A 72089-nucleotide genomic window follows, 5' to 3' on the forward strand; every position below is an offset into this window, starting at 1 on the left:
CTTACATGCTGATATATCTCCTGTTGCTTGTTTCCGCATCTAATGCAGGAGAGAGCGAGACAGAGGGACATTCGGGGTTTCGGGGGCGCCTGTAGCTCCTTGGCGTTGTACCAGGGTTTGCCGGAGAGGGTGAGGCAGTTGGTGGATATGGCAGGTTTTGGGGAGTTCATACAGACCCTGACTCGGGCCAGAAATGACCATGCGGTCTTGGTTGCACTCGCAGAGAGGTGGAGGGATACCACCAACACCTTCCACCTACTGCTCGGGGAGATGACAGTGACGCCTACTGACTTTGCGGCTATTACTGGTTTGAGGGTTGGAGGCGACCCCATCCCGTTTGACTCGGGCATTCAGGAGGACGAGGCGGCCCTGGAGTGGTTCCTGGGAGAGGTGCCCAAGGTTGAGGAGGGGATGGCGAGATATGGCCAGTTCACGAGATACCTTGCAAAGGAGGTGGCGACGGAGCAAGAGGCGGAGCAGATGGCCCGGGCGTACTTGCTGTATCTTTTTGGTGCTACCCTGTATCCGAACAGGCGTAGCAAGGTCCATCTATCGTACTTACCCGCACTGAGGGATCTGAGGACGGCCTCGCGCTTTGACTGGGGAGGAGCTGCGCTTGGCGCAGCTTATGGCTTCATGGGGGACTCATCAAGGACTGAGATGAGCACTGCTGGCTACTGGCGGATTTGGGAGGTATGATCACAATAGAGTAAAGTACATTTTCATTATATACTTATCTGTTTGAATACGTAAACTGCTCAAAAATATTCCTGCATCGTACTAATGATTTGAACTTTTGATAACTGTGCAGCTCTGGGCCTACGAGGTTTTGAACATGTGCCGCCCAGTGACGAAGAGCCTGGACTTGGGGATCCTCCCACGTGCTCATATACGGAGCAAGAAGAATATGGGAGAGAAAAGAGGGAGAGGTGACCTGAACGGTTTCAGGATATACTTAGACGAGCTCCGTCCCTCACAGGTATGACGTGACTTTATCAAATAGAAATATGCATCCCTTTTTATTGCTTTAATGCTGTCGCTGACCGACACTTGCGTTGCTTGCTTGTGCAGGTAGAGTGGGATCCTTGGAGAGTGGTAGAGCCAGAGCCCGAGTACTTGGCCAGGAGCAGGGCCGTGACGGCGAGCAGAGTGCTGATGGAGTCGGCTTTTGGTTGGCAGTGGTACTTGGGTGACCGAGTGACACGCCAATCACTTGGCCATGCAGGGTTCCAGGTGCCCGGACCGCTTCCACCACGGGCCTTACACACAGGGGAGTACACGTTGGCCGAACTAGAGGTCTTCACGCGGCCTGACACCGACTTGACACGCTATCTGCGTCCCGGCATGGGCTATGCAGTCTACCAGAGGGAGCATTTGGCGGGGCCATTGAGAGTACGAGAGTTCAGGGAGGTCCGGAGTCAGGCCCGCGGAGCTGCTGAGGAGAGGAGAGCCGTCACTGCGAGGCAGAGCAGTGGTGAGAGTCGCGCGAGGCGGGGTCCGAGTGGACCTGTGAGGGGTGGGCCACCAGAGTTGACATGGCATATAGCTGTGGTGGATTCTCAGGGTAATCCGGCCGAGCTACACTTAGTTCCTGCCAGAGTTGAGCCAGCGCCTGTCACCGTGCCGGTAAGACATTGTACCCTTCATTATTGTACTTCCATAAAGTCTTGAAATATTGCTCCATTACTTATGTTCAAGTTATCCTTGCAGGTGCCCAATGAGTGGGCGAACGAAGCCGTTCGGCGTATGCTCGCATTGGAGAACGTGATAAGGCGGGCGGCAAGTGGCCTGCCTTTGGACTTGCGCTACCCACCACCGGCAGCTCAGAGATCTCAGGTATATCCTTCAGAGAAATGATACATTCCTGCATTCGGTACTTGATATATGCATGCTTTGCTAGATACATAGTATACTTTAATTGCCGTCAACTTTGAAATTGATTGTACTTGCCTGCAAACATACAATACATAGAACATATACTAAATGTGCAAAATTTTACAATGCAGACTCAGGGACGGGCGGCTCCTAGGAGGAAGAGCGCGAGAGAGCCTCCACAGAAGAAGCTAGCAAGCAGAACTCCTGCTCCTCCACCTACTACTAGACCACAGACACGGGGCGTACAGCCACCCGCTGCGAGTGAGGAGGCGGCCCGAGAGGCCGTGGCGCGCGCAGAGGAGAGGTATCAACTGAAGATGCGCCAAAGGCCCTTGCAAGACGAGCCGGTCCGCAAGAAGCGGCTGATCCTGCCCGAGGATTCTGAGGAAGAAGAGGAAGAGGAGGGAGAAGAAGAAGAGGAGGACGAGGAGGCGCCTGACAGCAGTGGTTCAGACGACTCAGCCGATGATCCTGGTTTTAGACAGGATCCTAGAGAAAGAGACGACGACGATGACGATGACGGGGATGGTGACTGGTTCGGGGAGGACTGAGGGCTACTAAGAAGCCTCATTTCACTTTCCGCACTTTGCTTTTGCTTTCGGGCCTGCGTGCCCACGTAGATAGATGGAAGGCCGGAGCGCCTTAGTCGATACTTGATACTTGTTTTCAAGGCCTGTGTGCCCTTTTTGATTTGATGGGCGAGTGTGCCCGAGCTGACATGATGACTTTTGACCGGCCGAAGCGCCGCATGCACAGTAGTATTCCTCGTTTTGGCATGGATAGAATATGGAGTAGTTATAAAATTTGCATTTTCAGTTCATTTTACTCTTGCAATGAACCTAGAATAAATAAACGCTTGCCACAAATACCATGCTTGCATTGATAATGTACCGAGACTGTTCACGAGCGCACACATACGCACAAACATAATTGACTCGGTGGAAAAACAGAAATGTACCCCGGGATACGGTCAGGATACGAGGATACGAAATATTGGACATTCACAAGTCAAAACCAAAGAAATACCCCAACTTGGATAAAAGGGATGCTTCCGTGAGGTCATCTATACATAGAATGACCTAAGAGAATTGACAGATTCGAGGAAAACTTCCCGAAACGCAAAATTGCCCAAAAACCTCACAAAGGACACAAAAGGGACACGAATTGAAAAACATGACTCTATTATGTCCCGAACTGAAACCGACACCTCCGTACAGTCACACTAGGTCACTATGACCCGTACGGCCTGAGATAAAAGGACACGACCCTCGGGATCGAGTTTCGACCTCCCGAAATGCTCATTTGGCCTTGAAACGAGCCACCGAGGATTCAAAAACCTCGTTAAACGCGATATCTCAAATCCGATGCTTGGATATGGTTGCATATGCTCATAGTGACTTGCTGGATCCATAAAAGTTGCAAAAGTACCCTTGGAATAGGAAACGACCAAAATTGGACAGTAGCTGGTGCAATCTGTCAAAATGCAGGCTGAACCATCGCGCGAGGTAGTGAGTATGTCGCGCGATGGAGTGGATATTTCTCACTCGCGCGATGGAATGAGACCATCGCGCGATGGTTGGGCCGTGCCAGGCCACCTTATTTTGATCATCTCAGATTTTTGGACGTCCAAGCCTCGTCATCAACCTTTAACTGCTTAGAGTACTTCAGAGGGAGGGGGGGGGGGGGGGGCAGTGCAGAGATGCCCTCATTTTGGAGAAGAAAACGCCACATGGCATGGATGTTTGCACTGGAAAGGGACGACACTCTATGCATTCTGCCTATAAAGAGGCCAATATTCTACAAATGAAAGGCATTCCTCCCACAATTTGAAAGTCTCACGAGAAAGCAGAATGGCAAATAATCTTCCAGCCTTAATTAGCCCATGGCTCACGGCCTTTGTTGCTGGAGATTGGCTGTCATTCCGGTTTCACGGGCTGGCCGCATTCCGCTTTCTCCGCAATGTGAGGGTCCGTCCTGAGTTTCTGAGGGCAGCCCTACAATTCTGGGACCCAGAGGTTCACGTGTTCTAGTTTGGAGTTAATGAGCTGTGCCCGACCGTGGAAGAATTCCAAGCATACCTCCAAGGAGTCGCCTCGAGCGTGATTGTCGTGCCGCCTTATAGGAAAAGCATGCCAAAGCTCTTACAGTCAAGTCTTGGCATCACCCGGGGAGCGGCCGAAAGTTTGCTAACTGGAGGGCAAATCAACATCATGCGCCTAATGGAGTGGTACGGGCCAGAGGGGGACCTAGAGAATGTAGCCGTGTAGGCTCGGCGTCGATTCGCCCTGGCGATCGGCGTGCTAGCTGCTTATTTACTTGTATCTCCGAATGGACAAGTAAACCTCATGCTGGTGAGCGTCGCCGCTCAAATGGGTGCCCGAAGAAATGTGGTACCACTGGTTCTGGCAGAGACACTCATAGGTTTGGATTTGGTTTCTTCCGGCCAAGCAGACGTGTTCAGCGGTAGTCCACTACTACTGCAGGTTAGCTTAGTTCTCACTCAGCTCACCTTTTTTCGGCTTTCACACGTTCTGTTTTTACCTCATCTCTCAGCTAAGGCTATATCGAAGTTCCTTACTTGTCTTTTCTCTCAAGCTTTATGTAACTTCTCACTTGTTTTTCCACTCATGCAGCTCTGGCTATCTGACAAATTGGGATTGCTTACAGCACCAGAAGCAAACTGGCCTCATCTGCCCGGCCGAATGCACCAGCGGGGTATGATCTATCCGGAAATGTCTGTGAACCAATGGTGCGCATTTATGAGAAAAATGCTGCCGAACGAGATCACATGGCGGCATGAAGCCTTAAACATTCCAGACATGGCCCTGAGTTCTGCAGGATTCGAGAGAGTAGTGATAGCTGGGCTGACCGCTTTCACATTCTACATCCCTGGACGTATCCTTCGTCAGCTAGGCATGAGCCAAGGACTCCACCGAGCTGGGATTGAAGATTTCCAAGTCCCTGCTTTCACTGCCCAGAATCTGAGGGGGTATGAGCACGACTGGGGTCTGCGGCAACTCGAAGGAGCTGACCCAGACTTCAGTACGGAACTTATGCATCGATATCAAACATGGCTAAGAAGGGAAATCGCAAGCAGGCAAAACAACGACTGACTCCTGACGGACCTTGATGATCTAGAATAAACCGTGAGCCTGTTAAGGCCCCGAGCACTTTATTCTGTTTTTATGCTTTACTCTTTTTAAGACTGCTCAGCCTGTGTAATAGAAGTTATAATTTGAATAAAAATGAAAGTTCGACAGTTTTTCCCTTTTGATCCAAGTGTTGAACCGCCGTGTCACCCAAGTATCGAGTTAGCTCCTGGTAACGGGAAACCGTGGATCAAGTTGATGGATTGTGACCGAATCTCACAGAGAGATTGCCTACGTATCCCTTTTCAGGGAATCAGGTCAGCACGTAGTTCAGGCTTAGGTTCACTCGAGTATTTTTAGCTCTCCTTTTACGCTCTAAATTTTGCCTAGTGCTGCCACTTCGGGTTTTCAGCCTAGCGAGCTTTGATTGATGCCTATTTATTTTTGCCTAAACCGTCTTCTCAGGTTTTCGGTCTAGCAGGCTTGCTCTAATTTTTGCTTGGAACCGCCCACCCTTGTGGTTTTCGGCCCAACGAGCTTCTCTCAGGGATAGTATCGTTTGAGTTGATCCAGGTTAACCAGAGAGCTGAATTCGTTGCCGTCGAGATCAATGAGCTGAGCCGCTCCCCCAGAAAGGATGGTCTTGATGATGTAAGGTCCGGAACGTTTGGGTCGAAATTTGCCGCGGGGGTCAAAAACTGATGCCCGAATCTCTTTCGTGACCATGTCTCCTTCGACCAAGTCTCTGGACTTCACTTTTTTGTTGAACGCTCGGGCGATTCTCCGCTGATACCCCTGAACATGATACAGGGCCCGAAGCCTCCTTTCATCAAAAAGCATGAGTTCAACAGATCTCCCACTGAGCCATTCAGATTCTGAGAGTTCCGATTCCACCATGATCCTCAAAGACGGCACCTCAAGCTCTATAGGGAGAACTGCTTCCATCCCGTAGACCAAGGAATAGGGGGTTGCCCCCGTTGACGTTCGAATCGACGTTCGATAACCCCAAAGAGCTAAAGGCAGTTGCTCGTGCCAGTCCCTGGCGGACTCCGCAGACTTCTTGATGATTGTCTCGACATTTTTGTTGGCCGCTTCAACCGCACCATTTGTTTGGGGACGATAGACCGTTGAGTGATGGACTTGGATCTTGAATTCTTCGAAGAGCTCCAGGACCCTGCCTTTGAAATGACTCCCATTGTCTGATACGAACGCTTGCGGAACCCCATATCGGTAGATGATGTTTTTCCTAATGAAGTGAGCGACTTGAACTGCCGTTAGGGTTTTATAAGATTCGGCCTCCACCCATTTAGTAAAATAATCTATGGCCACGAGGATGAACCTATGTCCATTTGATGCGGATGGTCTGACCATGCCGATGACATCGATGCCCCATACAGAGAAAGGCCAAGGCGAAGCCATGCCAAATAGGTTAGAGGGCGGAACATGCATTAGGTTAGCATGAATTTGGCATTTGTGACATCGCCGCACATAATCCACGCACTGAGATTCCATAGTAGACCAGAAATAGCCTTGACGCAAGATTTTCTTGGCCAGCATGACGCCGCTCGTATTAGGGCCACAGACCCCCTCGTGGATTTCTTCCATGATTCTGACGGCCTTAGTCCCGTTGACACATAGCTTGTGCATCCCACAATGAGATCTCCTGTATAACTTTCCCCCACAAATGATGTACTGGGCAGCCATCCTCCGTAATGCAGTCTGATCCTTTTTGGAGGCCTCGGCCGGGTATGAACCACTCTCGACGAAGTTCCATATGTCATGGTACCAGGGTAGGCCATCATCAACATCATCGATGGCGTTGACGTATTGATAAGCGGGGCGGTCCCGCTGTTCGATTAAGACTGGGCGGAGTTTGACTCCCAAAGGTAATTCGACCATGGAAGCCAAAGTCGCGAGTGCATCGGCAAACCGGTTCTTCAAACGGGTGATGTGGGTGAAAGTCACTTTGTTAAAGCGAGGAATTAGCCCCTCCAAATCCTGATGATAAGGTTTCAACCCCTCTTCACGTACTTTCCAGTCCCCATTGGCCTGAGATACAACAAGATTGGAGTCTCCGATAACTTCGAGCCGCTCAACGCCGAGTGTGAGTGCAGCCTCCATACCCACGATACAAGCCTCATATTCAGCTTGGTTGTTTGTAATGTCGAAGTTGAGTTTGAATGCAAGCCGAATATGAGAACCATCGGGGGCGACTAGCAAAACCCCAATCCCAAATCCTTTCTGATTGGCCGCCCCATCGAAGTAAAGAGTCCAAACGTCTTCGACAACTATTAGCACTTCCTCATCTGGGAACACGAAATCTGCATCTTCCGGTCCATCCACAGGGTGATCAGCCAAAAACTCAGCAATGGCTCGCCCCTTTACCGACTTCCTCGTGACGTATTCGAGATCGAATTCTGCCAGAAGGAGCAACCAGCGTGCTAACTTACCAGTAAGAGCCGGTTTCTCAAACAGATACTTGAGTGGATCCATTCGAGAAATCAATTTCACTGGGTAAGCCAGCATGTAGTGTGTCAACTTCTTAGAGGCCCAAACCAAAGCCCAACACGTTTTTTCCAAGGCGGTGTAGCGCTCTTCAGACCCAACCATTTTCTTACTTAAGTAATAAACGGCCATCTCAACTCCCTGGTCACCCTCTTGAGCTAGCAAGCATCCCATGGATGTAGAACTCACGGATAGGTATAGAATCAAAGGCTTTTCGGGCACTGGTGGCATTAAGACAGGCGGGTTTTGCAGATAGCTCTGAATGGACATAAAGGCCGCCTGACATCTGTTCGACCATACGAACGGGGTGTCCTTCTTGAGTAGACGAAACATCGGCTCGCAAGTTAAGGTTAACTTGACGATGAATCTGCTGATGAACTGAATTTTCCCTAAAAAGCTTCGCACTCCCTTTTCAGTCTCTGGTGGCTTCATTTCAAGCACCGCTTTGATCTTGGACGGATCGACCTCAATCCCACGCGAAGTGATCATGAAACTGAGCATCTTACCTGCTGTGACCCCAAAGGTGCATTTCTGTGGATTGAGACGCATGAGAAACTTTCGGAGCCTCTCGAAAAACTTCCTCAGTACAGGAACATGCCCCTCCCGAGTTTTTGACTTAGCAATCATATCGTCTACGTAGACCTCAACCTCTTTGTGCATAATGTCGTGCAGAATGGTCGTAGCGGCTCTCTGGTAGGTAGGACCAGCATTTTTCAAACCAAACGGCATGACCAAGTAACAATAAGTCCCCCATTCAGTGATGAAAGTCGTCTTCTCACGGTCTTCTGGTGCCATAAGAATCTGGTTATATCCGGAGAAACCATCCATGAATGAAAGCAGGGCATGGCCCGCCGTATTGTCAACCAGTACATCGATATGTGGCAGGGGAAAATCGTCCTTGGGGCTTGCCTTGTTCAAATCCCTGAAGTCCACGCACACTCGAATTTGTCCATTCTTTTTAGGAACTGGAACAATGTTAGCAACCCATGCGGGGTATTGAGAAACCATAAGAAAACCGGCATCGATCTGTTTAGTGACCTCCTCTTTGATCCTCTGTACCCAATCCGGCCTCATTCGTCTCAACTTCTGTTTCACGGGTTTGGCATTTGGCAGTAAGGGGATTCGATGCTCCACTATTTCTGGGTCGATGCCGGGCATGTCTTGATGAGACCACGCGAAGATATCACTGAATTCTGAGAGTAGTTCTTTGAAATCACGATGTTCCTTTGAGGATAAAGTGGAGCCCACCTGAACCATTCGGGGATCATTCTCGTCTTTCAAGTTTATTAAGACTATTTCTTCTTTTAACGGCTGAGCATGCCTTTCATCTTCCCTCTCGATGAGGGCACGGATTTCCTTGGGAATGTCCCATCGAAATCTATCCCTTCATCGTCGGGGTCGACACAGTTTATATAAAGATCATTCAAGTAGTCAGAAGAGGATTCGTTCATTTCATAAGACCCTGCAGGGTCGCCAAGTACAAGGGAATCAAACTCAAAGTAAAAGCCATGACGTGGAGGGCCAAGAGGCACAAACTCCGACTCAGAGCTAGACTTAGACTCAAACGACTCAACAGACTCAGTGTCAGACTCTGATACATCATCAATGCAAGTAAGGCGTGGTTTGAAAATGCAATTTTTAAGGCTACCCTTTGCTTCTGTGATGAGGGAGAGGGGATCCTTGAGGTCGTCGGAACCGAGCATGAACACCTCAGCCTCTTCAGCTTCCTTGGCCAAACCCACCTGGGAGAACTCATAAAACAGCTGCTCCAAGCTCCCTTGATCAAAAGACACCAGCCAATCAGTCTTTAGCTTGGGCTGACTAAGCTTCCTTTTGAATTCCGCCCTTGCTGGTTCTTCATCACTGGAGGACCAAGTGTCATCAGCGAAAATCTCAAACCCAGGCAGCAACTCCCTAGTGACTGAATCGACAAAAGGCTCGGGTTGCCCGGTGTAGACATCATTCCCCACCTCGCACACAAAGTAACTGTCGGGCTCACCATAGAGAGATCGAGGTTTTCCCGTGCATTTCCTTCTTTTGGCATCCTTGGTAGAGGAGGTGTACCCCAAACCAAAGCGGCCCTCGCAGGAAGGAAAGGCAGGGAACTCTGGGATCCCTTGTTGGTGAATCCCAAGACCAAGACCAGGTAAATAGGACATCCTCCTCATGATGTCTAAGGCAACAGAGCTTATGATGAAGTCCCCATCCACGTTGATAGCCAAAACCGAACCAGAAGTGTCGAAAGAGAAACCCCCGAGATCAACGTCTTCCTCGCCGTGTGCAATCCCCAAAACAGGTGTGCCATCTTCCTTAAGCGGGCGAATGCCCGAGTCCCCGCAGATAGTCAAAGTACCGGTAGGGAGTCCCAACATAACTTTCTGATGAAGAGTAGACGGTACAGCCATGATGTCAGATCTGTGAAGCCACGGCCTTCCCAGCAGAAGATTAAAGGTGGCGGGGATGTCGACCACATGGAACTCAACATCCATCTCAAATCCCTCAGCGTCAAGTTTGAGCACGAGCGTGCCCTCAACCACGCGATGAGTGCTGTCGTATGCCTTAACAGCCAGATTGGAAGGTGCAAAGTCTTTCTTGGCCAGTCCCAAACGGTAAGCCACTCTCAACGGGCAAACATTGATTGCCGATCCGTTGTCGATCAGAACAGTGGGAATCCAGAGTCCTTTACACTTAACAGTGATGTGCAAGGGGCGATTGTGATCAACCCTTTCGATCGGTAGATCCTTGTCGGTGAAGACCACGGTGTGCCTAGAAGTAGGCGGGAGAATTATAGATATCATTGCTTCAGGTGTGACATCCGGTTGGATCTCAAGGCGAGAGAGAGTATGGCAGAACTTTTGACGATGCTCGCGGGAGGAACAGATTAGTCCCCAGAGTGATATAGCAGCAGGAATCCGCTCCAGCTGCCTCTGAATCATGTCCTCATTCGAGGAGCTAGGAGGTACCTCAAACAGTGCAGACCTTGAGAATGCAGAAGGTTCGTTCCTTTTGTTAGAAGAATTGGACGAGCTCCCAGCCTGAAGATTGGAAGGCTGAAAAATTCCTCCACTCCTCGTAACGTTGAGAACGTTCTCTAAAGAGGGTATCGCTTGAAGGTCTTGACGGTCATCCCAAAGATCAGCAGGGACTTCCCCCAATTTGCGTTTTCCTTTGTCAGATGGCGGTGGGGCTATAGGTGCTTCCATGCCTAGATCGAGGTCTTCAGCTAAATCGTTCCACAGCAGCGACTCCCAGAAATCTGGATCCTTAACAGCTACAGCCTCCCTAATGGGCTCCGTGTTAGCAATGAATGGGACGTCCCAGAGTCCCCCATCGGCAAGAAAGCGGTTGACAGTCCAAACCTCGGACCCAACTTGGATATTAACCACATCATCAACATCCCAGAGATCTGTTGGCGGAACAAGGTCCGTAACCATAATGCTGTGATCTTCCTCGGTCGGATAAGGTGGTGTGGGGCGCGAGAGTTCCTCGCTAATGATGTAAAATGTAGGATCGTACTCAGTGTTAGTTACAGAGTCAACCAGCCTGTCAAGAGTAGAAGGGAGAAAGCAATCCCCCAAGACGCGAGTTTCCTCCTGAACGAGACCCTCTTCTATGAATTGAATCTCATGATTGGGCAGAGCATATCCTTGAAGAGGATTGAGGTCAAACTCTAATGGAAACTGCCACGCGGGCTCGGGATCCCAATAGTACTCCTCCTCAGGCAGAACGGGTTCAGGCTGTTGAAAAAGCATGTTCAAAGAGAATCCATCCAAAGGGTCAAGCATGTCTGCCTCATAATTAGCCATCCAGGCGTCATACCAAGCATGGTTAAATGGGACATATTCGGGGTTCTGGGGGAAACCGTCTAACTCTAGCTCCGTCCATTCATTGATTATGGGGGCTGCATAATCATCATTATCGGCGATAGCCCATCCTACTGCTTGCATATCAACCTGCCGTTCCGGTAGAAAAGGGACAGCAGACCTAAAGCGGCTTATCAAATTCGGAGAGGAGTTTGGATCCGTCACATCAAAATACGGGCTGTCCAAGGAAGAAGCAGAGTTGAGCTGCACGGAGGGGATGGACCGGTGAAACAGGTCGCTGATGGAGGCATTGAACACAAACGTTCCATTCTGTAGGCGTGCGAGAGGCACATCGGGATTGGATGACTGTCCTTCTTCAAGATGGATGTAGAAAATCTCGGCTTCGGGCTGAGAAGGGATGGGCACGACCGGCCTGGGTTGGTTTGTTGAGGTTATATGGTCAGTGGGGTTGAATATAGTGGAGCTAGGGTTGATATAAGTGGAGCTGATGGATATTTGGTTGATGCGGGGAGCAGCATTGTGCTTTGGCAGGGAGTTGGAGAGGATGTTTGGTTTTTGGGTTGGTGGAGGTGGAGCGTGGAGAGTTCCTTCATCTATGAGATCCTGGATCGCATGTCGGAGACGAAAACAGGAGTCCGTAAGATGACCAGCCCCTTGGTGGTGAGCACAATAAAGGTTAGCTTTGAAGTTAGGTGAAGGGTTCTTAGGCAGAAGAGTTGGGTCAAGGGGTTTCAGATGCCCTGACTGGATTAACTTCTCCATAACGGAAGACAATGGAGCTTCAAACGCAGAGAAACTGCGGGGCTGAGTGCGGGGTCGGTTATTTTGAGGGGTTTGCACCTGGTTAATCTCGGCGACGCGATTGGCGGTATTGGAAGAGGAGGTGTTAGCGCCACTGGTTGCTGTGTTGGAAGATCCCCCACTGCCAAACAACGCATTGGTGTTCCCTGAGTAGACGCGAGGCTTTGGTTTCGAAGGGTTAGAGGGCTCCCCTCTCGACAGAATCCCACTTTGCAGCGCATCTTCGATGGCCATACCAGATTCGAAGAAAGTATCAAAGTTCGAGGAGGCTTGGACAAGAACCAAATGCCTAGCATAATCAGGCTGAAGATTGCGAGAGATGATTCGGAGCTGATCTCTCTCACTCGGGCGATCGGTCATCTGAGCAGCCTTCGTCCTCCATCTTTTGACAAAATCCGCAAAGGATTCTTTAGCTTCCATTTTCGTGGACTCAAGCTCTCAGGTTGTCATCTTGAGCTGGGAGTTGTAACTATACTGCGAAATAAACGCAGCACCGATGTCTTCCCACGTCCTCCTCTTAGCAATGTCAAGCGACAAAAACCAGTGAAAAGCGGGTCCTGAGAGAGTCTGAGGGAACAGCTGGGACATGGCCTCGGGTTCAACAGCCAAGAGTTTCATGGCGGCATGGTAGCCATAGAGATGAGTCTTCGGGTCACCACTCCCATCAAACTTGGCGAGGTCAGGCATCTTAAACTTGTCGGGGAGCTTAGCATTGGGATACAAGCAGAGGCGATCTAAATCAATTCCCCCAGCGCTGATCTTTTCAGACTTGGACACAGATTCCTCCAACTTGACGATCTTTGCCATGAGAGCAGTCATGTTAGGATCCAGAACGGGTCTTGCCACAGTGAGGTTCAGATTCGCAGCCTCCGGGTGAGCCTCTCTCGGGTTGGGCTGAATTATGATCCGCCCTACATGGTTAGGGTCTTCAACAAAGATTGGTTCCGCATGGTCGTCCTCATCGACCTCGCCTCCCACTTCTGCAGCTGGCGGAAGACGAGTGTTGATAAGGTCATTGAGCCTAGTGAGATTTGCATCAGTCTGAGCACCCCTTTGCTGCATGGTGGCGATGCTGTTCTGGATGTTCATGAGCATGGTTTCGAGACTCAGTGGTTGCGGATGATCTGCCATAATGGAGGTTCCGGATGAACTTGACGAGGACGGGGAGGTTGGCGATGCCGGAGACTCAATTTCCTGGTTGACTGACGGTGATCCTGATCGTAAAGCGGCCAAAAGGGAGCACAGAGAGTCTTCCGTTGTGACTGACTGAGCTTGCAACCTGACTAGCCTTTAAACGGAATTCTGATGCAGACGTTCCCAAGTGGGTTTGGCTTTCTGCCTCGATACTTTCCTTGGCGGCGCAATGGTTCAGAATTCTGCTTTGCTTTGCTGTAAGAAAAGGTTCGATAAGGGCCCTGCAGCAACCTTACTCTAAACAAAAGACTTTAAAGTGATAATGCAGCCATCGTCGTTAGTGTCGCCCTTAAACTCTAAGACTACAGACGAGTCTGTCTCATGATGTTCGGACGCCGCCAAAATCCTCGGATTTCTTTTCGAGAGTGTATCCTCGTTTGAATCGAATAATACTAAGAGATGTCGAAAATAGTCTAAGCCTTTGACTTTTCCGTTCTTGAAGTTTCAACTTTGAACTTGGAATAACTCGGGGTGGATGACGTGATACCTTAACCGGGGCGGCGTAGGCAACACAGTGCCATACCCTGAGCGGTGTACGTGCTGCGCACGATAACCAGGGTGGTGTGAGCATCATGGCATTCTCTTCGTCGTTCCTTGTTTTCTGTTTGAAACTTCAATTGGGATATAGACAAGGACTTAGAAAGTTTTGATTTCCCAAAGTCTCGTTGATCCTAGGACTTTTGAAAATCTAATAACACGCACCGCAAAGATGCATGACTCTTCATCGGACCTAGCAGCGTCCTAATAAACATAAGACAGACTCGAAAGAGAGACAACCTAGAAGCCGCCCTAAACATGCCCCTACGCAAAGCGGTATGTATGTACAGTGCATGCGATAGGGAAAGCAGTAACACGTAGACAGTATATGGGGGTTAGATGCAAGTAGATCTTACCCTACAGGTACCTGTCCTATTTTGGAGAGTTCTAGTGCTTTGTACATGCAAAAGGCTGGTTTTGGCTCGTAACGGGTTCTTCGGACTAAAGCCAAGATATACCTCCCGCTGCCCGCGTAATCGCTGAGCAACAGTCGAACGGTAGAATGACCTATCATCGTCGAAGGTTGTTGGTCATTCGGGGTCCCCGGGCTCTGGTAAACCGTGCCGGATTGCCAAAACGATCCAACGAGGCTTATCCCACATCGATGCAAATGAGAATGCTAAAGATTGATTTAATGAAATAGAATCGCAAATTCGCAAATGCCCTTTTTCAAATTCGGCTCACTTTATTTAGTCAATGCTTTAGAAGAAACTACACAAGAGAACAATCAGAAGAGTCCCAGATTGATTTGGCCGGACACGAGGTCCCGTTAAATCACCACTCCAACCTTCGGCAGCGCGAAGCTCACCGTTTTGACAAACTTTTGTGGGACTGTTCTCAAGTGTATTAAAATCTAAGCATAGACCAATATTGGTTCGATCCCCAACAGAGTCGCCACTGTGGGCATGCGTGCCCTTCGGAATTTCCGGATTCCAAAACGCAAGGGGCCCGGGTCGAGGGAGCGCGAGCGGGGAAGCAAGCGCTCGCAAAATACAGAGTCGCCACTCGGGTTTGAACGTCCGACACCCAATGAACCGTATTTCGAAGCACTTGCCGCGCTTTTTGATTTAAAAAAGTTTAAGGAACCAGTCCGTCATAACCATATCTGGGTTCGGGAGCCAGGTTACGAGAGGGGAAGGGTTTTATGGCACCCCTCTCGCCCAATCCGAAGATCGGTCTCTACTTAGGCATTTGCGAAAATGTTTGTTTGCGATTCTGTTTTGATTAATCAATTTTTAGCCAATTAGGGCGGGGGAATAGTTAATCGGGGATTAATACTGTAACATGTTTGCAGGATGTGATAAGATATGGCATGGATTAGTGAGATGACAAGTAATAAATGGAATGAAGTTCAAAACGTCGATCATACATCAAGGCAGCGCTGTGTATGATTTTGGCACGAACAAACAGCCAGCTTGCATGCGTGAGTTCATCTGCATGCAAGCAAACCGTCGCGCGACACAACCATATACTCGCGCGAGTATTGACGCTTCACCAATGGTTTGAATTTCACCCACTTCTGGGCTCTGGAAGGACCAGTGCTCACCCAGGTGCAAACCAAGCAGTTTATAAGTACTTGAAAGTAAACAATATTACAGCAAACAGATGGAAACATTATGAAAACACAACCCCTAAACAGTGGGGGTGTCTAAACAGAGGCCAAGGCCAAGCTACTCATGCAAGGGCAGTCCCTGGAAGACAGAGAACCATCGCGCGACAGAGTGATACAGGCGCGCGATTGTTCGGACTGGACTTTCAGGAATTGCTTTGCATGCTTAGCGCTCTGAGACATGTTCAGGAGCATTCCAAACCAATAGGTGTTATAAACTAAGCTAAACAATGATTTTCAACATGCAAAACAGCAAAGCAGTGAGCTAAAGCTCCTTAAAAGACTATGAACACAATAATAAACTTAAAGACCAGGGTCCCTTCCCCACGTGGTCCAATCTCACGCAGACAGAAGTGTCGCGCGAGTATATGGGACCATCGCGCGAGGGTGTCCCAGGTAACAGCTCTTGAAACCCTGCTAGCTTTAGGGCCAGAACTGGTATCGATTACCAGCCTTGACCCTGCCAACCCCCCTCAAGGGTTCGAACAGTGAGCAGAAAGATATTATACCTTTGCTTGAGAGTCTTGGAGATGGCTTGAATGATGAGATGGTGAGATTTAGAGGGTGATTATGTGGGAGTGAGTGGGGTGTGAGATGTTTGTGCTTGAGTTTGCCTTCTTCTTTCTTGGAGAGAAATTGGTAGCCCTTTGCAATGAAGCATGGGGGGGTATTTATAGAAAAAGGGGTTAGTTGGTGGCTAGCCAAGGCCTTGTAACCAGCCAACAAGGCTGGTTAGAATCACTTGGTGGAGAAGTGGGGTGGCAAAGGTGATGGGAGAATAGGGGGTGAGGTGGTGCAAGGGGAGCCTCCCGGAACGTTGTTCAGCCGACGAAAACGGGGTCACATAGGCCTGTAGCCCCCTGACCACCACGCAATCTGGGTGAAAATGACAGGTGTTGACCATCGCGCGACGAAGTGAGAGCATCGCGCGAGGGTCCAGCCAACCCCGCGAGGGTCAATGGTCAAAGCTTTGACTTTGACCACCACCTGGCAAATGGACCATCGCGCGAGGATCCCAGTGTGTCGCGCGACATTCAAACCCAAGGTCCAGGTTCTGATTCAAGGGTTTAAGGGCTAAGAATGGGTTCCTCACATGCCAAACTCAAGCCATTCCAAGTTCTCGAGACTATTTTCGACCTGATTCATCATCGGGGAATCAAGAAACCGAAGAACAAAGTAAAACGATCGGGAAGTTAGATCGGGGTGTCTACAAACATAAGAAAAAGATATGTAAATAGCACACAGTAACAAGCAAAGCTGTTTGAAAACAAATCCACTTTAAGCGCAAAGAACTTGATGATAACAATTTAGGGTGGAGCACGATTCAGAAAAGGAATTTTATTGCCGTGGATCCAAGTAGAGTTCTACTGTTGTTGACTGGACCTAAGTTCTACGTATTTTTCCATTTCACCAAAGCCTCACCGCCATTTTCTCCTGCTCCTCCTCACTACAGACTCCACTCTCCTACCAGGTAAAAAAGCCATAAACCCACTTCACAGAAAGTCAGAAAATTGATTTACTAGCCTTTATGTGAACAACTTGGGTGTATAAAGTGCTAAATTGCTACGGACAAACAAATACTTGCCATATTGTTGTGGGTGTGAGTTGCATTGCAACATTTGGGTAGTTTAGCCAGCAACATGAGAGAAATGAACCCTATGCAAGGGGTGAAAATAGGTAAACGACCACAAACCCACTTCAGAAAGTCACTAGATACACATACATTCATAATCTTGGGGTGCATAATGTGCATGATGAGGAGAGTTATGGTTCCGATTTCATGATAGGATTCATACTAGAAAAACAGCCCCAAACCCATTTAAGATAATTTCCTAAAATCTAGAGATGTGCTTATAAAGTGGTGTATGAAGTGCTAAACTTTTATGGGTTTGATATGTAGAATTTGCAGAGATTAAGCAGCAACGGAAGAGGGATGAACCCTATGTGGGTGTAAACCTAGGCACGGATGTGTCGAATTTCCTCTCTCCTACCGATTTGGTCGCTTTCTTACACCTGCAGAAGACCACCCATCTCACGTGTGGACTGGGGATTAATGCCCATGGATTTTCTTCCTTACTCCTCTCCATAAATGCTCGTAACCAGAATAGTAGAGAGTAGAGAATGCAAAGAAAGCACAGAGAGAGCCGAAGAGAGAGAGAGATACATACGGTGAACGGCTAGCGAGTCAGTGACGATTGTTGCCGATTTTTTACGGTGTCCGTCGAGCGGTCTTGGCTAGCACGAGGGTGGGTATCACAGAGAGGGAGGAGAGCAGAGCAGAGGAGAGAGGGAGAAGAAGCGCCGTTGGAATTAGATACACAAGCCCTAGCCCTATTGGGGAAAATAGTGTTTAAAGCGCCAGAGCCGAATCAAAAAAAAAAGAGAGAGCTAGAGCCAGTTCAGGTGGCTCTACTAATTTGAGTAGAGCTATTTCAAATGGCGTTTGTCCACGTCATACAGCTGCGTGGCACAGGAGTAATTCAATACCGCCAATCGGAATAGCGCTACTAAAGTAGCGCTTGTTGAAGTTGCTCTACCGAGCAGTTTTAAAAATAGTTTGAAAATGAGAGTATTCAGGCTAATAGTTCTAAAAAAAGGATTAGTTCGATAAAAATCTCCTCAACTTCCCCAATCCCATTAGTAAATGTAAACTGTAAAACTTTGGAGTCATATGTAACCAAATCCGTAGGTTCATGTTTAAAAATAGAATCGTAAAAGCATCCACAGTGGAATAATACAAAATGGATAATTAAAATTGTCACATCATCTTTTGATTATTCATTTAAAGGGTTGTTAAAAGCATCTGCAATATAATAATCAAGTGAATAATCAAAATTTGTCACATCAGCTTTTGATTATTCATTTAGAAGATTGTTAAAGTTAGCAATGTGAAGTCTCATATTGATACTTTTGATTATTTTAATACCCAAATTTGATTATTGGTTAAGGGGTTGCTAATTTTGATTATTACAATGTGAACACTTTTTTAAGCACGTATTACTAACTTTAGCAATTTTTTGATTTTGATTATTACATTGTGGATGCTCTAAGTTAGCAATGTAAAAGTCCATAATGGTACAATTAAAATTGAATAACCAAAACTTCCCACATCATATTTTCAACTTATAAAATCTAGAAATTGTGACATAGAAAACAATTTTTTTAAAATAGTTTTCAAACTAATAATAAAAACAGGTTATTAAAAAAGAGGAAATAATTTTTTGAAAACTTCGATTAAAAAAAAAAACTGTTTCTGAAAAAAAGTTTTTAAAAAAAAATAGTTTTTGAATTAAAAAAAAAGCTTTTTTTTCGAAAGAACAATTTTTGGGAAAAAAAGTTTTAATAAAAAAACTGTTTTTAAAAGTATTTTTCTTAAAAACATGATGAAAATGGAAGAGAGAGTTTTTGTATAATGATGGTGCACTTGATTGGGGAAATGTGAGGGAAAACTAAATTTGATTATTGGCAAAAGGTTGCTAATTTTGATTATCCAATGGCTAAAATTTGATTATTTTTTTTTTTTTGATCAACGTCAAGTAATATATTCATCACCCGAAGGGAAAAGATTTCATCACAATATACAGGAATAAACCAAAACTACAAAATCAAAGACACGAGTTATTGCTCGAAGCACACAGGCTACAGACTCAAGGACACTCTGCCGAAGCAAACCTACACTAAGTGCCGGTATGAGAATCCCGTCAATGACTCAATAGTAGAGGATCCAAAAGGATCCCCAACTCAAACCCGAGTTACGCGCAAGATGAAATCGACAACCAGCAGCAGAAACCCAAACTGGCCAGCTCTTAGAGAGGAAAAGGCACCAACGGAACGCCGGGGCTTGTTCGCAATCAGTCGCAAGGACGCCACTCCGAGGCAAACCTCCGCTATCACGACAGGTTTCAGCGCGTGGGAGGCACAATAGCCCACACAGCAGCGGCAGCCACAGGATCTACATCCAAGAACCAAACAAACAACCAACACCAGAAAAACTTATTTGCCCTCCACCTCAACCCACCGGATCTGGGGGAGACCCAGACCGGGACACAACCGGATCTAGGAGAAACCTAGATCGGAGCAAAACCAGATTGGAAAACCAGTCGGTAAAAGCAAACAGAAAACGGAAAGGAAAACCCCCACCTCAACCTCACAAGTTATTAAGCCAACTCCCACCGCCGGCCGAAGAAAACCCAGAACTAAGAGGACAAGGAGGCACCGAGCAAAGACCGATCAACCAACCAACGGTTGGTAACCCGTACCCGACAACCAAGCGCTTGCACCGCCAGCCGGAGCTTCAGACAATGAAACAGTGAGGGGACGGGAGGAGGAGAGGAAGAGGGGAAAGAACGGGGGGGGGGGGGTGGGTAGGCGCTGCCCCTCCCCCAGTCGAAACCTAGATCTGGATTTTTTTTTTTTGCTAATCTTAACAACCTTTTGATTTTGATTATACCAGTGTGAATGCTCTAAGAATCTCCAAAAATACCAATAAACTACAGTATCACCCAAATGGCTCATCTCATATTAAAAGGCAATATGATTTGATCCTAACAGAATATTAGATATTCGGTGCATCATGCTTTGACTTCTATCTTTTTGTATTTTCCTGTCATCTGAAGTTCTAAAGTACTTCGAATTTTTATTAAGTTTGCATTACAGATAATCATTTGAAATAAAATTCTAAGGATCGGAAATAAATAAACAGTTTGGCTTTTCATTATCTTATTATCTTGTAAGTTGATCTAAATTAATCATGAGCGAGCGGTCCTGGACTCTTTGTTCTTGAACAAACTACCATGAAATAAGATGATGAATACGTCCAAAAATTATTACGGTGTTCACTATCTTTTCTTGTGTGTTTATTTATAAAAAGGCATTGAGTTAAAGCAAATTAAAAAGATAGCTAGAGTTCAACGATTGTTCACCCCAGCATGGTCCTCCAAATGCTTAGCAATGCAAATATTGAAGTTTGAGATTTATTACGAAAATATGACCTAAAACGTTTACGAAAATGACCTAAAGTTTTAGTTTGATATTCATTTTTTTTAGAATTTCTTTTAGTTTTGTACTCCATCCGTCCCCTTTTTAAAGTCCAGTATTCCATTTTGGGTTGTCCCTTAATAAATGTCCATTTTGCAAAGTTAGTGGGTAAAAGTTGGTGTATTTTCCATTTTGTCCCTAAAAGTAGATTCCATTTTGAAAAATTAGTGAGTAAAAGTATGATGATGATATCTCCATAAAAGGTAAGTAGGAAAAATAGAGATAAAAGTTGATATGAAAGGTGTAATGATGATATTTTCTTAATAAGTTGGAGTTACAAAATGGGACATTTAAAAAGGGACGGAGGGAGTAATATTTATTTCTTCTTGACAAGAGAAATTTAAAACTTAAAAAAATTTATTATCGATAATTTTAAAAAAAATCACTAAGCAAAAAATAATTCAAAACCAGACAAATTTGTTGAATTATTTTTGTCACTTTTGAACCTTTTCCTATTTAGGTCCATAAATGTTTTTTTTTTTTTTTTACTTATCCTATTCTTCTAACTTATATGTAATTCTAAAATTTTTACACAAAATTGACAATAATTTCATGAAAAATATAAGAAAATATAAATAACTTATGTCAAACTCCCCTTGCTATAAATTTCTGCTAACACATGAAAAGATCATTTAGTAAAAGATTAAGTCCTGGATACTTCGTAGTAGCAACCATATCAAAATAAAATTACTCCATATACATACATACATATGTATATATACATACATATATATATATATATACACACACTACGACTCACAATTCATTGCGATAGGGTATAATATTTGTCTTGAGTAGGAAATAAACTGTGTTTACAAAATTAGAAATGAGATTTAGGATTAGTAGGTTTGCGCAAAGTAATATTATGTTTTGATCATCAATTACTGCGCGCCCCAAGGGCATGCTAACCAATAATATCGCATACAACACCACCAGTGGGATTTCTCAATAAGGGTACACGGTGTGATTTGTAAGAATAGAGAGGTGTGCAGTGTGATTTCATTAAAATTGAATTGATATTTGTGAAATTTGTCTTAATAGATCAAATCCTTCGCCTATGACTTGTGACTCGCAAACAAGATATATATATATATATATATATATATATATATATATTTTTTTTTTTTTTTTATGAAATTTGATATTCACACCATTTTTTTTTGTTATCTATATTCTCTTTTTTGTTTTTTATTAAAAAAATACATACACCTTTAATACTAAAAAATAAAAAGAAAGTGTAGATAACAAAAAAGGGAGTGTGAATATCAATTTCTTTTTTATTTTAATTTTGATTTTTTATTGATTAAACCGTAAAAACTATAACACAAGTACTGAAAGAAATTGTGGTCATCTACGTACATGGTAAAGGCTGGATTCCAAAAAAAAAAAGTACTCCAAAATAATAACAAAACTACAATATTGTAAAGGCAGCAAAAATTTCTTTCTATATCTATTTCAGATACATTTCATACTTTCCAAGTGTTTACTGCAGTACTCTTAATAGTCTTGTTTGGATTCAATGATTTGTGATACGTACGTATCTTACAATTTGATTCATCTTACTTTAAAATTGGTATGTATCTTTGAATGTTTATTATGTTTGAATAAATTGTACAATTCGTATATTATTCGATACGTATCTTAATTACGATTCAATATCTCTAGTGTTATGTAGAACCAATTTCAAACTCTAAGCATAACATATACCATGAGTAAAGATCCTTGCATATATCCATGATATCTATGATGTGATGGTTGATACTGTACCTTTTAAGATAGGTTACATAGTTCAAGACATAAATTTTATAATTGGTCTTGTTATTGTCAGTCTATTGGTCTGACGATAAGCACACTAGAAAATAAGAAAAATACGTATTTCTGTGTACTTTTTATACCCTTTAATACACATTCACACACTCATTATTGTCAATCCATTAGGCTGATTTTAAAATTTTCCTTTTATAACACTTACATTCTTTCTAATATATAGGCATTGGCTTTAGCTTACTATAACGGTTCTTTTAACTTCCTATTCAATGGGAAAAAAAATCTTATGACACAATACGGATATAAATCCAATACACAAAACGCAAAGGATAAGACAACCCGGCATTTTACCAAGACTCGCAATAATGTTTGTCTTCGCCAGCCTGATAGCCAACAATTCTGGGTTTGTTCTCTTGAGGTTCTAAAATCTCTCTAATTCTTTCCATGCGTGATTTTTAATAAATTTATCTCCACTCGTTATTTTCATTTTTGTATTTCCAAAATCCCTACTCAACAACTTCAAAATCTATACCGAACAAACCCCCGTTTCTCTCAAACCACGTGATGACGGAAAATCACATCAATTGCATCCTTCTAATGTCCGTGTTACTACTCCAATTCTCACAGTCCGCCGCCTTACCTCCGCCACCGCCGCCGGAATACCAAATCCAACCAAAGCACAGATACATGCATCTTGAAACGATCCTCCTCCTCTGCACAATCGTCGTCATGGCCTCCGTCTTCGTCTACGTCATAAATTACTACTTCGTCGGCCCCCGCATGCCCAGAACCACCTCCGCCGGCGCCGTCGGATTACTCACCGGCGGCTCGCTCGACGCGGAAGTAATCAACTCGTTCCCTACTTTTGTCTACTCCGAGGTGAAGGCGCTCAAGATAGGCATGGGCGGGCTAGAATGCGCCGTGTGCTTGAACGAGTTCGAAGACGATGAGACCCTTCGTTTGCTACCGCACTGCAGCCACGCGTTCCACTCGGGTTGCATCGACAAGTGGCTTTCGTCACACGTGACGTGCCCGGTGTGCCGGGCCGACGTCACCGATCTGTTATACAGCATACGGAGTCCCACCAACTCGGGAGGGGTATCGTGCGACGAATCGGCGAGGGAAACGAGTCACGAATCGAGTAGCCCGTATTCGGATGCAGTTGCTGATGAGTTTATTATCATACCAATAGAAACTCCAATCACCAGATTCACCGCTAAGATGGGGACGTTCGACCAGATTGTATTGCCGAGTGGATCGGGGGGCGAGCCGGTGGCGGAACCGGGAGAAGAGTGGGACCGGTTCACACTGCGGTTGCCGGAGGAGGTTCAGAGCCGGTTGATGAGATCGAGGTTGAACCGGACGAGGAGTTGCGTGGGATTCGGGCGGGCGAGGAGTTTGAAGAAAGAGGATAGGAGTGGGAGCTTAGGAAACGGTCGGGTATATAAGAACTTCTTATATTCCGAACGGTCGGACCCGTCGGAGTCTACGAGGACAGCTGTCTCCGTCTCGAGCCGGTTCAGTTCTAATGTGAGTGATGGTGGAGGCAGAGGTGGTAGTGAAAGAGTCACTGTCGATATTAATTCCGATTAATCTCAATCGTTCATTGTCGAGATGAACTGCCGGATGACTCAACAGATAGCCCGAACAAGATCTCCCATTTGGTATCTGATATGTGGTACGTGTATTGGAGATTTACTTCAATAGTTGTTTTTATATAACAAGGTGTTTCCATTTTATTGTGATCAACTAACAAAAGACCAATTTCAAGTCGGGGTGAGGTTTTGACACATGTCCAAAATTAATCGCAACCCTTCGATGAAATTCTCTTTCTCATCACCCAGAGAAAATCTTTTCACCATCTCAACTTCGCCATCTCAACTTCTACGGACAAATTACTCACTTTAGTGGGTTTGAAGCACTATTTTCCCTAACAGATAAGAAATAAATGTTTGTGATCTGATAGCAATGTTTTTTTGATAGTAATGTGAGTTAAGGATGTCCTTATTAATTTATCTTTTGCTAGTAGTTATTGATGACTTAAATTAGAAGAGTGGCCGCCACTACTGCAAAGATATCCAAAGATAGATAATGATCATCACGGTTTTTTCAGCATGATCTTTCACTTGTAATCTCGGATCCAGAATTGTGGTCTATCGGAGATAATCAAAGTCTGCATTTTTTAACCATAAATTTGAAAAACTCCCACTAAAGTTGCATCAATTTGAGACTCCGCGTTGTTCGCAACCCAAGTGTGTCCGAAAGAAAATTTTTCGATCACTAATACTTTGGTGAGAACATTTGAGTATCATATAGTGAAGTACATTCTATCAATGCATTACTGACATATTACATGATACCGAAAATGTGTTACTCAAATCTGGTTGCTATATAGCATTGCTCTTATCCGATTGCTCCGTTCTTTCCCAAATTCAAGCCACACCTCACAACACTAAATTAGCAAAACGTTAGAAAATCTAATTTTTCTGCCCAGCAATCCAAAGACCTAAGCTAGACTAATGAAAGTTAATTCTTATGAATCTTCCATGAGGTGGATTAACAATTTTCAAGTAAAGGGATAATTTGTTTTTTTATCTAGACAAATTAGCTAGGAGGGTGGAATGAGAACAGATATTTTTAATCTATGGTTGCTAAACAAATGTACCATGAGAACTTGTTAGCGCACCCATATTCAAAAGTTAAAATTTTTCTCCTATAATGAAATAAATCAATATTTTTTTTTTGTTATTAATGAATCTTAGCGCTTCCTTAATATTTCTTTTTCGACGAACAAGAAATTGGACAAACAATAGTCCCTTTACGTTAGAAACAAATGTCTCATCAGTAACAGGGACCTCTTATTTGACTAGATGGCTATGACAGGAAAATCACTAGAAAAAATTTCTATAATGAATAATCTATCTATTTTAATTTAAAACTACTATATAAAGAGAGAACATTAATTTGGTGTCTCTCTATTTTGAAGTCCCGTCACAAAAATGATTTCCATTATTGTCCTTAAAGAAGAAAAAAAAACTTACAATTACCTTAAGTATAACACAAATTAACTGTTTAGGAGCAAATTGATAAAATTACTCACGAGTCACGATCAACGTACGTCCACTCTCCCATCCAACTCCCCAATCCCACGTGTCAATTTCAACATACTTACCGGCCTGCACATGTACACGTACGTGTCTGCGTGTACCTAAATTGCTAGTATAACATAAGGAGAGGGAAAAATATTGCAGCTTAATTATATTTTGGAACCCAAATAAATGAAGTGGTTCAATAACTATATCGATCTAGTTCAGTTCGTGTTTTATTATAATTAAAGCTATGAATCTGTATCTGGATTGGGAGTTGACCACTTTTCGATGCGCATAGTTGCTTTTTCAGCCTGCAACCAACCATTAAGATAAGAAAAGGCCAGGAATATTGAAAATTACTGTAATAATTAATTGCTACTGTATGTATGTTAGCGCAATGTAAAAAAAGGTTAAAACTTCTGTAAATGAAAATACCTCATTTTCCCAATTGCACCGCATAATAATGATGGCCAATATTACTGTTTGTATAGCCGTTCCACCGAAGATCATCCCTCCCCAAAGACCCTAATTTTGTCCAAAACCAATATAAAATGTCAACATGCTTTATTGTTTTCTTGTAAGTGCAAATGAAATGAAAACAACAAATATACACTACAAGAAAATATATATTTTGCTGACGAAAAATATGGTGATGAAATTTAATTTTTACTATAGGTGACGAAATAACCAGATTTTCATCACCGATAGCTACTATAGGTGACGAAAAACAAAAATTTTCATTACCAAAAGTGACTTTCGGCGACAACCTAGGCCGTCGCCAAAAGTCACTTTTTCGCCACTTATAACATGATTTTGTCATCCTATAGTAACTTTTGGTGACGGAATTTTTTTTTCCCGTCACCAAATATATTTTTTCTTGTAGTGATAATTTGTTTTTAGGAATGTTTCCTAAGACTGCCATACCACTTGTTTTAAATTCCATCCTAGCACCACAAACAAGTGCACAACATACGGAAATACGTACTCACAACATTTTTGTTTAAATTGTAACCAAACATGAACCATATTCAAGATTGTTTAGTGGTAGTTATGCTTATGATGGCTCATTCACTTCAACAAGTCGAGAACCACACCTCAACTCCCAAGTAACGTGAGTGTTTGTGCATTTGAGTGTGTATTTTTGGGTGTGGTTCTAGACTTGTTGAATTCGCCGATTGAGTCAATCCGTGTTAAGTGGACCAATTTATATGTTTTGGTCTATCGATGAATGAAAAGGAAAGAGGAAGAACAAACGCACCTCAACTCCCAAGTTAAATACCCAACCCAAGACTACTCCAAGGGGAACCCCAACAACGTAGTAGCATCCCAAATTAACGAATGCAACCTTCGCCTGCCATCCGGATCCAACGGCCACCCCTGCAAAAGTTAAAGAAACGTCAAAGTATCTTAAGAAGCATTAAAAAATAATGAAATAAACTTCCGTGTATGAGAAATTGACCGGAAAGAACGGGTTGGATGCTATTGAGAAGAATGGAGATAGCCAAGAGTAAGGAAAGATTGTCGACTGCCTCGAGGACATCGGCACTGGATGTGAAGATCAAAGCAATTTGGTAATGGAATACCATTATGAGAGCGCAAAAGCATAAGCCGATGATGGTGGATTGCACCAGAGATACTATCGTTGCAAATTTTGCTGCTTTTACATTTCCCGCACCTAACTCGTTTCCAACCCTTACTCTGTAAATTTCATCGGATACAAGTTTAGAAAAGCGACTTGTTGATAAGTAAGGTAAGTATCTCACAATCAAAACTAGCTTAAAAAAGAATGCGTCTAATATCAACAACCAAATTGGGTAGATATACGTTATCTCTATATATGGTAGCCAATACTATATGGGTTGGTATTCTTGGACAATTGGTCTAAGCTCCTGAAGTAGTGGTCTATTGGGCCATTTAGCCCAAGCTATGTTTTTGTAACGTGGAGAAGAATGGAGATAGCCCAAGCTAGGCTATCTCCGCAAGCTTGACAAAGCTTTATATGACTTCAAACATGCCTGGAATTCCACCTTTTCTTCCTTTTCTCTTTATAAAGATTGAAGGCTTCCATCACAGTCACTGTGTAACTCTCTTCTAGCCACAACCATGAGCATTCTCTTAATCAATACACTTGTAATAAAAGAAGATAGGATGGTAAGCCAAGGCACGCCGTGAAAATACAAAATTACCCCTCGTAGAATTACCCTTGTAGTTTGACTTGAAAGATATGATCGTCATTTCGCCTTGTTTGGAAGATCTAAAAGAACGTAGGATGGCAAGCTAAGCCACACCATGAAATTACCAAGTTGTCCTTGTAGTTTTTCCATGGTGGAGTTAAGATATGGGGATATTTTAGGCATTTCAGTGTTAGGTCTTTTGCTTAGTCAAGAAGAAAATGAGGTATAAACAAATCTTTCTTTTCCCTAATTTAAGGGATATTGTTTTTATAGGTACAAAAAAAATCTTTTGTAATACCCCTAATCTTTAATTTTGTTTTAAGTTAATTATGTGATGTGTTTTGGGCTTAATTAGCTAGCTAAATGAAATTGGAACATAAGTGGTTATAGGTCGCACCAACACAGGATAATTTTTCTTGTAATCTATTAAAATGAAGGAAACGTGTAATATTTCCCCCCCATCCTCATCACACGTAGAGAGAGAGAGAGAGAGAGAGAGAGAGGAGGGAACCGTTTGGTGAGAAGGAAAAAGAAGAAGAAGAAGAAAATCTTGGAAATTTCTTCCTAGACTTGGATTGAAGCCTAATTTGGTAAGTACATGCCTAGATGAGTAAAATTTCTTGTTCTTGATGTTCAATTTTTGCTAGAAGTGTTGAATCTAAGAGGGTTTAGGGTAGAGATTGAAGTTTGTGTTAGAAACCCATGAACCCTGTTTAAATTCCCATAAATTGACATGTTTAAAGTTGGTGTAATTCATGAATTTGGTATATTTGAGACAGCCCATGAGTATGCTCTAGTTTGCTCATGTTTTTGTGAAGTTTCTGTATGAGTTTTGATGTGAATTTTAGGGTTTTACCCCAAAAATTCGTATAGCTTGTGGGTAGACTATTTAGAGCTCCAACAAAATTGAATCTGCCTTGTTCTTGAGGAATTTTTCTCACCATCTTCCCGACCTTAATATTTTTTGATATTTTTACTGAAGATGCCTGTATGTGTCTACTTTACTGTGTAAAATTTTCAGAACCTAATTCACAATGTGGAAGAAGTTAAAATTCGTTAACCGACCTGCTGTTGTGGTATCTGCAGTGCTGACAGCATCGTCGCACTTTACGGGAATGGTTATAATTTTGAGCTCGGGCGATGAAATTGCGATCCGATTTCTGATTTTGAAACTAGACTCATAGACCTAAAAAAATGCATGAAGATTGTGTCTTATTTATTCTTGTGCAAAGTTAGATTTTAGGTTAAAGGTTATGAACCTGCAGATTCTATGACTAATTTTTTAAGGCAGCTATCTAATTTCATATTCTTACCATAGGACCTTATGTTCATTTAAAATAGGCTTGTTTGACATTCTCTAATCATGATTTGTTGCCTAATTGTCTTAGGAGGTTCGGGGGACACGTGGCTACGAGGTGAGTGATTAATACCCAAAACACATGGTTTGTTATAAGCTTTACGCTTCAATGATGTTTTATAATTTGATATGAACTCCATGGAATATCAATGGAAGGTGGACATGTTTTATATCTATTAATGGCATCCTCCCACGTCCCAGCTTGCTAGGGGACACGTGCTAAAAGGCTAGCAAGGCATGGCTATTATATCGGATAACGAAAGACGTCTTAACTTATCCACTACCGGGGACGCCTGGTAGACATGAAATGAATAGAGGATATGCATTACTATGCTATGTTGCTATGAGAAATGATTCGTTTTTTTTTTAAAATGGTTTTATCATTGTCCATGGAAAGCATGTGAATTGCGTATTAATCATTCATACGAGTTTTGGCTTATGAATTTTCCCACCTTTCAGGCAACAGGACGTAGAGTGGTGGCGTGCAACTCTTCTTTTGGTCGCACTAAGTAGATGTTGGCTTGTAGATAGGGAGTTGTTTTTGGTGAGCATTTTTGTATGTAAATATGTACAGCTCTGGGTGGTTTGCAATATAGAAATCCTTGTAAAGACTTTTGGTTTGGCATATATAATAAAATAGAATTTGCTTCCGCTTGTCGTTAATTAAGTCCCTTTAGTCATTTGCTAATGAGGTGTTTAACTTTAATATGGCCTTAGTGATGTGATCACTGGCGCCTTGTTGTGACTAGAGCCTTTAGGGGCGAGCTAGGGCGTAACATCTTTCTTTTCCCTAATTTAAGGCAAGCTAAGCTACCATGTTACAAGACAAAATTACCCTTGTAGATTTCGTCTTTCAAATTCTTTTGGATGTCTTGAGTTGAGGTTATTTTAGATCCTACTTTGCTTAGTAAAAAAGAAGAGGCTTTTCAACAGTATTTTAGATATTTTGGATCCTTCTTTGCTTAATGAAGAAGAAAAGGCTTTTAGGGGTATTTTAGGTCCTACTTTGCTAAGTCAAGAAAAAAAGGCTTTTTCGAGGTTAATTTAGGTATTTAAGGTCATCTTTTGCTTAGTCAAGAAGAAAAGACTTTTTGAGAGTATTTTAGATATTTTAGTTCTTACTTTGCTTAGTAAAAAAGAAAAGGCTTTCCATGAGTATTTTAGGTATTTCAGTAACAATACCATGCATTGTCGTTACCTTAGCACAATGTGGTGTACGAAATTTAAACTAAAATTATTTTTAATTTATGCCACATTATTTTTTAAAATTTTAAAATTTCCGTCATGTTATCTTAATTTTCAATTCCATCCATATTATTTTTTTGAAATTTTAATTTTTCCCTATACAATACCTCAAATTTTGAACAATGAAATTCTCACTCAAAATTTTCATCCAAGAAATTCACCAAAAAGTAAGTACTATACCCAAATTTTTAAATACAATTGCAATTTCCTCTCAAAATATTTCTCCAAATCAAATTATCTCTCTAAAAAATTGAATCCAAAAAATCAAAATCCCTCCAATTTTTTGTAGATAAATGAGAGTTCATGTAATGACTCTGATTTTCGGTAAATAAAAATTTCGTTGGAGAAACCGAACTACCAATCCACCTAGTTACAATTCCCTAACCCTAGATGGACCTTTTGACCGTCTTTGAGCCTTATGAACCCCTCCAACCCTAATTGAACCTTTTAGACCTAGAGAGGTCATCATTATACTTCATGTCTAGTCATTTCAACATTAGTCATCATCATTATCTCTTTAACCATTGGTTAATAAATGCTAGGAAAATCTTATCCCTTGGATAATAGACATTTGACTTGCCAATGTGTGTATGACTTGGACAAGACAAGTCATAACCATCATTTCGCTTCCAAAAGAAGCAAGCCTAGCCATGCCATGCATGCAAACCTAGGGTTATAGCCATAAGCCTAATTCTAGGGTTTACTTTCCTAGATACATATATATACTTATATATATATACATACCTACATACATAGAGAGAGAGAGAGAGAGAGAGAGAGAGAGAGAGAGAGAGAGAGAGAGAAAGCCGAGAGGAGAGAGAAAGAGAGAGGCCAAGAGAGAGAGAGGGAGAGGCCCAGAAAAGGAGGAAGAGAGAGAGAGAGATGTGTGTGCATGTGTGTCCTTGACTTGTACACTTATACAAGCTACATTTTTAGTCCTATGTAGCCATAAGCCTATTTCCTATTTGTCAACCCATTTCTAGTCAATTTCTAGCATAGAATCCTAACCCTAATCATATCCTAGATTTGATTCCAAAGTAGGATTTAATCATCCTAGAAATTGACTACAACCTAGACCTATGAATGACTAAACATGGAAGGCTATGCCTTAGCCTAATCAAACCCTACCTTAGACTTGTAAGACTTGCCAACCTAGACTATGATCACCTAGATTTACCTAGAAAGCCTAAGATCCTACTTGATTTTATAGCTTTATGCCTAAAGATTGGATTTGACAAGTCATGGAAGGCTTTCAATCATGATTTGCCCTTTTAACCATTGGACAATATTTGCTAGGAAAAATTTTATTCATTGGGTAATAGAAGTTAGTTTGGCTATAAATAGCACCCCCCCATTCACCATTCAACTCACACCTTCAAATCCTCCAACTTCTCTCTAGAAAATCTTTGTGTTCTTACTTTGTTCTTCCTTGTTCTTGAGTGTTCTTGAGTTCTTCCTAAGATCCTCAAGAAACTCATCCTAAACCACCATTTTGATCCATAAAGTTTAGAAGTTCTAGTCACGAAGTAGTTTCGAGAGAAACCTTTTTCTTCCGAAACTATCGGAAGCTTACCGTAGGAAGTCACTCCGCCCGATCGCCAACTTACTTTTCTGTAGCCGCCCTACCGCCAAGAAGAACGGTAGAATACTTTGAACCACTTACTCTAAGTATACGTAGAATACCTCTACTTACTTACTCTACGTATATTGTACGTTGTTTGTATATCGAAATGCATGGAAGTATTCGTATTTTGATCTTAGGATGGTTATGAGCATGTATACATGAATTGTCTGTATTACTTGTTAAGTGACACAGCATAAGTGATTTTCACTCCAAAAGGCGTCCGTACATGTGGCATTATGATGATTTGAGCATGATTAATAATATAGAGTTGGATGATCTTGCTAGTTTAGTTTCAAGATTACAATGAATGATTTATGATTACGTATGCGTAAAGTCCTATCGCGGAGTCGTTGCATGAGAACGAGATACAGAAATCGAGAAAGTAGAAACAGGACACCTAGGGTGTGTTAAAGGCAATGCGTGGTTTTGAAACCCCAATGTGGCCGGATTTGCCCATTGTGTGGTATGTGTGAGTAAAGAAATGATTTTGAAAACCCAATGGAAACCCGGAGCGGCAGAACCATTGTGGTATATTCGGGAACCTGGAGCGGCGGAACCGAGGGATGAATTGTGGTTTGGTTATCCGTGGAGAAGAGCCAACGTAATTGATTTAATGATTTTCGAAAACCCAATGGGAACCCGAAGCGGCCAAACCATTGTGGTATACTCGGGAACCCGAAGAGGCGGAACCGAGGGTTTTGAATTGTGGATTGGTTATCCGTGGAGAGGAGTCAATGCCAAATGAGAACCCGGTGCGGCGAAACCATTGTGAGGATACTCGGGAGACCGGAACAGCGGAACCAAGGTTGAGTGTGTTAAAAATGATTTTTGAAAATGTTGATTTGAAAAATGAAAGGTGAAACCCGTGACACAGTCTACGAAATGTCACGTAGGAGAAACTCAAAAAAATCATTGACACCAACGATAGTGAATAGTGAATGTAGATGTGTCATTGTTAGCTGTTTTGATCAATTATGCATCTTCTATTTGGAAATCGTTAATTTATGATCTATTGTTTGTGAGTTAAGGGTTAGTGAGTTTGGATTATTCTATTGAGTTCCTGTAGCTTATGGTGTTACCTTTGGTGACCCTGACATATTATATCGGTGGTGACGCTGGTATAATGCGTCAGATTCTGTAGATGAACATTAAAGTTTAATAATGTCATGTTGATCAAATTGGACTAAAAAATTGATCATATTGAATTGTCTAACTTTATTGGTTTATTAAATTAGTTTTAAATTATTTTATTATTTTCATAATTTTAAATTTAATAGTTTAGAAAGTAAAAAAAAAATCCTAAAAACCCCAATTTCTAGTCCACCAAATTGATATTAGACCGCATTTGAAAGCCCATTAAAGATAGAAGAGAGAGAAACTCAACAATAGAGTAAGTAATGACCGATTAGACATGTTACTCTTTTTTTAATTAAAAAATTGAACGGTTAAGATTAGATTATCTCAAATTCAAAGGAATATATAAAGGACACGTACGGTACACACTTATTAGGGAGTGTTTACCATAGGTCTACTATATTTTGATGTGTCGGCCAAACCTATTTTTGTTGTAGTGGTACGTGGCATGTAAATTCAGTATCAAATGATATTAGGCATCTTATTTGTTGATCGTTGTTTATTACCCTCAAGCAATTAGAGTTAACAAAGGAAGATGAAGAAGTGGAAGGAAGCATACCCTGTTCCGGAGAGGAAAGCTACAGGAATCATCATTTCCCACCCACTGATGCCCGTACTGCATGTCAAGTCAAAGCCAAACACACTCTTAATAAAACTTTTAAAGGATTGTTAATGCCAAAACTACTGCTAATGTTAAAATTATTTTTGTTAATACAAAAAATTATCAAAAACGATTTTGGCATTTCACATTTAGTCATTGGCACTTTAATTTTTTGCTTTTATTCTATGTGAAATTACCAAATTATCCTTTATTTTATTAGTGTTTGTCTACTTTCTCACACATAGGAGGGTATTGTTGTAATTTCAAATCGGAAAAAAGACAAAAGGTAGAGTTCCAATGGCTAAAAGTGGAGTGCCAAAATAAATTTCCAAAATTATATGGCATAAAGGACTTGTATCATGTGCAAGGTACAAGAATTTTTATACACTACAGTTTTGGTACTAATATAAACAGTTTTGACATTATCATTTTTCATCTCCTATTTAACAAGGATTATATCATTTTTCATCTTCTACTGTTTTGATCCTTCATCATTATGAGTTGAATTTTTTATTTTTTGTTTGTCATGGATTTTAAAAAGTAAAAAAAATTATGTTTAAAAGCTAATTATAAGTTCGTTGAAGACAAAAATAATTCTCAACAGACAAATTTTTGAAATCATCTTTAATTTTCAAAAAAAATTCAAATTCGATTAACTTTTTTCTTTTCAAATTTCTCCCATCAAAATGAATATGAAAAATTCAGATATTTTGATGAAGACTTAAAAAGTTCACCAAAACGAAAATCAATTATTGCTTGAAAAACAAGTTCATTTAGTCCCAACTCGACCTTAAATTTCTTTTATCATCCTATTTTAATACAGTACCTATTTGACGAAATCAGACAGGGAAATTAAAAAAATTACGAACCAAATGGCCAACGCATCCACAGCTATAGTAGCATTTTTCAGATTTGCAGTCATCAATATCAATACTCTGTAATACCAGATCTCCAAACTGCACCATGAATTAATACAGATCCAACCAATTAATAAATCATCCAAAGATATGGTAGAATTGTAAGGTCAATGATTTGCATGTGCAAATAGTGCTTCGAAACAATGAAAGAATGAATAAGAAAATAGTATATTTTTATTTCTGTTAACCCCAAGCGATTAGGCTAGTGATTAAGTTATGAGACTTAAAAGATTTACTCCCCTTCTATTAGATTATTAACTACTAACTCTTTTAAAAGCTTAAGCTAGCTAGAGAGAACAACAACTGTTTTGTTTATATTCTCGACACGCCCCTCAGGTGTATTCAAGCTCTTCTCCATAAACGGGCTAAACACGGATAAATTTTGACCACTAGGTAGGTAGCCGATGAGATTCGAATGCATTATTTATTTCTACACTGATATACCATATTAGATTGTTAACCACCTAACCATCTAAAAATTTAAGCTCTTAGAGAGAGACAACTATATTATTTATATCATCAACATCTCTTAAGACCTCAGATTTGAAACCTCTCAGTTCTCCTTCGGAAGGTATTAATTGGGACGACACTCATAAGTGGGCGGTGGAATTCATCCCACATGATTAGTTGAGTTGTGCATAACTAGTACAGAAGCTTGAGTTATAAAAAATATATATGTATTCCGCTGCTACTGGTAAGGTCAGATGATTGCATGTGCCCATAGTTGCCATTAATTCATCCACCCAATCCGCATAGATCCCAAAACATCCTTTAAATTGGAGTATGTCCTAAGAAATTACACTAGTGCGTGCTTCTAGTAGTTTGACACTATCAACACATCAACTCTCATAAGCCGGCCTCCAAAGTCCACAACTCAATTAATTTTCTTCCCAATTTCTTCTCTTTAATTTAAAATCACCTCGATCTCCTCTACAACTCAATATTTTTGTAATCTCATGAATATTCCATAATTATTATATATTCTTTTGCTCGATATTCATGTTGAATCTATTATCTATATGGTGCTCATGGAAGATATGATTTTTGATTCCTAGATTATTCGTAACGCGTGTTTTTTTTTATTATTTTATGTGGAAAAATATTTTCAAGACCATGACTAAATAAATAGTGTCCCTGTACTGAATTTCTGGATCCTCCGGTTGCTACTTGTATTTGGTCGGGACAAGAACAAGAAGTCATTGAGTTATTAGTTGATGCATCATACCCTCTAAAATTTCTAACTTTTCTTTGGATTTATGTCACATTTCGTTAATGTTCTTATTTTTTACGTATTTATTTTTCGCTTTACAAGACATGTCATTCTCTCACAATACATCACTTTCATTTCAAAAAATATGTACTTATTATTTCTCTTGCCAATTTGTCAGTTTGTTTATGTTTTGCAAGTGATCCCAACCGGAGCAATCGTTACTCAAAGCTTTTTTCTCAACATTTTCTTGTACTTGAGGACAGGGCCGGTCCAACCCCAAGGTCCAAAAGGCTTGGGCTTTGGACATCCCAAAAATGTCAAATTTTAGGGGACTCTACTAATTTTCCTTTTTGGGTTTGAGTAGAAGTCTTTTTTAGCCCAATAGAAGGGGAAAAAAAAAAAAGGGCCCAATATTAAACACCAAAAAAGGTTCATTTGTGATTCTGTGATAAAACAAGGACCCAAACCGTGATAACAAAAAGAAGGCCCAATCTCTTAGAATAAATCCATAGTTTTACGAATAACAAAATATTATGTACTAATTAAAACTTAGATTGCTTGTTTTGAGATCTTTGTTATTTTTGTTGGCTTCTGAAACTACCTACTTTATATAGATACGTATTTTTATATTTTTGTAGTGACCCAACCCTTATAATTTATTTTTGTCGTGTATTAGTTAGGGGATTTAATACTATAGTTTTAGTTTTCTTGTATTGTTACTGTTTATTTGTTTGTTTTTTTCGTAAAAACTATCAAGTAAGTGTTTAGGACGTCATTCTTAGAACATGTCTTCAACATCCAAATACCTTGAGCCAGCCCTGCTTGAGGATGGCATAAGGACACTAAATAATCTCTGGACTATACGAGCAGGGAAAGGATAGAAGAAGTTTACCAGAGCATGACACCAGAGGCAGCAGAGAGCTTGACGAACTCCCAAAGTCCGGAGAAGGCTTCCATGGAGAAACCAGTCCAAGTATCTGGGCACCCACCCAAAAGCGTGTACCCAAAAAGTCCAAAAAACATCAGCCACCACGCCAAACCCAATGCCGCGACGGCTCCCACCACCCCAAACTCCAACCAGTACACGAAAACCCAACTAAGTCCCACATGTATCACCAAAACCGCTAACGAAACCCATGCCAGCACCGCGGCCCTCAGCTGGCTTTGCAAGAACATCTGCACTGGAAATACGAAGGCGAAGTTGAAGTGGATTGGAATTGACCATAAGGCCACCAGCCCGGCTTGCTCTGCGACGTCATCGGCTTGTCCCAGGAGCTTTAACCATGGGGTTGCGAATACGTAGAGTGGCAACAACAAGAGGCAGCACAGGAATAGTACAATCCATGACCTTTGCATGTATATGCCTAACATGTGGTACCTTTTTGCTCCGTAGGCTTGCCCGCATAGGGTCCCTAATGCACTTGACATCCCCAACTGATATTTAGAACGAGACCAGAAAAACAAAACAAAAATATATGTTTATTCGATTTGCTACAAATAGAACAATAGTAAAACAATTATTTGGTATCACTTTTGTTTATTTCTTATTCGACTTTCGATGGTCCAGCATAAAAGCAGGTACTCGCTGCATCTCAAAATGTTTGTTTGGTCCAAAAAAAAAGGACGTAAAAATAATCAAATTCTTCATGAAAAATTCAATAAGAATTTCAAAAATTTACTGGATATCAATATTAAGTTCTTCTAATTCTTGAAAAAAGTTTGAATTTTTTTTTGGAAAAACTGTACTATTATTTTTAAGTCATCATTTTGCGTACCAGAATTTTGGGATAGTGGTAGTATTAATTCATATCTACTTTTGTACTCAATATGCTTTCAGTATTATTAAAAAAAATAAGAATAAGTTATTCATAAATTTTGTTGAATTATGTACAAAACCTGACCCTTCAATTGTACACATGCTAATTACTGGAGTATTACCATTCCGAAGCTAACATATAGTAGTATTTTTTTTCCAAAGATGATCTAACCAAAGATGATCTAATCAAATTTTTTTCTTTTGCTTTGTTTTTTTTTTTTGGCGGTAAATTTTCTTTTACTTGTTAAATGGACATTGAATTGAAACAGTGGACAGTACTGTATATATACCAGGAGGCCGAAATTGAAGCCGACGATGATATTGTTGGCAATGGTGAAGGAAGCGAGTTCCAGATCGCCGAGGTGGCCGACGTAGGCTTGGGTGATGAGGTTCATTGAGAAGGTGGCGAGGCGGCTGAAGATGGTTGGACCCACTATATGCCATAGCTTCTTTGTTTCTGTCCACACTTTTGATTTCAGGTCTGATTTCTCCTTTTGATCATCGTCGACTTCTTCTCCAGCTTGGACGACGTCCGGTACTACTACCAAGTTCGATGCCGAAGTAGAACTGTCTACTAATGGCTGGTTGAGTTCTTCTTCACCCCTGTTCGTGCTACCCATCGGGTTATTATAGTCCTAGGTTCCGAGTATGAACATTAAGATCGAATGGAGATCCAAATTAAGATGCAATGAGAGAGAGAGAGAGAGAGAGAGAGGAGAATGGTGATTAGCCTTTAAGGGTAATGACTCAGTTTAGATTAACCAATAATGATTAACCTCTCATCTACTTGGTTTTAGCCTTTTCGAGTGACGACTCAGGGATCATTCGACTAAATAAGTCATTTGACTTTTTTTTTTTTTTGTACTTATTCAATTTTTTTTTGCATTTATTAATTTTCATCGATTTTTTTGAATATCATTTCTTTGTCATGACGAGAGGAATCTAAAAAGTAAAAACTTACAATCGAAATCCATTTCGTCTTTATTCAAAATCTAATTTTATTTGAATAAAGACAAAAATAAGCTAATTTTTTCGTCTTTATTAAAAAATGAATTTTGATGGTAATTTTTTTACTTTTTAGATTTCTCTCGTCATGACAAAACAATAATCCGCAAAAAAAATCAACGAAAAACTAACAAATGCGAAAAAAATTGAATAAGGACACAAAAATAAGCCAAATAGCTTATTTAGCCGAATGAGGCCTTGGTTTACATTGACAAGTAACGACTCAGTTTACATAGACAGGCCCGATTCTGACATAGACCCACCAGATGACCACCTAGAGCCTCCAGTTTTGGGCCCAATTATTGAATCCCAAAATAGAAGAATATGTTAAATATTATGTAGTATGTCAAATATTTTCTAAATGATGAGAGTGTACGTAGTGTGGCGGTAAGATCTGGGCCCTTCAACCTTGAGATTTCATGTTAATTCCATGAAGGATTCATTTTATTCGTGCACATTGTTTGAAGTTGTGCAAAAAAATCATTCAAAAATGGCATTAAGAGTCAAACTCGCTATCTAAGATACTGAAGACATGTTCAAAGCAGCATGCCACTAAACCACAAGACAATCTTACTTATCATATTGAACAACTAATTTATGTAGAAAAACATGAAAGGCTCTATTTTCATATCTTGCTTGCGGTCTCCAAAAACTCAGGGCCGGACTTGTACATAGATTCAATTATATACAAGTGCAACGTAAACATAGAGGTTTATGCCTGTCCAATCAACGATTGACGCATCATGGATTCAATTGGTTAAATCGTATCCATATATATCAGATTTATTAATGTTTTTAATGAATCGATGAGGTGCCAATTGTTGATTCAATAAATTAAATGTAAACCCCTATGTTTAGGCTGCACGCATATAGCATTACACAGTGTTAAACTATGCAAGTAGGACAGCTAAGGTTATAAGTTTTGAAATGTGTTTAAACTATGCAATTGCATATTAAATTCGTCACAAACATGCAAGCTGTATTTAACCAATTGAACCGCATTCCACTTTATAACAAAGGCGTTTTACCATCACCTTTATTTTTCTCTTTGTCATTCGTTCGAGAACTTCTATTACCCAAACGGTAAAACCTTTACTCAATTCATTAACAAGGATCGTAGTTTTTTTTTTGGTAACACAAAGTGTCTTGAGTCAGCTTGCGCGCACTTTGTACTAATCCCTACAGCCCCTCCCGCAGCCATTTCACAAGCTTACACGTGGAGTAAGGTGGCTCCAAGAATTGCTGGCAAGAAAAATCGAACCTGAAACCTTATGATGAAGCAAACACCTAAATTACATGCCAAGACCATTAGGCCAACTTCTTAGGGTTAAGGATCTTAGCTTTCTCTCCATCAGAATTGAAAACATAATCTCACTGTACCGAGCTAAAAGCAGCTACACAACCTTGTGGCCAAATGCCTCAATCTTATCTCGTCCACTTGGTCACTGTTTGTTTGGCCTTTTTATTCTTTCTTCAATTCGATTTCCATCTACTTAGGTTATTCTTTTTGGGATCATGAATTTCATCTAGTTTGAGTAGAGGAGGCAATGGGTGTCTTTCGGTTCCGTTATTAGTAAGGGAAATTTTCAAAAAATTCCCTGAACTTTTAGGAACTTTACAAAAAAATATCTAGACTTTAACTAATGACAAAAAGATATCTGAATTTATCATTTCGTTAACAAAAAAGCCCCCACCGTCCAATTCTGTCAATTTATAACGGATGGAGTTAAACGGAAGGCGTAACTTTCCCCTTCTTTTTTTACTTTTTACTTTCAAAATTTACTTTTAACTCTTTCTTTTTTAGTAGTAAACAAATAGGCAATAAAGTGCTTCTTTTTTTCTTACTATTTATCAAAAATTACTTTAACCTCATTTTTTACTATTTTCCTCTCTCCCTTTTTTTTTTTATATTTAGAAATTCAACCCCACACAACCAATCATCCCCACAACCAACTGCCAAAGCCCTAGCCCCAATTTCGTAAATAGTTAAAAAATGGTGGTGAAAGTAATTTTTAAAAAATAGTAAGAAAAAACTTTATTGCATATTTATTCATTACTAAAAAAATAAAGAGTTAAAAGTAAAAAAATAAAATAAAGGTTAAAAAAAGGGGAGTGATTTTCACACTCTCCTTTTTGATAGTCACACTCTTTCTTTCTTTTTTTTGTTAGTATTGAAAGTGTATGATTTTTTATTTTTATTTTTGCTAAAAGACAAAAAGGGGGGTGTAGTTATAAAAAAGGTGAGTGTGAAAATCATCTCCCCCAAAAAAAGTAATTTCAAAATTCTGAAATTCAGGCTAGGACTTTGGCAGCTAATTGTGGGGTTGAATTTCTGGAAAAAAAAAAAAAAAAGCAGAGAGGGAGGGGGTGGGGGGAAGGTAAAATTTAAAAGTAAAAAAATATGGTTATTTTTTGTAAATAGAATGGGGTTTAAATAATTTTTGATAAATAGTAAGGAAAAAAAGAATTTTATTGTATATTTATTTATTACTTAAAAAAAGTTAAAAGTAATTTTTTGAAGTACAAAGTAAAAAAAGAAAAAGAAAAAAGAAGGATGGTTAACGCCTTCCGTTATCTCCATCCGTTACAAATTAACGGAATTGGACAGCGGGGGCTTTTTTGTTTACAAAATGGTAAATTCAGATATCTTTTTGTTATTAATTAAAGTCCAAGTATCTTTTTGTAAAATTCTTGATAGTTTAGGGGCTTTTTGAAATTTTCCTTATTAGTAATATCAAAACCAAAACTGGAGCATACACCTAAAACCACAACCATAACCAAAGCAATAGTTTTCATTTTATCTAAACCATAACAAAAACTACAGTTATCGATTCGATTCAATTTTTCACCCAAACAGATGAGATTATGTGAACTATCACTGTTCAGCACCTCCGGAAGCGAGAGATCAAAAATTGATCGATTGAGAGAGAGACCGGAGGGAGAGAGGCACAAGACTATGATCACAACCCTTATACTGAGTCTTTTGATGTTATAGGTATGTATATATGTAAGTGTATTTGCATAATTACCTTGTAGTTCGGTGACGGTTACAGTTTTGTTTCAAGTGCGGTTACACATGAAACCAAATCCGGAACCAAACCAACCGGTTGTTTTGAAATGAAAAATAAAAAACCACGGTTAAAAAGTCAATTAAAAACCGCATCAATCGATTTGGCACTATTCAGATAATCAACCAACGAATCAGACAAGATTGCCATCCCTAATTAAAGTCTTTGGGTAGAAGAGCCCACCAAAATGGCCTTCTCACATGTCTTGGGCTGGATTAGACACTTATGCTGGGAGAATCCAAGCCCATAGGTTTTCAAAACCCGGCCTGAGTCTGGACAACTGCATACTCACATCGTGGAAATCGATTAAACAACCCCTACGGTGCACAGGGCAGCAGCATCAGTGTTCAACGGGCGTCGAAGAGAGAGAAAGAGAGGGTGAGAGATGGCGTCGAACGCAGCGGTGCCGTTTTGGAGGGCGGCGGGGATGACATACATAACGTACTCGAACATATGCGCGAACCTTGTGAGGAATTGCCTCAAAGAGCCTCACAAATCCGAAGCCCTCAACCGAGAGAAGGTCCATTTCTCCGTCGCCAAATGGGTCGATGGAAAACCCCAGAAACCCAGTAATTACCCTTTTATCTTCTTCTTTTGTTAAATTGGAATTCTCGTCTGTTATCTGATTTCAGTTGCTGCCTCAGATCTAGGGCTTCTGTCAATGTTCATTTGATCTGTGCTGGATCATCACCTTCTTCTTTTTTTGGGTTCTCTCTCTATAATTTTGTGATTGTGGTATCTTAATTTGGTTAGTGTTTTTTTTTTCTTGGTAAACAAGTGTCCGGACAGGCTTACGCCTTGCTCGACTAATAATGGAGCCCACTTAAAGCCAGAGCATTTGCTCCGTATGAACTGGCCCTAAAGGAGTTGATTACACACCTGAGAGATTTCGAACCTGAAATCTTAGGGGAGCAAAAACCGCCAAGGCCCAAGCCTTGGCCCCTTGGCCAACGCTTGGGGTTATTTGGTTAGTGCTATTGTTATGTATTCGTGAGTTTTCTGGTCGGTCTTAGTGAGTCTCCCCAGTCCCAATGATGTTGAGTGACGGGATTTCGGTTTTATGGGTTTGGAGTGACATTTTAGGAGGGATTTTCTTTTATGCTTTGATGATTATGATGTTAAGTTTGACTAGCACCATACCTTGTTGAACTAGACAAGTATGCATTATGTAGGGTCGATATTCGGTTGACAATGAAACGGTTTGCATTTGGGATTTTGCTCAAGTCTTTACGAAAAGGGGCTATCTAAATATCTCTTATAGTTATCGGTGGTATCAACATATGTAGAAAAGTTCTATATGCCAGTTTTGAGGTTTTCTGGGCCCTTGGAAGGTATGTGTTGTCCACTGGTAGAAATGTTCCTCAATTTTCCTAGCTAGGCAGACGACATTCTGTTAGGGATTTCAAAAAAAGATAGTCAAAAGGACCGAAAAAATTGAAAATTCACAAACTAACAGACGAGGGAACTGGATATGTCAGCATCTGTGCCTCTATGTGGCATTTCCCCTTTCCTCCTCATTCTCCTCAAGTACACGCGAGAGTTCAAGATTACAGTAGATCAAAAATTATGCTAGCTGCAGTAGAACATGATTTGTGTTACCATCAGAATGAATTACAGAGGTGGGTTACCTTGTGCAGTAACGATGATTGGGTGCTCGCAACCCACTTAACCCTCTTGTTAAAGTGGGTTACCTTTACTATGTTGTACTACTCCCTTTGTCTCAAATTGGATGTCAATTTTTGTTATTCGTGCTAATTTCAATTCCTTATATCTTTCAATATGGATCTCCAAAAATATACAATATAGATCTTGTTTGATAGTTCTCGATTAGTTCTATAATACAAAGTTTTCAAACTCATAAAAAATATTATAGATTGAAAGATATAAGCGATGCAAAATGACACGAATTTCAAAGATTGTCATCCATTTTGGAACGGAAGGAGTATAATTTATTGCTACCTACTTAAATCTCCTTCTTTGTTTGTCTTAATTGGGAATAACTGAATATGTATTTTTAAGGCGGCAAGAACTAGGGCACCTATGTAGTGAAAAGGTTTTCCCTTTGCAAGACTGAAAGCTAAGCAATGTTAGCAAACGGGGCAACTTAGGGGAGAGGCTTTTCAAGGCTGGAAGCTAAGCAAAGTTAGCAAACGGGGCAACTTAGGGGAGAGGCTTTTTTCTAGTACCTTTTTTGGCCTTATAGGGTCTCTACTTCTCGTTTATAGGTATTTCTTGCTTCAAAGGTGATTAGAATAGTTCATTCGCCCATGGAGCACTTTTCCTTCTCTCTATAGTTTGAAAACTTTCTTTGTGATTTTTCTGCAGGTGATAGTTACCTCTCATTGTTTCCACCAATGTTTTCAAATCGAGATACATATCTTGTATCGTATTTTCTATTGTATAGATCGTATTGGGAGACGTATCGCGTATCTTAAGATACATTTGCCGGAAGAGTACGAGTTTCTATTGATTAGGTGGACAACATTGTTGGAAGAGTGAGGATACAGGAGTGGGGAAGGAGAGTATTCTTACACTTAAACTTTTTTTTGACTTGGTACAAAATGGCTAAAACCCATCCCTATTTATACTACTCCATAGAAGGCTCTGGTACAAAGATATTTTCATACAAGATAAATTTTGAGATAATTCTAAAATTACACATGTGACTAATTCTCACAAAAAAAAATTAGATATTTCACAAAGATATTCTAAAGTTTCTAGAGCTAGATATTTTAGAGTTTCTAAAAACTACTGTAGATATTTATATCTTCTTTAATAATATCTTCCATATTTGGGTTTTGTCAATTGGACTTAACTTTTTTGTGCCAAATACTCCCTCCATCCCTTTTTAAGTGTCCCGTTTCATAACTCCAACTTATTAAGAAAACATCATTATTACACCTCTCACATCAACTTTTACCTCCACTTTCCTTACTCCCTATGGAGACATCATTATTACACTTTTACTCACTAACTTTTCAACATGGAATCTACTTTTAGAGGCAAAATGGAAAATGTACCAACTTTTACCCACTAACTTTACGAAATGGATACTTATTAAGGGACAGTTCAAAATGAAATACTGGACTTTAAAAAGGGAACGGAGGGAGTACTAAATTTAGTATGTGCTTGAACAACGTTAATCATAATTAATACTCCGGTATACAATTAAAAAGTAGATACATCTAATAACACCAACAAACTATGCTTACATTCAAGTCTCTCAACTGGTGCTTATTACATTAAGGCTTTCCGTTCCCTTTGTTTGGGAAAGAAAAGTCAGGCAATAATATAAAGTGTAGTAGCGTTGTCCTCTTTCCCGGACGGTGGTGAAATTATTAGTGTTTACTATTAAGTACTGTTGTTGTAAATTATTAATCAGTAATGTTGTTGTAATGATAGTACGTAAAGGTTTGTAGACTAGACTTAGACTAGGCTAAAAGTCCATGTTAGTCTGGCACCAATTATATGTAGCATTATTCCCTGATGTCATGCATGATGCATTCGGTTGCCTCCTTACGCCTATAAAAGGAGAGCATCACCTCTGTAAATAAACCAAGTTAGAAAGCCAGTCAATGTTTGCAATAATATTCCAGTCTCTACTACCATCAGGGAGAATGGTAGTAGGGTCTGGAATTTTATGCCGATGGGTCGTCCTTTCTTGAGAATTATGAAATTCCAAAGAAGGGAAATCTGCTTCAGTCCAGGAAGAAGATGAGGTGAACATAAGACATCCACTCGGTTGACTTGACGAACCATCATCAGATGGGGGTTGAGAAGGAGGTGGAGATTTACAAGGAGTGGGAGGTGACGAAGGACATATGGAAAATGGACATGGATCTTCAAAGTCCTTGTCATCTTCTAGGAGACTGTCTTCTAGACACTCATCACAGTCACAGACATCAAAATAACAATGACCTGTTTCTGGATTTTTGAAATAGAAGACTGGAAGGCCACTGGGATCAAAATATTTAATTGGAGGGCCAGGCCTAAAACCATCCACAAACATGTTAATTCGTGAGGGAAAAATGACAGGATGGGTGGAGGCTGAGGCAGAGGTTTCTTTTGGGAAAGAAATCTCTACTGTACCATCAGGTTTTGAAATGAAAGTTGGATTTGAGGATTGGACAGGTATGGGCTTGTTTTGGTTTTTCTCATAAGCTGTAACCCAAGATTCTGGGAGAAGCTTGAGAAGCTCAGGACGGGAAATCTGTCGTGGTACATGGACACAGGAGGCTTGGTGAGGTGCGTTAACAGTTAGGAAAAGGGCTTCATCTGTGGAGGATGGTAAGGACATGTCAAAGGCATGGTTTTAAAGACGATAGGCCATTTGGTAGTGAAGAGTTGCTGCATATGTGGAGGAGATTTGGGAGGCACCACCAATTTGAACTTGGACCTTCAAGGCGGATAGCAGATGAGGATCTGCTAATGGCATGTTGAAATTGGGGTAGAAGGTAAAGATCACAGTTCCAGCATTTAGGGTGGTTTGGATTGTAGCGATACATGCATGCTGATACTGTAGAAACCTGGTATCGACCAAAGCAAGTCTGGAAGTAACAGGCAAACCTTTTCTCCCATGGAAAGTGATAGCCAAGCGGATTGCTCCAAAGTGAAGATGGGTAAATCCTTGTTGTTGTCAAAGGCGAGGCAAATCAACCGGGATTTCTAAAGGTAAAAGTTGTTCAGCTTCTGTAGCTGCAATGAAGCATTGATCAAATTTAGAGGCTTGAACATATTCTTTTACGGACTTTGGGCGTTTTGTGGAGAAAAGTTGGGTGACGGTCTTTTTTACAGAAGTTTGTGGTCTGACAAAAGCATTATAGGGATTTAGGAAAGGAAGATCAGTAAGAGGAACTTTACTATCATCAGGAAGGTACTCAAACTCATACAAATATTCAAGATTAGAAGAAGAAGATAATTTCTACTGGTGGAGGAAGATGAAGGGACTAAGGATATGACGTAGCAGAGGTGTGGGTGGTAAACAGATGATTCATTTTTAAGTAGAAATCTGGGTTCTCCTTTTCCTTAGTACATCAAACCTTTTCTTTTTTAACGTAAAGAACTTCAACCAATTTTTGATTAATAAAATTTTGTATACCAGGGTAGATAAACCGAGACACACTGCTCAATAGCCAAAAGTCTCAAGGTATTTTAACCCACTGATACAAAATTCTTTTAACCAAAATAGTTTATGAAGTTTCTGATGTGGAAGATCCTTAGAAGGCAACCACAGAGCATACACTTCAAGTTTTTCTTTTAAAAAAGATTTGAAGTAGTTTTTGGAAAAGAAATTCCCAGAAGAGGGTTTAAGCTAGAATGGAAGACATGGCTCTATACCAAATTTACAGACACGAAGTGGGTACAAACACTAAGTAGGTTAGGATCGTAAAGAGAACACAACAAGGAATCACAAGAGACTGGAATATTATTGCAAACACTGACTGGCTTTCTAACTTAGTTTATTTACAGAGGTGATGCTCTCCTTTTATAGGCGTAAGGAGGCAACCGAATGCATCATGCATGACATCAGGGAATAGTGCTACATATAATTAGTGCCAGACTAACATGGACTTTTAGCCTAGTCTAAGTCTAGTCTACAAACCTTTACGTACTATCATTACAACAACATTACTAATTAATAATTTACAACAGTACTTAATAGTAAACACTAATAATTTCACCACCGTCCAGGAAAGAGGACAACACTACTACACTTTATATTACACTACAAAAAAGAGACAGCTGGTATGAGCACGGAGACAGCTGGTATGATCACGTAATTGTCACTCTGGATCATCTGAACTACTTTCTTCATCTCTGCCAGCCAAGTGATACTGGGTCAAAAGATAGCGAATATTTTGGCGCCATTCTTCCGGATAAGTATCATTGAATTTCCAGTTTGCAGTTTCATAATGGAGGAGAAATGAGGGAACTTCTACAGGTGTCAATCCATTGAGTGAACACAGTGCTTGAGTCATGACCAAATAATTTCCACTGTGGATCTCAATGCTCGAAGACTCTTGATATGCTGAAAGGAATATAGTGTGATACTCCTTTCTCCAAGTGATAGAACCATCAGGATTAGGAAGACATCTGTTGTTGTGAGTTGTCCAAAAAGCAAATTGGAGGTCTTGGTCTGGACCTGTGGGAACTTGTCTGATCTTCTGTTGCCAGTAGGGTATGTTGCCAAAGAGCAAGAGAAATTTCAAAAAGAAATCTTTTGGAGGTTGAACTTGATTGAACGCCGCATGAGCCAGATAGACCAAGACTGCTGATTTATTAAAACAGACGCTTATAGTATACACATCGACTAAATACCATAATAGGAGATAAGCTTCTTTTTTGAAATAAAAGACATTATGGTAAGACACTTCAAACTGGGTGAGAAAGGGATAGACAGGATGGAAGGGTAGACCTTTTATGAGACCTTCATCAAGACCATATTTGAAAATACAGAGATGTTGAAGGTTTTGACACATTTGAACACACCTAGAAAGAAGGGTTAACTCTAAAATATGACACTGAAGGTGGACAGGAAAATTGACTGGATGGAAACAGGAAATCATGGGAAAACAACCGGGAACAAAGGAATGTGGTTTTGTTTTTGAAAATTGGTTGATTTCTTTTTTGAGCCTTGACAGAAAATCAGGGAGGACATTTGTTTTTCCTTTTATGTGAACAGCATCAAAACTCCAATTGGAAAATCAATTTGCCCATCTGAGTAACTGTGCTTTTGGGAGGTGCTTCTGTTTGAACTTGAGCATGCTGGGGAAACTCATCATATCAGTCTCAATTAAGAAATGATGACCGATTAGATAAAATTCAAACTTCTCAATGCTCCTTTTGATTGCCAGAATTTCTTTGTAGGTAGAGTGGTAATGAAGCTCTGCTGGAGAGAAAGCACCACTCTTGTATCCACAAATTCTGCGCTTTTGATCTGAATTTTCTTCCAAAAGAACTGCTCCCCAATATAGATCAGAGACATCTGTCTGAAGGACTCTCTTTCCATCTGAAGGTATGGTTAATGGAGGAAGAGTTTTGGTTATAGCTTTAAGGTCTTTTACAGCTTTGGTACAAAGGGCTGACCAAGGAGGAGGGGTTTTCTTTAGTAGAGCTGAAAGAGGAGTTCGGTATTGGGCAATGTTGGGAATAAAATTAGCCATATAGTTAACAATTCCAAGGAACTATTGACCTTGTTTGACTGTGAGATTTTCATCTGAAAAATGATCAAGTTGGGAGGCTATATGAGGTTGGAGGGTATATTGACCTTTAGAGATATGCATCCCTAAAAAATCAATTTCTGGTTGAGCAAGAAACATTTTTTTCTCTGAGAGCATGATACCATGGGTTTTGATTAGGGAATGGAAAATTTGTAGTAAGACAACATGAGACTCAATATCTGGAGAAAAAAGTAGGATGTCATCAATGTAGACAAGGGCTGAGGATAGAGTAGGAGCAAACATCCGAATCATGGCCTTTTGAAATAAGGATGGAGCTGTTTTCAATCCAAAAGGCATGACTGACCACTGGAAGTGGTGATTTAGAATGCAAAAATCAGTTTTAGGGCGATCATCTAGATGGATGCCCAGCTGCCAAAAACCTGCTTTTAGGTCAAACTTTGAGAAAATTTGAGCTTTAGGCAAGTTTGCAAAAAGAACACTTCTCCGAGGAAGAGGGAATTTGTTATCCTGCAAAAAATGATTAAAAGGTTGGTAGTTGATAACCAGGCGAAGCTTTCCTCTTATCTGCTCTGTTCTTTTGTTGACATAAAATGCTTCACATGCCCACTGAGAGGTTGTGGGCTCAATCAAACCTTCTGATTGAAGTTGCTGGAGTTCTTGAAGAGCAAGTTGGTAGTGATCTGGGTTCATTCCATGATGGGTGGCTTTGGTGGGGTTGATGTCTTCATTTTTCTTAAAGGGAAGAGAAATGAAGAAATCTGGATTTTTCCAAAGTGGGTTGGAGCATTTGGTGAGGAACTGGGAATGGGATTCAACACAAGAAGTTTGGATTATGGCTTCTTTGATGGAGGAGAAAGTTTCTATGGAAAAGAGATTTGGTTGGGTGGTCCAGGGTAACAAGTATTTTTTGTATTTCAAACCTTTTTTGAGCCAAGAAACTTTGCTGAAATTTTGGAGAATATGAAAGCCTAACAATAAATCTTTTCTTGGGAGATCAGAACCATAGACTTGGTGTTTTATGGTGTATCCTGGGAAAAGTTGAATGGAAATAGGCTTACTGATCAAAGTGATGACAAAAGTTTCTCTATTAGCTGCTGTAAAGGGTCTGAAACAAGACTGCCAGTAAGACCTGGGAAGGATTGCTGGGTTGAGAATGGAGGCTGTTGCACCAGTATCAAAGAAAGCGATGACTGGTATGGGTTTCTCATATTTTCCAAGCAAGATTTTGACTTTGGCTAAAGGTTGAGCCAACATGATATTAGAGAATCCAATTGTTTGGACTTCATAGGGGAATGAGTCAAGATCATCGGAAGAGTCATCTGATTCTGATGAATCGTCTGAATCATCAAAAGTGAATGCAAGGACTGCTTCATCTGTTGCTTCATTGTCGATGGAAAACAGAGATTCAATATCAGCATCTTCAAGATCATCATCAATAAGAGCCAAAGAGTTCACCATTTTGTCCCTTGCTGCCTTATTTGGACACTGTTTTGCATAGTGCCCCTTCTTTCCGCATATAAAGCAGCGATCAGACTTCCGCTGCCCTCTGAATTTTTTCTTCTTGAAAAATTTCCATTTCTTCCGACATGAGAACCTGCCAGATTTTGGAAACTTTGAAAACTTGTCAGGAGATTGGAACTTCCGTTTCTGAAACTGTTTGGACTTCCGGTATGAAGGACGGCAAGTGCACTTCTTGTCTTTGACCTTTATAGATAAGTCTGGTCGATCACATGCTTTGCCAAGAAGTTTTCCCTGTTCTTTAAGAGTTCTGAGGAATTTTTGGTGATTGCACAATTTTTCCAAGGCAATCAAAGAGTGCTGGTAAATACCATCAAGAGATGTTGCATTCAACGTCAATCCTTTTGTCTGAAGTAATTTTGTTGTCTCATTTCCCAATGGTTCAAGAAGGGAATTGAGAAAGGCTTGCTTGAGATTGACATCATCCATGCCGTTGAGAAAATAAAATCTCTGAGACATACGGTCATAATGAATCTCGAGATCTTTCCTTTTGAATGAACAACACTTCATGCTAAGATATTTTTCTCGAACAAACTCTTTTGTATTGTTGTGGTTGCCAAGAAACTCAATATGCAGAACTGAGATAAATTGATCAAGAGTTGGGAGTTGCTTAAGCTGCAGCTGTCGGTATTCACAAAGAGCCAAGTACCATTGACGTAGACGGCCAAGGAATTTCGCTGTACACTTAGTAATGACGATACTTAGTGTAGCATTGGGAGAGAGCATAGCAGCAGTACACCAAGCATGAATCTCATAAAGTTTGTCCAACCATTTTGATAGGGGAATGTTATCAAAGGAGAAACCTTGGGTATGGATATTGGAATGTGAGAAGGAATCAAAGGTTGGAATTTCTGGTGGAGGTGTATCAAACTCAGGACCTTCTTCAATGATGGGATCTTCAACCTGTTCCTCTGGGTTTTCAGGGTTCATCATGAAAACATGAGGAATGGGCATCGAGTCAATGGATTCAGTATCCGATTCAGACTCAATGGTTGGTTCAGGAGATGAGGCTTCTGGTATAGTGGCTAAGGTATGTAGGAGAGTGGAGATTGGATTTTTGGAAGGGTTAGGAGTTGGCTGAACCATTAACTGGGGTGACTTGGAGTTTGGATCAAATGGTTTGGAAGGAGTGAAGGTAGTTGGAGTAGATGTAGATGGCAGAGGCGGAATTGTTGGAGGCTGGATAGGTTTTATCTGGGGCTTTGGGAAAGGAAGTTTTGGTGGAGATGGTCTTTTTGGTGGAGGAAGAAAAGCTGATGAGCTCTCAAAGATATTGGACTCACCAAATCCTGAAGTAGGATTTATAGGTAAGGGTTGAGACATTTGAGGATACCCAGAAAACCATTCTTGAGAGGAAGAAGGAAACATGTCAAATGGGCTTTTTTGTTGAAAATACTGCTAAGCTTGAAGTGAGTGAAGCTGGTTTTTGAGGTGCTTCATTTCAGCATCCTTTTGAGAAAAAACTGCTGAAAATGTTTGGTTGGCATATGCCATCTGGAGAAGTTCCTGGTGAACATTTTGAATTTTCTGCTGCAAATCTCTGATAAGAAGTTCCAAAGTTGATAACTTCTTATAGACAACATTCTCCAAATTTTGCTGGGAGTTAGCAATTCTCTGAAGAATTTTGTTCTGAGCCAGAGAATTTGCTGACTGCCAATTTATTGCTGCTTCTGCTGCTGAAACGGCTTTGGTAAATACACAATCAAAGTATGGTTCTTTCTTCTATACAAGCCCTACATTGATGTTGAATTTCTATCAAATGCTTGGAAAATATCATAATTAGATCAAACGGTTTAAATTAATGCATTTGGGTTTTCACTTTTTGAAATAAGGTCTAACTTTTTCCCAATAAGAAATCGTACGATACGAACCGAATTAGAATACGCGTATAAATCGTATGATACGCGGTCGTATCGGAAGATTTCTATAAAAAAAGGATACAGGGTGGGATACGTATCTTTCTTCGAATGAGACGATACAAATCGTAGGATACGTATCATGTATCGTAGGCTTTTAACAACTATGGTTTCCACAATTTCCGTTTGTTAGATTTTCGTGGGTAATGTTAGAGCACCTCAATTATTTATTCCTTTGGAGGCACTGTTACTATGTGGATCACATGGTGCAGACATTGATCCTTGTAGACAGTTTGGCATCACTGTATGAATCATTTTTTAAGTGGACAGTTGGGCCACATTAGTTCGTTGTCTCGGATTGTGAGCTGAGATGTTGTCTTCTGTATGTAGTAGGTTGTAGTTTGCTGGATCTTTGAACTGGAAGTTTGGGATTCTATAGTTGAGCATGTGTGTAGCAGTGTTGGATAGTTTTGGGAGATGCAGCTCTTCTATTGTGCTGAAGAAGGAGAGTTTGTATGCAACTCAATTTAATTCAACTAGCTTTTGTTCCATTTATTCTATGTGAGCCGTATGAATTTGTACGAATGTTTTGAAGTATATCCTTGATTATGTGTAACTGTGTAAGGTCATTGTGTTCTCTTTTATCACCTTAACCTTGGTACTCCTCCATCTTCGTTTATTTCTACGACACGTGTGGTCTGCTGGAAAACTCACCGGTGCTTACAGGTGCATTAATTGGTCTTCTGTGCACATGGCCATACAGCCCATAATATCACCTGAGATTTTTCCTTGTTTTATCTTCAATTGTGTTGCCCGCCCTTTCTTTCATCTCTCTTGTTATAATCATTCTCCATCTCAACATCCTCATTTTATTTCCACTTTACATGTCCAAACTTTGTAAAGGCTTCAGCAAGTCTTATTAGCTGGCCTGAAATTCGTGGGGAGGGAAAAGCTCTTATATATATGGCTTTAAGAAATGAAACTTCAGAGAGAAGATGCATTGGCAATAAGGCAACGAAATGTGGGATTTGAAGTTATTTTAGGCTGTAGTGCATCTAGAATAGCTTTTCATGTCGTCTTTGTTGAAGTATTGCATGTTGTACATTTCAGCATTGATGTTCCTTTGTACGACTTAATTTTTTCTGATGAACTATAGCACCTGTTTTGTTTGTCAGCACTACGTTCGGATACTCCTGAATAATGAGGGTGGAAGTTGGTGGTTGCCAAGTCTCTGGTTGGGAAATTTCTTTTGCACTGGAGAGTTGTTCTGTTAATCAAGTTTAGTGGTTATACTAGTTTATTTGGATTTGTAGTGTGCTTAAGCACTCAAGACAATGCTCATACATCATCAGGATTTTTCCGTTGAACTATGGAACTTGTAATAATGCAGCTCCTGTTGCCGAATCCCCAATACTAATAGCTTGTTTGGTGGTAACGCGATTTCCATCTCTTTTTTCTTTTGTTGATCTACAATGGGATTTCCATCTTGTCCGGGATTTATCAATGCCAACTAGGGCTGTTACTCGAAACCGGAAAATCGATCGAAACCGGAAAAACCGGACCGGACCGGATTTTTTAAACCGGTTGAATAATTTCGATCCGGTTCCGGTTTATAAAATTTTATAAACCGGAAAAATAATTTCGATCCAGTTTATGTGATTTAAAAACCGGTTGAAACCGGAACCGGTTATATATATGTATAATATATACATATATATATATATAAAAACATAGGGGAGGAGTTGAATTATGGGTTTTTGGTTGATATTTTGTGGTGTATATTGGTCTAATAAATATATTTATTAGATAAAAACTATTTTTATGGGCCTAATTATGTTTTTATGAATTTTTTTTTTAATGTATTGGGCTCAAATTTGATCCTTTTTTGTTGGGTCCAAAAAAAAGGGTTGAATTATAGATTTTTAGTTGATATTTTAAGAGTTGAATTGTGAATTTTTTGATGTGTTGAGCAAAAAATATGGCCCATGAATGAAAACCGGATAAACCGGACCGAAACCGGTTGAGCCGGTTGAAACCGGACCGGTTTTATCTCAACCGGTTCCGGTTTTTAAAAATCTCAAACCGGATATCCGGTTTCGACCGAAAAATACACTCAAACCGGTCGAAACCGGACTGATATCACCCCTAATGCCAACCCTCTCTTGACAGGATTTTGCCTTTTCTGGTTGATTTCTATTCTTGAATTTGTTTTCCATGTTTGAGGTTTTGTTAGCAAGTATGGCCTGCTTTTGATTTGGATCTTATAATTAAGTAAATATTTTGATGTGTTGGGGGTGGCAATAGGCCAAAGACAGTTCACCTCAAATCCTCAGGAGTACTATTTTGCTCATCCCCTCCCCTCACCTCAAAAAACTTTAATGCTGTATTTGGATGAGTTTTTGAGAAATTTTTTATGAGAGTAATGATTGAATGTAGGTGTAATGAGCGAAGAGAGATAGTAATTCGTAATACCAATTGATGTCATGATTTTTTGGCCTACTTTGAGGAGATTGAGCATATATTGACTTAAATTAATCAATGTGTACGTTATTCGTGTGTAATAAATGTCAGAACATTTGTATCTATTCTGGTACTCTCTCCGTCCCAAAAAGTTGGATACTATCACTATTTCAATCGTATGATAAAATTGTGTATATCTTGTAATTTGCAATGTTTTTGATAAGCAATATGAATCTCTTGTTAGATAGATTTCAATTAATTCTATTAAACAAAATTTTAAAAATTACATAAAACATTATAAATTAAAAAATATACACAATTTAAAAATGACACTCATTTCCGAAAGTGTCCAACATTATGAGGAGGGGGCATCAAGAGAGTTTTTCCCCGGGCCCTAGCTATTGTCTGGGCCTCCCAAAAACTGGCCCGAATCAAGGCTCATCCAGATTAGAGATATAACAGGAAAGGACCAAAATTATAGATTTCATTTCATTTCATCCATAAGAAAGGCGCGAAAGATTTCCCAAAATCTTATCCATTCAGTTTATGACCTTAATGAAACCATGAATACCTCTGTGTTCTGAATTGTTCATTAATCCCCACACTTCTTCCTACAAAAATGTTTAAAGTTTTAGAAATTTCTATACTAGTTATATAATTAATAATAATATTACATGTAGTAGTAAACTCTTGAAATGCAGTGGGCCGGGCCCTCCGAACCCTACATACCTCCACCATTGCCTTCCTCCTTTTTTTTTTATTTTTATTTTTATAATCGGATCTTCAAGCCAATTTGCGAGTTCCGCGTTCTGATGTTAATGGCCAGTCAAACCCTTTAGTGGCCTCATGGTTTAGAGTGGTTGACCTTCGTGGGATGCAAATATGCGACCTCATATAAGGCAAACACTCTTTAACTTGCTGATGCGTGCCCACTTGGGCCGATCTTCCCAAGGGAAGTGGAGCGTGTTGTCTCTTATCCCTTCAACTGATGGCGAGTTAATTTAGTGGAGACCCGTCAGATAGGGGTCGTTGTAAGTTCTGGGCCAGTTGTCCAAGGCAGGTGTTCTGTAGAGAGCAGAGCAGGTATCCCGAGCAGACCAAGCTAAGCAAACTTGGTCCAGCTCGGTAGTCAGTCTGTACCCATCACTCCACGATCATAATGTGATGCGAAACGGGATCCAATACAGCCTCGTTTTGATGATCCAAGCAATTCATTTTGCTATTTTCACTGCGTCAAATACTCATGCGGACAATCAAAAGAATCAAGCATAGGTAAGTATTTGTGTGTCAAGATGTCCCAAAATAAACAACTCGCATTACAAATACTAATATTAAATTGCAGGAAATATCCTCTCATAAGTCATAAGTGATGTAGCTCTGGTCCCATAAAAACAAAACCCGGACTTTCCAGGTACGGCCCAAAAGATGGAGACAAAATGGTGTCCACGGTTTTGGGCTCTTTTTAAATACTACAAACTGGTTTTCCCGCCCCCGCCGCGGTTTTTTCCAGGCTTTTGAACGGCCCATCTAAATCTTTGGGCCCACCGCATGTCTGTACTAGTAGTAGTAGTTATATATAGTAGGACCTCAAATACGTCACTTTGTCCAACCGAAACCAGACGACGAACAAACTTTTTCCTTTTTTGGTGTAATTAGAAAAAAATTTGTTGCTTCACAAAGAACCAACATATCAGTTCAAAGGTCCTCAAGGGTGTGTGTGTGTGTGTGTTTTTTTTTTAATGATTGTTAAGCTCAGGTTTCAAATTCGTTCTTCAATAAATTTTTCCTTCAATTTTTGCCTTGATTTGACAATTTGATGTCAAAGTATACCTTACCGTTATCACCACGACGGTTTTGGTCTACATGTTTAGTAGACATGACATGAGGTGAATCCGCATGAAGACCTGTATGGATCTGACTTTGAAGCCACGCTTAATATTTCAACCTCCTCTCCTTCAACTAGCGTTTTATTTTACTTTTTTGAACATGAAAATTCCTAATCTATGCTAACCGAGGGGGGAGGGTGAGGGGGTTGGAATATTGAGGAACTTTAGCTCGGTATAAGGCTGCTTGCGACCTTAATGTGTGTTGCAATAAGAATACCCCAAGCGTAGGGTTAGGTCGGTTGAAAGCATAATACCCGGAAGTCCGGGGTCGAATCCACAGGGAGCGCATCCATAACTTGTTTTCAGAGATTAGCTCGCGTAGAGATTTAGCGTTAGGACCGCCAACCAAACTTCGGCGTTGAGACGGCCAACTGAACGATTTAGTTAACTTGCTACTTAACCTAACTACAGATTTTTAACTGGAGATTAACCTAAAGGCTAGGTTTAGGAATAATTAACACCCATAACACAAGGATAAACTTGATTCTTCTCTTTTTAACCAAAGTGTTAAACATGTCTAGGGTTCTTTTGGTGCATTTAGACAAACACAAGGAGGGACATAGCTCCAAGTATCAAATGTGGCAAGAAGTTTAACCCTTGCCTACATTTGATCAAAGAGATTAACACCTCAAAGTTTTGATACTTAAAATTGACCCTAGCATATGCTTAAGCTATAAAAACGAAAATTACATGAGAAGAACAAGCAACACCCTTGGTTACGGGATGCTAACCATCCCACAACCTAACCTTACTACACTACTCACACATATCGTAAGAAGACATGAAATGAGCACGGGTAATGGTAAGGAGAAAACTAAACATTGATTAAATTCGAAATAAAGACAAGATCCTCGAAGGGAATGAGATTCCTTACACCTTTAATGAAGACTAAAAGCTTTGGAAGTAGACGGATCGTACTCAAAAATCCTCCTCAAAGCATAAATGAACAGAGAGATGGGAGCTCCATTAATGGAGGTAGAGAGAGAGAGAGAGTGCCAAAGTAAAGATACCCTACTGAAATCAGGCTTGAAAGTATTTATAGCCCCTTAAAAAAGAGTTACAAAAGTCCTAAATACCCCTAAGTTGTTGCTTGGTCGGGTACAAAAATCGGCAGAAAATCCCAGGTGCTACGGGTAGTACCATTTTTGGGCTACGGGTAGTAGTCTCGTTTTGCAATTTGACACAGCTTCTGATCACTGGCTACGGGTAGTACCATTTTTGGGCTACGGGTAGCGGCTGGACAGATTTCTGTCTCCTTTGGTTCTTTAGCCTTTCCATGCCCTTTGGGCTTCCGTTGTCCCGCACACCCTCCAAAGCTACTGTTCATCATTCTTGGGACTCGGCGATGGAGTGCCAAGTGGCCTCGGGTGTACGGATACCCTTGGAATTGATCCATGGCATCAAAACACGCCTTATTTCCACCTTAAACCTGCAAGGGCCAAAAACACCAACTCCGCGCAATATCATCTTAATAAAGTAAGTTAAGCACGTGTGTGTGACAAAAAATGAGAGAGATAAGCCCTATTATTTACATTATAGAGGGCTTATCACACCCCCCAACTTGGATTTTGCTAGTCCCTAGCAAACTTACCCAAAAAAGTAAGTAACTAATGCTATGCAATGTTCCCCTGAAACAAGATACAACAATTATGCTCAACGATACTTGGCATGAGTCCAAACAAACACCCCTTCGAACTCAATTACAAGCTAAACACGCACATGCATACAATGAACTAAGGTGAACAAATTATGCCAACGGCCAAGCAACACACGTCCGCCTTGAATTTCCATTCCAAGACTCAAAAGGGGAAACTTAGATATGAAATTTCACCAAGTAAAAAAAACTAGAACAACATCCCATGATAAGCGCTAGCAAGAATTTGCAATAGCAAGAGACAAAAAGAAGAAGCTATGCAAGCTAATCAAAAGAGCGCCGACAAAGAGAGCTAAGGAATTATTCACAAACTAACTGAATTAATAGAAATTTCATACTAAATTAGCATTAGATATCGATCACGCATCAAAAAGAGTTAGACGAGCGTACATTAGGATCAATTAAGGACTTTAATAGCTTATAATGACCTTGGTGCCAAGAAAAGGGAAACAAAAAGGGTAGCGGCCATAAATTTCTGCTTGGTTTCAACTACCCTTGGCCACTACCATCCCCTAAACTACCCAAACCACGGCCACATGTATTAGCCAATCACCAAACAAGGTTACGAAAATGAAATGAAGAAAAACTACTAGTTATGTCCTACTAGAATTACTACCACCGACTCCACCACACCTAGTCATAATTCTCATCCGGCTCCTCACGTTATTGAGCCTCGAGCTCTCCCTTCTCATCGGACTCCTTCACATCCGGAATATATGCTAGTCTGGATGTCTAACCAATCCTCTCATGATAGTATTCAACCCTCTTTCAAATTCGATTTTTGCTCTTTCATAGCACTTCTTTGATTTTTCTTTGAGGAATAGGGTCATTTGAGATGAGATTTGTAGTGAGAGAGATTGAGGGGCTAATTCCAAGAGCTTTGGAGAGGGAGATGAAAATTTGGGGCTTTAACTTTTGAAGTGTGTGAGGGGAGATAGGGAATCACATATCAATTCTTCGTTCTTTTGCATCCCAACCACTTCTATCTGGTTCACACCATCCCAAAGCACCTTAGATCATTGACACACAATTTCACACAACCCTCCAAACATCCGGTTCCCTAAGCTTGAGCAATAAACGGAGACTCGGACTTTGGTTCAAAATTAAGAACAAGGGGACTCTTTTGAGGTTTTATCATGCAAAAATTGCCTTGTATCATTTCCTACATACGCCAATCAACTCCAATATGATGCATAAAAGATATCTAAACTACTCAAGTATGAACAAACGGAAATTATTTACGCAAGTGCGGAAAGAGACAAACAAGCATGGGATGCTTCAAAACGAACTTCAACTCTAAGCGATGCATACTACTTGACACACCTTGGAGCTCAATTTGTTCAACAAAGTTCATATATATGCATGCACATGGATTCAACACATAATCAAATTCGACAGGGTGCTCGACTCTTGCCATTATTAGGAAAATTGAGCATAATCTAAGTATCTAGCACTTGAAATCACTAATTACAAGGGAAAATTGCACAAAAAATTTTAAAATTTTCTATGCAAAATCGAAAACGCAAACCATAAATAATCTATCCCCCCCAACTTGAAATATGCAGCGCCCTCGATGCAAAGAGACGGAAAATAAGGGAAGGGAGAACAAAAATGTACCGACGGGGTGGAATGTCAACCACCCGATACCTCGACCAAGTTGGAGGATTTTTCGTCAATGCCACCGTTCGTCATCGGAACCGCTTCCAAGGCCCACTCTTTCGGCCCCGCCATCGGAACCATAGCTAGTCGCACAGAGCCATCGCCGGAGCTTTCTTGGGCTAACAACCGCGACACATAGTCGCACCCATGCTTAGGGCTCCTGAATGCCTCACTCACCCCGGTTTTTAGACCCAAACTACCAAGACTGGTGCGGTAGCGTGTTACCCTGCAAAAGACTTAAGAACCAACTACCTAATAGGAGACAAACGACATTAGTACCGCCGGCTCGTGATAGCCCGGCCCAGAAATTATTATGAACAAGTATTTAAATCCACCGAATCGTTACGTGATTAAACGGGTACTACTTTTCTCCCCATGTTTCACTTAAGGTGTCGTAAAGCAAGTTAGACAACATCTTAAGCGAAGCACGGGTGGTTATACCGGACCACAAAAAATTTGCCCTTACTAACCAGAGCTGGGTACACGAACCTTGTTTGAATAGCGGCGTGCGAAGCTATAACCCAAGTCAATGATGGGTACCCCCGAAGAGGCCGGGCCTTCCAAACAATTAAGTCCAGAAGTACGCAAAAGCTCCCCGTGAAAACATTTTTATTTTTAGAACCTTTCAAACCAACGGATCATCCGGATAAACCGGATCAACTAACTCCTCCACCGTGTCCTCCACCGCAAAATTTTCCAAAAACGGTTTTAAACGTTGACCATTCACTTTAAAAATATGACCATTGGCGGGATTCACAACTTCAATGGCACCGTGTGGAAAAACTTTGTGCACAACATAGGGCCCCTCCCAACGAGATCGCAATTTTCCGGGAAAAACATGGAGTTTAGAATTGTACAATAACACTTTTTGCCCAACATCAAAATTCTTTCTTTGGATATTCTTATCATGAAATTCTTTGACTTTTGAATTATAAATGTTGGTATTATCATAAGCATCCCGCCGGATTTCCTCGAGTTTGTTGAGTTGGAGTTTACGATGAACGCCGGCGTCGGGCAACCAAAAGTTTAAAGATTTTATCGCCCAATATGCCTTATGTTCCAACTCAACCGGGAGGTGACACGCCTTACCGTAGACAAGCCGATAGGGCGAAGCGCCTAGCACGGTCTTGTACGCGGTTCGGTATGCCCACAAGGCATCGGTCAGACGAAGTGACCAATCCTTCCGGTTCGGATTAACGGTTTTTTCCAAAATGTGTTTTACCTCACGATTGGCGAGCTCGGCTTGGCCATTGGTTTGTGGATGATAGGCGGTGGATACCTTGTGGGTAATGCCATACTTCTTCATGAGGACCGTAAAAGGCCGATTGCAGAAGTGTGACCCTTGATCGCTTATAATGGCCCGGGGCGTTCCGAACCTTGACAAAATATGCTCCTTGAGAAAATCAAGCACCACTGCATGATCGTTGGTGCGTGTAGCCACGGCTTCAACCCATTTGGACACGTAGTCCACCGCCAAGAGAATATAAAGGAACCCGTAAGAATTTGGAAATGGGCCCATAAAGTCAATTCCCCAACAATCAAACACTTCCACGACTAGGATATTGGTGAGGGGCATCATGTTCCTCCGAGTCACCGCACCTAGTTTTTGGCATTGCTCACAAGCCCGGCAAAATGCATAAGCATCCTTGTGAAGATTTGGCCAATAGAATCCACATTGGAGAATTTTGGCGGTGGTCTTTTTATGAGAGAAATGGCCACCACATGCCTCGGTATGGCAAAATGAGAGAATCCCCCGTTGATCGTCATCGGGCACACACCGCCGGATAATTTGGTCCGAACAATATTTGAAAAGATAAGGATCATCAAAGAAGAATCTTTTCACCTCACTAAGAAAAAGCCTCCGGTCTTGTGGGGTCCAATGGTCCGGAAGTCGCCCGGTGACAAGATAGTTGACGATGTCAGCGTACCACGGGCAACTTGAAACGGCAAAAAGTTGTTCATCCGGAAATGAGTCGACAATTGGAATCCTCGAGGAAGAATCCTCAAACTCAAGACGGGATAAGTGATCCGCCACCACATTCTCCACTCCCTTCTTATCCTTGATCGTGATGTTGAATTCTTGGAGCAATAAGATCCATCGGATTAATCGAGCTTTCGCATCTTGCTTCGTGAAGAGGTATTTCAAAGCGGCATGATCGGTGTAAACAGTAATGGGAGATCCCACCAAATATGACCGGAATTTGTCTAAGACAAAGACGACGGCAAGCAACTCTTTCTCGGTGGTGGAATAGTTCATTTGAGCTTCGTTTAGAGTCTTGCTCGCATAATAGATAACATAAGGATTTTTGTCCTTTCTTTGCCCGAGAACCGCCCCAACCGCATAATCACTAGCGTCGCACATGAGTTCAAATGGCAAATTCCAATCCGGTGTTTGTACAATGGGAGGAGAAGTGAGACTTGATTTCAACTTATTGAATGCTTCCTCACACGCCGGAGTCCATTCAAACGGGGTATCCTTTGAGAGAAGATGGCACAATGGCCGAGATATTGCACTAAAATCTTTGATAAAACGCCGATAGAAACCGGCATGCCCGAGGAAAGAGCGGATGTCCTTGACACATTTAGGGGTCGGGAGGGTGGCAATAAGATCAATCTTGGCCTTGTCGACTTCGATACCGTTCGACGATACAATATGACCCAACACGATACCATGAGTCACCATGAAATGGCATTTTTCCCAATTGAGCACCAAATTTTTCGCCTCACACCTTGCCAACACCTTCTCCAAATTTTCCAAGCAAGATTCAAATGAGTCACCGAACACCGAGAAATCATCCATAAATACCTTGACGATCTTCTCAATCATATCGCTAAATATGCCCATCATACACCGTGAGAAGGTTCCGGGCGCATTACACAAGCCGAATGGCATGCGTCGATAAGCGAAGGTCCCAAAAGGACAAGTGAACGTCGTTTTCTCTTGATCGGGTAAGGCGACTTCTATTTGGTTGTACCCCGAATATCCGTCTAGAAAGCAATAATAAGCATGTCCCGCCACTCGCTCCAAAATTTGATCAATGAAAGGTAGAGGGAAATGGTCCTTCCGAGTGCTAGCGTTAAGCTTCCGATAATCGATACACACACGCCATCCGGTAGTGACTCGAGTAGGGACCAATTCATTGTTGGCGTTGGGTACCACCGTGACACCGGATTTCTTGGGAACTACTTGAATGGGGCTAACCCACTTACTGTCGGCAATAGGATAAATAATTCCCACATCCAAGAGTTTCAAAACCTCCGCCTTCACCACATCTTTCATTATGGGATTCAACCGGCGTTGGGGTTGGCGAGAAGGTTTGACGTCGTCCTCGAGGGAAATGTGGTGGGAACAAATTGAAGCATCGATCCCCTTAATATCCGCGATAGACCAACCAATGGCTTTGGTATGCCGCTTTAGAATTTCAAGGAGTTGGGATTCTTGCGAGCCGACGAGAGAGGAGGAGATCACCACCGGGTAAGTTTCATTTTCACCTAAAAAGGCATATTTCAATGTTTCCGGGAGGACCTTCAACTCGAGTTTTGGTGATTGAATACTCGAGGGAAGGGTCTTGCTCTCGAGAGGAGGCAACTCTTCAAATTTTGGAGACCATACGTCCGTCCCACAAACATCTTCAATGTCAAGCAAAGAACACAAATACTCCACCTCCAATGAGTCAAGAAATTTTTTTTCTTCGGCGGTAAGGCACACCTCCAACGGATCCTTACACAAGAAAGTGTCCATATGCTCTTGGACCAAAGAATCAATAAGATTGACTTCATGAACACACTCGTCATCCCCCATTTGGCTTCCGATATTAAACACATTCACCTCCATCCTCATGTTGCCGAAAGTGAGGTTTAGCAAACCACTTCGGCAATGGATAACGGCATTGGAAGTGGCCAGGAATGGACGCCCAAGAATGACCGGAGTCGACGTTGACGCTTGCGAGGAGGGCACAGGGCATGTATCCAACACGATAAAATCCACAGGATAGATAAAGTTATCTACTTGCACGAGTACATCCTCCACCATCCCGCGTGGAACACGAATGCTTCTATCAGCCAATTGAAGGGTCACCGATGTTGGCCTCATCTCCCCCAATCCAAGTTGTTCATAAATAGAATACGGAAGCAAGTTCACACTAGCCCCCAAATCGAGGAGGGCTTTTTCAATCTTCTTGTCGCCAATGGTGATGGAGATGGTTGGACAACCCGGATCTTTATACTTGGGAACCACGTTGGTTTGAATAATAGAGCTCACTTGTTCCGTCAAGAAAACCTTCTTTTGAACATTCAACTTACGCTTTTGAGTGCATAAGTCTTTGAGAAACTTGGCATACGTGGGAATTTGCTTGACGGCATCCACCAACGGAATATTGATTCTCACTTGCTTGAAAAGCTCATAAATCTCGGCATTGGTATTGGCACGGGCCGGTGCCTTCAATCTTTGGGGAAAAGGAGCTGGAAATTGAGAGGCGGGGCCTTTGGGTTCTTCCTCTTGAGATTTTGCCGGTTGCTCACCAACGGGAGAAGGCTCCGAGGTTGGTGAGTCAATAAAAACATTCGGTGCTTGCGATACAATAGGTGTAACCCGTGGCTTACTAGGCTTGGGGACAACGGCCGTATCAACTTCCTTGCCACTCCGCAGTGTTATAATGGACTTGGCTTGCTCGGGACTAGGCACCGAAGAGCTCCCCAGAAAATGAGTTCCGTTGGGATTTGCTTGGGGTTGAGTCGGAAGCTTCCCCTTTTCTTGTTGAAGAACCCCCACCGTATTAGTCAACTTTGCCATTTGATTTTTGATTTCCCCAAGCGTTTGAGTGGTTTGCTCGTTGAGGGACGTTTGACTTTGCATAAAAGATGACATAATATCCTCCAAAGATCGCTTTTGAGGTTGGAATTGATTTTGCCCATGAGGAGGTCCCGGAGGTGCAAATCCCGGTGGTTGTTGATGTTGAGAAAACCTCGGCGCTCCTTGAGATTGAGAAGGCCGGAAAGCTTGGTTTTGTTGAGACGGTGGAACTTGTGGCGGTCCGGGAGGTTGAGAATCGCTCCACCGGAAATTAGGATGCATCTTCCAACCCGGATTGAAAGTCTGAGAATAAGGGTCAAACCGTTGATTAACGGCGTTGACCTCCGATGGGCCAGTTCCTTGGAGAATATCCTTAACGGCAGGGAGCATTTGACAATCCCCCGTAGCATGACCTGCAACTTCACATAAAACACAAATGTCTTCCGCCTTGGCCACAGAGGCCACCCCAGCAACTTTGTTGAGTTGTAAAGTTTCAATTTGGCGGGAAAGCTGGGCGACCTTGTGGGCTAACTCATTTTGCTCATTCAATTGAAATTTACCGGAATTGCTCGGAACCGGATTAAACACATTCTTTTCAGAGGGGTCCGAGCAATCCCAGTTTTGAGTTTTTTCAGCTAATTCCTCAAAATAGTCCCACGCCGCATCAGGGGTTTTAGCCATGACTCCACCCACACACATGCTATCCATAAGAAGTCGGGTGCTTGGAAAGCATCCCTTTAACAAAAACTCGACTCTTTGAAAAACCGGTAAGCCATGATGTGGGATGGAGTTAAGCAAATCCTTGTACCTCTCCCAATATTGATAAAAAGATTCCCCCTCTCTTTGTTTGAAAGTTTGAATTTGATTCATGAGTTCCTTTGTGAGATGCGGGGGAAAAAATTTCATGTAGAAAGCCTTTGATAAATCCGCCCAATTTGCCAAGGATTGGGGCCTCATGTTATTCAACCAAATCTTGGCTTTGTCTTTCACAGAAAATGGGAAGAGTTTTAGTTTTGCGGACTCAAGCTGAGCGGGCGTGGACACTATTGTGGAAACCAATTCCTCGAATGCCCGCATATGAGTGTACGGGCATTCTTTGTCTTTGCCATAAAAAGATGGCATCATGTTAATGTGATGCATTTTAACGGTGAAGTTATTCGCGTCGGTTGTGGCCGGAAGGACTATAGTGGGCCGCGGAGTAGAACGGGCCGGATTCATATAGTCACTCATGGTCCTTTCGGGCACAACCGGTGGCATTTCGCCTTCACCGTTTCCGGCCATTCTTTCTCGAGGAGGGGTTCTTACAGAAAAAGGAATTCTTTGGGGTGGCGGTGTCCTAGCTCGAACCCGACGAGGAGTTTTGGGTCGAGGAGGAGAAAAAGATCTATGAAGCCTTTTAGAAGTTGGGCTCCGAAAGGCTCCACGATGACCACCACGCATACACTTGAAAACCCTTTCTCGAGAAACAATGGACAACAAGATTAAAGTAAACAGACAAGAGGGGCTATGCCGCCACCTCCTAACAATAGCTTCGAGGGGCTATGCCGCCGCCTCAATAAGAAAAGCAATAAAAGAAAAGGTGATTTGTACTTACTCTAGCTTCGTTACACCTCACGTTTGAGAGGCTCAAGTTAGAGGTATCCACTAGATTAATTACAAATCACACAAAGTAAAAATTAACGAGATACTTACAATGGGTTGGCGAACCTCCAAAGATAAGCTATAAAAGAAAGCGCTCCCCGGCAACGGCGCCAAAAATGCTTGCGACCTTAATGTGTGTTGCAATAAGAATACCCCAAGCGTAGGGTTAGGTCGGTTGAAAGCATAATACCCGGAAGTCCGGGGTCGAATCCACAGGGAGCGCATCCATAACTTGTTTTCAGAGATTAGCTCGCGTAGAGATTTAGCGTTAGGACCGCCAACCAAACTTCGGCGTTGAGACGGCCAACTGAACGATTTAGTTAACTTGCTACTTAACCTAACTACGGATTTTTAACTGGAGATTAACCTAAAGGCTAGGTTTAGGAATAATTAACACTCATAACGCAAGGATAAACTTGATTCTTCTCTTTTTAACCAAAGTGTTAAACATGTCTAGGGTTCTTTTGGTGCATTTAGACAAACACAAGGAGGGACATAGCTCCAAGTATCAAATGTGGCAAGAAGTTTAACCCTTGCCTACATTTGATCAAAGAGATTAACACCTCAAAGTTTTGATACTTAAAATTGACCCTAGCATATGCTTAAGCTATAAAAACGAAAATTACATGAGAAGAACAAGCAACACCCTTGGTTACGGGATGCTAACCATCCCACAACCTAACCTTACTACACTACTCACACATATCGTAAGAAGACATGAAATGAGCACGGGTAATGGTAAGGAGAAAACTAAACATTGATTAAATTCGAAATAAAGACAAGATCCTCGAAGGGAATGAGATTCCTTACACCTTTAATGAAGACTAAAAGCTTTGGAAGTAGACGGATCGTACTCAAAAATCCTCCTCAAAGCATAAATGAACAGAGAGATGGGAGCTCCATTAATGGAGGTAGAGAGAGAGAGAGAGTGCCAAAGTAAAGATACCCTACTGAAATCAGGCTTGAAAGTATTTATAGCCCCTTAAAAAAGAGTTACAAAAGTCCTAAATACCCCTAAGTTGTTGCTTGGTCGGGTACAAAAATCGGCAGAAAATCCCAGGTGCTACGGGTAGTACCATTTTTGGGCTACGGGTAGTAGTCTCGTTTTGCAATTTGACACAGCTTCTGATCACTGGCTACGGGTAGTACCATTTTTGGGCTACGGGTAGCGGCTGGACAGATTTCTGTCTCCTTTGGTTCTTTAGCCTTTCCATGCCCTTTGGGCTTCCATTGTCCCGCACACCCTCCAAAGCTACTGTTCATCATTCTTGGGACTCGGCGATGGAGTGCCAAGTGGCCTCGGGTGTACGGATACCCTTGGAATTGATCCATGGCATCAAAACACGCCTTATTTCCACCTTAAACCTGCAAGGGCCAAAAACACCAACTCCGCTCAATATCATCTTAATAAAGTAAGTTAAGCACGTGTGTGTGACAAAAAATGAGAGAGATAAGCCCTATTATTTACATTATAGAGGGCTTATCAAAGGCTCCTTATCAAATGGGACCCACCCATTGCTCAAGTGGCTGCTGATCCACCTTATTTCTTCCGAACTTTTATAGCCTAAATAAATACGATCGAGTAGCGTTATTGATACCGAAAAGGTGTACCATGAGCCAAGAAATTAACTCCAAGCTCTCAAAACTCGTCCGCAACATTAACAAATATTTTCAACATGTCATTGGTAGTTATTAATTATCAAAACACGTTCTGAGCAGTCATTTTCCCCAGTAATTAGTGTGGATCATAAACACTTGAGATAAAGGCTTGTTCGCTTTGTGGTCTCAAAATCTCTGGGTACGGTCTTCAATAAATTTTCTCTACCTATCTCTCCTCACTCATTACTTTCAAAAATCTTCCTCAAAATCCAAACCGATCCAACAGGGTGCCAATAAAAATTTTCTAAAAAAAGAAAAATACAAAAACAAGACTTTAGGCATCATTCGGCTAAATAAGCCATTTGGCTTATTTTTTATTCTTATTCAATTTTTTTTTTTCACTTTTTAGTTTTTTGTCAATTTTTTGAGGATTATTGCTTTGTCACAACAAGAGAAATCTAAAAAGTAAAAAATTACGATCGAAATCCAAATTTTTTTTAATAAAGATGAAAAAATGGCTTATTGGCTTATTTTCATTTTTATTTAAAAAAAATAGATTTTGATCGTAATTTTTAATTTTTAGATTACTCTCGTCATAACAAAGCAATTATCCTAAAAAAATAGACGAAATACTAACAAATACAGAAAAAATTTGAATAAGAACAAAAAAAAAGCCAAATAACTTATTTAGCCGAATGAAAGCCCTAATAAGGTAATGCAGGAATAATCAAGCAATGATGTACTTTTCGTGCTTATATATATACTATATTGTGGTGGTGTGACATAGCTAGCAGCTGTCCCACTGGGTCTTTTTCGTGTAACATCGTATTCAAATGAATGCATTTATACAAATATGATTGGCTCATCCTTTTGTTCTGCAGCCAGGCATTACCTCATTTAATTCCTTGTGTCACCAAGGTGACAATAAGGATATACACTATATGTCGACTAAACACATATAATGGGAGATTCATCCAGGGGCCCATGCATATGCTTACTTTTTATTTTAGCAATATTAACTAATGGAATCAAATCAATTGATCAACCAAATCAACAAAGTTCTGTTTGGGTCATGTGGTGTTTGAGCGAGAATAAAGGGTAAATTTCTCTTATATCCCTTCGACTTTTACGCGAATTTCACTTCAGTCCTTCTGATTTTAATTTGGACAGGAATAACCTTACAATTTCGGCTGCGTTCCAATGTGACCCTTCTGTAGCCTTCCGTCCAAAATTTGGACGGAAAACACCCATGCCATGTGCCATCTACGTGACAACTTTAAAAGGGCATATTGGTCATTCCATTCCACCTCCTTCCCCACGAAAAAACCTAGCTAGCCTGACCTAAATCCCCAAATTGGTCCAAATGGTGGAGACTTCAAGCAAAATGTCCACGTCTATTTTCCCAAATAGATTCATTTGGGTGAGATGGAGACCCGTCGAAACACCGCCATTACATATGATGCCTACCCACGGGTCTTTGACATTGCAAAGCAAGGAGGGCGTCTGATTGAGGTTGTTGGTGTTTGAGAGCCATTTTTTTGGGTTGAGGAGGGCGTCTGATTCAAGTACGGAGAGAGATATGAGGAGCAGCAGATATAAGTCTTCAATTTTGGTCTTCAAAAATACTTATACCCCCACACCTCAACACTAGCAAAAAAAATTACTTATACCCCCCTATCCACTTCAAGGACGGATTTAAAATTTAGTCTTCAATTTTGGACCAATTCAATTTTTCATTGAATGTATCTTTCCGCTTCTTTTTGTCTCATTTGGCCTCATAGTATGCTTCAGTCTCTGAGGCTAGTATTTGGTTTTCCCCTCGATGTACCCCATGTCGAGTTTTAATAAAATTTTATTGCCTATCAAAAAAAAAAAAAAAGATTGTAATCTCATGATGTTAATGAATATATATATATATATATATATAGATAAATATATATATATATATATATATATATATATATATCCGCTACATATATTTAAACACAGAACAAAAAAAAAAAAAATTGCCTTGAAGGGTTGGCAGCGGTGGTGCTAGGCAAGCATGAGGGGTGATATACAGAAGAATTTTTTCCCCATATGTCATCCCTTGATGTACGTACCACAATAACAAGACAAACCAAGAATGAAAAAGAGAAGTGTTAACCAAGGAGTAAGGCTAGCTAGGTTTAATGAGATCTGATTTTGAATATTTTTGCCAACCTATTTTGGTACATATTGTACACCATGGGGGATGCTTAATTTGTAGTAGACTATTCTATATATATAATTAAAAAGAAAGTTGGGATCATTATGCTTGGCACCAACTTCATGATTGGTGGATCCCTCTGGAAAATTCTAACGTGCAACTAACCCAACAAAAAAAAAAGAAAAAAAAGAGAAAGAATGGAAAACAAAAAATAAGCAGGTTACCAGAATTTGAGGCAGACTAACAGCAAACACACACACACAAAAGAAAGAAAGAAAGAAAGAATTTGAGGTAGACCCCAATTCCATGGTTTATTGAATAGTCCGAACAATCCATTTTAGTTAACTCAATTGATTCATTTTTATAATTTTTATTTAAATAGATCTCTAACGAATTCCCACTACATAAACATAACTAACTAAGGTGTTTGGGAGTTGATTATGTTTTAATTTTTGACGATAAATTTTAGATTTTGAATTATGATCAGAATAGATTATGAAAATGAAAAAGCATTTAGATGATAGCAAAATATAAAAAAAAAATTCAATAGAATAGAGTAAAAAAATAGTAAAATGTAAAAGTCCAGCTCCCAAAAACAAAAATAAAAAGAAAAAAGAAACATGTAAGCCGACGAAAACTTGTGCACGGCGCTCACATGCACGCAAGACTTTTTTGGCGCCGCCCTGCTTTGCGCTTGAACACGTGCCATTAGTTTTTATGTCTCCTTTTATACTAGTTGATAGGGCTATTACTCAAAACCGGAAAATCGATCAAAACCGGAAAAATCAGACCGGATTGGATTTTTAAAACCGGTTGAATAATTTCGATCCGGTTCCGGTTTATAAACCGGAAAAATAATTTCGATCCGATTTTTGTGTTTTAAAAACCGGTTACCGGTTATATATATGTATAATATATACATATATATATATAAAAACATAGGGGAGGGGTTGAATTATGGGTTTTTGGTTGATATTTTTGTGGTGTATATTGGTCTAATAAATATATTTATTATATAAAAACTATTTTTATGGGCTTAATTATGTTTTTATGGGTTTTTTTTTTATGTATTGGGCTCAAAATTGATCCTTTTTTGTTGGCCCAAAAAAAGGGGTTGAATTATAGATTTTTGGTTAATATTTTATGGGTTCAATTGTGAATTTTTTGATGTGTTGAGTAAAAAATATGGCCCATGAATGAAAACCGGATAAACCGGACCGAAACCAGTTGAGCCGGTCGAAACCGGACCGGTTTTATCTCAATCGGTTCCGGTTTCTAAAAATCTCAAACCGGATAACCGGTTTCGACCAAAAAATACACCCAAACCGGTCGAAACCGGACCGATATCTCCCCTACTAGTTGATGATTTGCTGTTTGTTTTTAAAAGCTTTTAGGGACATTCTTGGTTACGTGAGGGTGACAAAGCCTGGGACATCAAATTGAGATTCAATTTGGCTTTAAAAGTAAAACAGTGACCTTTTTTTTGTTTTTATTCAAAAAAAATTCATATAATTTTACGTCAAACTTTTATGACTTATTGATTCATCTCGGCAAGAAGAATCGAAAAAGTAAAACATTTTGATCAAAACTCATAATTTTTTTCAAGAAGATAAGAAAAAGAAAAAGAAAAAGTTCATTTGTTAACTTATTTTTGTCTTTATTTAAAAAATTATGAGTTTCAATCATTTTTTTTTTACTTTTTCGATTCCTCTAGTCGAGACAAATCAATAAATCACAAAAGTTTGATGCAAAATAAATAAAGGAAAAAAAAAGTTCAAATAAAGAAAAAAAATTACTTAACTTCTCAATCCAAACCCACTTAAGTTCTTCTAAAAATGAGCTGGCTTCTCTGCAATCTTCTGCAGTTGAATCTCGGTTGTTCATCCGGACAAGCAATAATTTATATATTTGTCAAAACATCTTACTTGTAAGAATGGTATATTTCCTGTAAGACACTACTGAAAAATTTAGACAATTAAAAATACTTTAGTACGATAGCAATCACTTGGAGTAATGCTTTCTGCATACGCCATTGCCTTCTAAAACCAAGTTTCCATAGTTTTTATTTCACTAATTTTGGCCTTTTTCATTTTTTGCTGGTTCGGTTCACCATCTTATTTTCTTTTTCACTCAAATTAAGCGAATGCTAAAATAAGGGAAATAATTTTGCCATTCCC

The 72089-nt window shown here is 40.8% G+C and overlaps 4 protein-coding genes and 1 non-coding gene across 5 annotated transcripts; 3 read left to right on the forward strand and 2 right to left on the reverse strand.

Moving 5' to 3' along the window:
- Positions 1-22669: 22669 nt before the first annotated feature.
- On the forward strand, positions 22670-23987 carry LOC131331418 (E3 ubiquitin-protein ligase ATL9-like). Its single transcript, XM_058365341.1, has one exon. It carries the CDS (start codon positions 22803-22805, stop codon positions 23829-23831), a length of 1029 nt encoding a protein of 342 aa, XP_058221324.1. The 5' UTR covers positions 22670-22802; the 3' UTR covers positions 23832-23987.
- A 1483-nt stretch (positions 23988-25470) lies between these two features.
- LOC131331417 (protein DETOXIFICATION 27-like) lies at positions 25471-38090 on the reverse strand. Its single transcript, XM_058365340.1, has 8 exons — positions 37696-38090; positions 36482-37023; positions 34332-34418; positions 33421-33477; positions 26787-27025; positions 26586-26704; positions 25763-25852; positions 25471-25638 (listed from the first exon to the last, which is right to left on the reverse strand). Exons 1-8 carry the CDS (start codon positions 38023-38025, stop codon positions 25576-25578), a joined length of 1527 nt encoding a protein of 508 aa, XP_058221323.1. The 5' UTR covers positions 38026-38090; the 3' UTR covers positions 25471-25575.
- A 3665-nt stretch (positions 38091-41755) lies between these two features.
- LOC131331419 (ATP synthase subunit epsilon, mitochondrial) lies at positions 41756-53468 on the forward strand. The gene is made up of 2 exons (XM_058365343.1): positions 41756-42047; positions 53209-53468. The coding sequence occupies exons 1-2, from the start codon at positions 41864-41866 to the stop codon at positions 53232-53234; spliced, it is 210 nt and encodes a 69-aa protein (XP_058221326.1). The 5' UTR covers positions 41756-41863; the 3' UTR covers positions 53235-53468.
- A 4237-nt stretch (positions 53469-57705) lies between these two features.
- On the reverse strand, positions 57706-65924 carry LOC131328390 (uncharacterized). The gene is made up of 7 exons (XM_058361337.1): positions 65424-65924; positions 64284-65219; positions 62806-64226; positions 60324-62331; positions 60163-60249; positions 59893-59918; positions 57706-57808 (listed from the first exon to the last, which is right to left on the reverse strand). The coding sequence occupies exons 1-7, from the start codon at positions 65922-65924 to the stop codon at positions 57706-57708; spliced, it is 5082 nt and encodes a 1693-aa protein (XP_058217320.1).
- LOC131331688 (small nucleolar RNA R71) lies at positions 65254-65360 on the forward strand. The gene has a single exon (XR_009201488.1). It is a non-coding gene; the product is annotated as a small nucleolar RNA R71 (small nucleolar RNA).
- Positions 65925-72089: the final 6165 nt, after the last annotated feature.

The sequence above is a fragment of the Rhododendron vialii genome, chromosome 6a, assembly GCF_030253575.1.
Source record: "Rhododendron vialii isolate Sample 1 chromosome 6a, ASM3025357v1".
In the NCBI taxonomy this organism is placed as follows: domain Eukaryota; kingdom Viridiplantae; phylum Streptophyta; class Magnoliopsida; order Ericales; family Ericaceae; genus Rhododendron; species Rhododendron vialii.

What these genes read in the sequence shown, in the direction of transcription:
- LOC131328390 (XM_058361337.1), bottom strand. Translation starts at nt 65,924, where the DNA reads ATGCGTGGTGGTCATCGTGGAGCCTTTCGGAGCCCAACTTCTAAAAGG. An exon ending in ACATGAGGCCCCAATCCTTG is followed by an intron (nt 65,220 to 65,423) that starts GCAAATTGGGCG and finishes TTTTTGTTAAAG; the next exon opens with GGATGCTTTCCAAGCACCCG. An exon ending in CCAAGCCTAGTAAGCCACGG is followed by an intron (nt 64,227 to 64,283) that starts GTTACACCTATT and finishes CCAACCTCGGAG; the next exon opens with CCTTCTCCCGTTGGTGAGCA.
- LOC131331418 (XM_058365341.1), top strand. Translation starts at nt 22,803, where the DNA reads ATGACGGAAAATCACATCAATTGCATCCTTCTAATGTCCGTGTTACTA.
- LOC131331417 (XM_058365340.1), bottom strand. Translation starts at nt 38,025, where the DNA reads ATGGGTAGCACGAACAGGGGTGAAGAAGAACTCAACCAGCCATTAGTA. An exon ending in GCCTCTGGTGTCATGCTCTG is followed by an intron (nt 34,419 to 36,481) that starts GTAAACTTCTTC and finishes TTCATGGTGCAG; the next exon opens with TTTGGAGATCTGGTATTACA. An exon ending in GCTTTCCTCTCCGGAACAGG is followed by an intron (nt 27,026 to 33,420) that starts GTATGCTTCCTT and finishes TGAAATTTACAG; the next exon opens with AGTAAGGGTTGGAAACGAGT.
- LOC131331419 (XM_058365343.1), top strand. Translation starts at nt 41,864, where the DNA reads ATGGCGTCGAACGCAGCGGTGCCGTTTTGGAGGGCGGCGGGGATGACA. An exon ending in TGGAAAACCCCAGAAACCCA is followed by an intron (nt 42,048 to 53,208) that starts GTAATTACCCTT and finishes TTTGTTTGTCAG; the next exon opens with CACTACGTTCGGATACTCCT.